Here is a 72,089-nt window from a genome sequence, read left to right as displayed (position 1 = left end):
ACAACACTATGTCACCAGGACATATACAGGATATTACCCTCCACAACATAACCTTCACTATGTCACCAGGACATATACAGGATACTACCCTCCACAACATAACCTTCACTCTGTCACCAGGACATATACAGGATACTACCCTCCACAACATAACCTTCACTATGTCACCGGGACATATACAGGATACTACCCTCCACAACATAACCTTCACTATGTCACCAGGACATATACAGGATACTACCCTCCACAACACTATGTCACCAGGACATATACAGGATACTATCCTCTACAACACTATGTCACCAGGACATATACAGGATGCTACCCTCCACAACACTATGTCACCAGGACATATACAGGATACTACCCTTCACAACACTATGTCACCAGGATATATACAGGATACTACCCTCTACAACATAACCTTCACTATGTCACCAGGACATATACAGGATACTACCCTCCACAACACTATGTCACCAGGACATATACAGGATACTACCCTCCACAACATAACCTTCACTATGTCACCAGGACATATACAGGATACTACCCTCCACAACACTATGTCACCAGGACATATACAGAATACTACCCTCCACAACATAACCTTCACTATGTCACCAGGACATATACAGGATGCTACCCTCCACAACATAACCTTCACTATGTCACCAGGACATATACGGGATACTACCCTCCACAACATAACCTTCAATATGTCACCAGGACATATACAGGATACTACCCTCCACAACACTATGTCACCAGGACATATACAGGATATTACCCTCCACAACATAACCTTCACTATGTCACCAGGACATATACAGGATACTACCCTCCACAACATAACCTTCACTCTGTCACCAGGACATATACAGGATACTACCCTCCACAACATAACCTTCACTATGTCACCGGGACATATACAGGATACTACCCTCCACAACATAACCTTCACTATGTCACCAGGACATATACAGGATACTACCCTCCACAACACTATGTCACCAGGACATATACAGGATACTATCCTCTACAACACTATGTCACCAGGACATATACAGGATGCTACCCTCCACAACACTATGTCACCAGGACATATACAGGATACTACCCTTCACAACACTATGTCACCAGGATATATACAGGATACTACCCTCTACAACATAACCTTCACTATGTCACCAGGACATATACAGGATACTACCCTCCACAACACTATGTCACCAGGACATATACAGGATACTACCCTCTACAACATAACCTTCACTATGTCACCAGGACATATACAGGATACTACCCTCCACAACACTATGTCACCAGGACATATACAGGATGCTATCCTCCACAACACTATGTCACCAGGACATACAGTGGGGAGAACAAGTATTTGATACACTGACAATTTTGCAGGTTTTCCTACTTACAAAGCATGTAGAGGTCTGTAATTTTTATCATAGGTACACTTCAACTGTGAGAGACGGAATCTAAAACAAAAATCCAGAAAATCACATTGTATGATTTTTAAGTAATTAATTTGCATTTTATTGCATGACATAAGTATTTGATACATCAGAAAAGCAGAACTGAATATTTGGTACAGAAACCTTAGTTTGCAATTACAGAGATCATACGTTTCCTGTAGTTCTTGACCAGGTTTGCACACACTGCAGCAGGGATTTTGGCCCACTCCTCCATACAGACCTTCTCCAGATCCTTCAGGTTTCGGGGCTGTCGCTGGGCAATACGGACTTTCGGCTCCCTCCAAAGATTTTCTATTGGGTTCAGGTCTGGAGACTGGCTAGGCCACTCCAGGACCTTGAGATGCTTCTTACGGAGCCACTCCTTAGTTGCCCTGGCTGTGTGTTTCGGGTCGTTGTCATGCTGGAAGACCCAGCCACGACCCATCTTCAATGCTCTTACTGAGGGAAGGAGGTTGTTGGTCAAGATCTCGCGATACATGGCCCCATCCATCCTCCCCTCAATACGGTGCAGTCGTCCTGTCCCCTTTGCAGAAAAGCATCCCCAAAGAATGATGTTTCCACCTCCATGCTTCACGGTTGGGATGGTGTTCTTGGGGTTGTACTCATCCTTCTATTCCTCCAAACACGGCGAGTGGAGTTTAAAGCAAAAAGCTCTATTTTTGTCTCATCAGACCACATGACCTTCTCCCATTCCTCCTCTGGATCATCCAGATGGTCATTGGCAAACTTCAGACGGGCCTGGACATGCGCTGGCTTGAGCAGGGGGACCTTGCGTGCGCTGCAGGATTTTAATCCATGACGGCGTAGTGTGTTACTAATGGTTTTCTTTGAGACTGTGGTCCCAGCTCTCTTCAGGTCATTGACCAGGTCCTGCCGTGTAGTTCTGGGCTGATCCCTCACATTCCTCATGATCATTGATGCCCCACGAGGTGAGATCTTGCATGGAGCCCCAGACCGAGGGTGATTGACCGTCATCTTGAACTTCTTCCATTTTCTAATAATTGTGCCAACAGTTGTTGCCTTCTCACCAAGCTGCTTGGCTATTGTCCTGTAGCCCATCCCAGCCTTGTACAGGTCTACAATTTATCCCTGATGTCCTTACACAGCTCTCTGGTCTTGGCCATTGTGGAGAGGTTGGAGTCTGTTTGATTGAGTGTGTGGACAGGTGTCTTTTATACAGGTAACGAGTTCAAACAGGTGCAGTTAATACAGGTAATGAGTGGAGAACAGGAGGGCTTCTTAAAGAAAAACTAACAGGTCTGTGAGAGCCGGAATTCTTACTGGTTGGTAGGTGATCAAATACTTATGTCATGCAATAAAATGCAAATTAATTACTTAAAAATCATACAATGTGATTTTCTGGATTTTTGTTTTAGATTCCGTCTCTCACAGTTGAAGTGTACCTATGATAAAAATGACAGACCTCTACATGCTTTGTAAGTAGGAAAACCTGCAAAATCGGCAGTGTATCAAATACTTGTTCTCCCCACTGTATACAGGATACTATCCTCCACAACACTATGTCACCAGGACATATACAGGATGCTATCCTCCACAACACTATGTCACCAGGACATATACAGGATACTATCCTCCACAACACTATGTCACCAGGACATATACAGGATACTACCCTCCACAACACTATGTCACCAGGACATATACAGGATACTATCCTCCACAACACTATGTCACCAGGACATATACAGGATGCTACCCTCCACAACACTATGTCACCAGGACATATACAGGATACTACCCTCTACAACATAACCTTCACTATGTCACCAGGACATATACAGGATACTACCCTCCACAACACTATGTCACCAGGACATATACAGGATGCTACCCACCACAACATTAACTCCAAATCAAACCTACAACCTGATTTTGGACAGAATTACCTGGAATGCTTCCTACACCCAAGGATTATTTTTACCAAACTATACAGCAAATGCTCTGGGAAATAAACAGAGACCTGAAAACACCATCCAACCTGGACCTGAGTGAGTAATGTTTAGTCTAAAGCAATTTTTTTACTTTCAAAGGCTAAGAAGAAAAATACATTACAATGATATATTTTACTTCAGAAGGACTGAATGTAAAGGCTACCAAGCTTGCTAGGACAAAGAGATACAACTTCAATTAGCACTGACGTGTGAAACGAGAGGTGCCGAAGCCTTTGAGCCCAACAAATGGCAGGCAACCCCCTCCCAGATCCAGAGGCCTTGAAGCTCCCTCCTGCTGTTCAAAGACCATCCACTGGCATTTTCTACAAGAAATCTGACTCCAGAAATTAAAGCTTCTCCCAAGTGGGTGTGACACCTACTCCCATTGCCTGTTGCACTGCTGCTTGGATTCCACCTGGTGATCTGTTCACCGTCTTCTCTGGTTGTCTTCCTACCTCTCACCGGCTTTGTATTCATGTTACCTGATGAAATTTCTGTACAATATGATCTTGTTGCCATCTGATGCACATTCATGTGTCATAAATCAGCACTGCAGAGCTCTCCCTGTCTTATGCCGTGCCTTGACTGTATTACTGTTGATGATATCTGGAAATGTGCATGTACACCCTGGCCCATCTACTGTTGCAAGTCCCAATTCTGACCTGTGCTCTGATATCTGCTTCACTGATTTCTGCTCTCGTAAAAGCCTGGGTTTTCTGCACGTCAACACTAGAAGCTTATTACCTAAAATGGATCAATTGAAAGTGTGTGTTCACAGCTCCAATCCAGATGTGTTGGTCATTACTGAGACGTGGTTAAGGAAGAGTGTTTTGAATAATGATGTTAACCTTTCTGGTTATAACCTTTTTCGGCAAGACAGATCTTCCAAAGGTGGGGGAGTAGCAATCTTTACCAGGGATCACCTTCAGTGCTCGGTTGTCTCCACCAAGTCTGTCCCCAAACAATTTGATTAGCTGGTTTTAAGCATTAAACTTTCAAATAGCTCTTTGTTGACTGTTGCTGGGTGCTATCGTTCTCCATCAGCACCGGCCTGTACACTACCTGCCCTAAGCTCTCTCCTGGCCCCTTACACCAAGTCTGAATGTGTCCTGGTAGGTGTCCTAAACTGGGACATGCTTAAACCACCTGACCAGGTCATAAAGCAATGGGACTCCCTCAATCTTTCTCAGATTATTACCAATCCCACAAGGTATGACTCCAAACACCCAGAAAAGACTACTCTCCTCGATGTTATCCTCACAAATAATCCTGATAGGTATCAGTCTGGTGTTTTCTGTGATGACCTTAGTGATCACTGTTTTACAGCCTGTGTTCGTAATGGCTGCTCAGTGAAACGACCTGTTCTGATTTGTCATAGAGGCTTGCTAAAAAACCTTTAATGAGCAAGCCTTCCTTCATGACCTGGCCTCTGTAAAATGGTATAGAATCAGCTTGATCCCCTCTGTAAAATGGTATAGAATCAGCTTGACTCCCTCTGTAAAATGGTATAGAATCAGCTTGACCCCCTCTGTAAAATGGTATAGAATCAGCTTGATCCCCTCTGTAAAATGGTATAGAATCAGCTTGACCCCCTCTGTAAAATGGTATAGAATCAGCTTGACCCCCTCTGTAAAATGGTATAGAATCAGCTTGACCCCCTCTGTAAAATGGTATAGAATCAGCTTGACCCCCTCTGTAAAATGGTATAGAATCAGCTTGACCCCCTCTGTAAAATGGTATAGAATCAGCTTGAACCCCTCTGTAAAATGGTATAGAATCAGCTTGACCCCCTCTGTAAAATGGTATAGAATCAGCTTGACCCCCTCTGTAAAATGGTATAGAATCAGCTTGACCCCCTCTGTAAAATGGTATAGAATCAGCTTGACCCCCTCTGTAAAATGGTATAGAATCAGCTTGAACCCCTCTGTAAAATGGTATAGAATCAGCTTGAACCCCTCTGTAAAATGGTATAGAATCAGCTTGACCCCCTCTGTAAAATGGTATAGAATCAGCTTGACCCCCTCTGTAAAATGGTAGAGAATCAGCTTGACCCCCTCTGTAAAATGGTATAGAATCAGCTTGACCCCCTCTGTAAAATGGTATAGAATCAGCTTGACCCCCTCTGTAAAATGGTATAGAATCAGCTTGACCCCCTCTGTAAAATGGTATAGAATCAGCTTGAACCCCTCTGTAAAATGGTATAGAATCAGCTTGATCCCCTCTGTAAAATGGTATAGAATCAGCTTGACCCCCTCTGTAAAATGGTATAGAATCAGCTTGACCCCCTCTGTAAAATGGTATAGAATCAGCTTGACCCCCTCTGTAAAATGGTATAGAATCAGCTTGACCCCCTCTGTAAAATGGTATAGAATCAGCTTGACCCCCTCTGTAAAATGGTATAGAATCAGCTTGACCCCCTCTGTAAAATGGTATAGAATCAGCTTGACCCCCTCTGTAAAATGGTATAGAATCAGCTTGAACCCCTCTGTAAAATGGTATAGAATCAGCTTGAACCCCTCTGTAAAATGGTATAGAATCAGCTTGATCCCCTCTGTAAAATGGTATAGAATCAGCTTGACCCCCTCTGTAAAATGGTATAGAATCAGCTTGACCCCCTCTGTAAAATGGTATAGAATCAGCTTGACCCCCTCTGTAAAATGGTATAGAATCAGCTTGAACCCCTCTGTAAAATGGTAGAGAATCAGCTTGACCCCCTCTGTAAAATGGTATAGAATCAGCTTGACCCCCTCTGTAAAATGGTAGAGAATCAGCTTGACCCCCTCTGTAAAATGGTATAGAATCAGCTTGACCCCCTCTGTAAAATGGTATAGAATCAGCTTGACCCCCTCTGTAAAATGGTATAGAATCAGCTTGACCCCCTCTGTAAAATGGTATAGAATCAGCTTGACCCCCTCTGTAAAATGGTATAGAATCAGCTTGACCCCCTCTGTAAAATGGTATAGAATCAGCTTGACCCCCTCTGTAAAATGGTATAGAATCAGCTTGACCCCCTCTGTAAAATGGTATAGAATCAGCTTGATCCCCTCAGTCGAAGACGCTTGGACCTTTTTTGATATTGTCAGTGATATTTTGACCGTGATCTTGCCGAGTTACTCCACCTCAAGAATTCCATTTGACGAAAGGCTCGGCACACGCATACTCAGGCTGACTGGCTCTCGTTCAGGCTGATGAGAAATAAGTGCACTCAGGCTATCCGGAAGGCCAAAGTTAGTTACTTTAAGGAGCAGTTCTCTCTCTGTGGGTCTAACCCCAAGAAGTTCTGGAAAACGGTTAAAGACCTGGAGAATAAACCCTCCTCCTCACAGCTGCCCATGTCCCTTAATGTTGACGATGTGGTTGTTACTGACTAGAAGCACATGGCTGAGCTCTTTAATCACCACTTCATTAAGTCAGGATTCCTATTTGACTCAGCCATGCCTCCTTGCACGTCCAACATTTCCTCACCTCCCACCCCTTCTAATGCAACGAGCACCGATGCTTCTCCCTCTTTTCCACTGCCCCGCTACAAAGTTTCTCCCAACAGGCAGTCACTGAGCCCGAGGTGCTAAAGGAGCTCCTGAAACTTGACCCCAAAAAACATCTGGGTCAGATGGTTTAGACCCTTTCTTCTTTAAGGTTGCTGCCCCTATCATCACTAAGCCTATCTCTGACGTTTGTAACTTGTCTCTCCTCTCTGGGGAGGTTCCCATTGCTTGGAAGGCAGCCACGGTTCGTTCATTACTTAGAGCCCTGACCTCATGGAAAACCTTTGCGATGAATTGGAATGCCGACTGCGAGCCAGGCCTAATCGCCCAACATCAGTGCCCGACCTCACTAATGCTCTTGTGGCTGAATGGACGCAAGTCCCCGCAGCAATGTTCCAACATCTAGTGGAAAGACTTCCCAGAAGAGTGGAAGCTGTTATAGCAGCAAAGGGGAACCAACTCCATATTAATGACTTCCCAGAATAGTGGAAGCTGTTATAGCAGCAAAGGGGGGACCAACTACATATTAATGCCCATGATTTTGGAATGAGATGTTCAATGAGCAGGTGTCCACATACGCTACATGACCAAAAGTATCTTTCATACTGGATCCCTAGACATACAAATGGTATACAAGCATCCCTTTAAGGTTAGGATTGGGTGGGGGGAAGCTGAACCTAGATCTGTACCTAGTGGTAACACACCTGTAATAAGTAGAAACTTTACCCCAGAGCTAACACACCTGTAATAAGTAGAACCTTTACCCCAGAGCTAACACACCTGTAGTAAGTAGAAACTTTACCCCAGAGCTACCACACCTGGAATAAGTAGAAACTTTACCCCAGAGCTAACACACCTGTAATAAGTAGAACCTTTACCCCAGAGCTAACATACCTGTAATAAGTAGAAACTTTACCCCAGAGCTACCACACCTGTAATAAGTAGAAACTTTACCCCAGAGCTAACACACCTGTAATAAGTAGAAACTTTACCCCAGAGCTAACACACCTGTAATAAGTAGAACCTTTACCCCAGAGCTAACACACCTGTAATAAGTAGAACCTTTACCCCAGAGCTACCACACCTGTAATAAGTAGAACCTTTACCCCAGAGCTAACACACCTGTAATAAGTAGAAACTTTACCCCAGAGCTAACACACCTGTAATAAGTAGAAACTTTACCCCAGAGCTAACACACCTGTAATAAGTAGAACCTTTACCCCAGAGCTAACACACCTGTAATAAGTAGAAACTTTACCCCAGAGCTAACACACCTGTAATAAGTAGAACCTTTACCCCAGAGCTACCACACCTGTAATAAGTAGAAACTTTACCCCAGAGCTAACACACCTGTAATAAGTAGAACCTTTACCCCAGAGCTAACACACCTGTAATAAGTAGAACCTTTACCCCAGAGCTAACACACCTGTAATAAGTAGAAACTTTACCCCAGAGCTACCACACCTGTAATAAGTAGAAACTTTACCCCAGAGCTAACACACCTGTAATAAGTAGAAACTTTACCCCAGAGCTAACACACCTGTAATAAGTAGAAACTTTACCCCAGAGCTAACACACCTGTAATAAGTAGAAACTTTACCCCAGAGCTAACACACCTGTAATAAGTAGAACCTTTACCCCAGAGCTAACACACCTGTAATAAGTAGAAACTTTACCCCAGAGCTACCACACCTGTAATAAGTAGAAACTTTACCCCAGAGCTAACACACCTGTAATAAGTAGAAACTTTACCCCAGAGCTACCACACCTGTAATAAGTAGAAACTTTACCCCAGAGCTACCACACCTGTAATAAGTAGAAACTTTACCCCAGAGCTAACACACCTGTAATAAGTAGAAACTTTACCCCAGAGCTACCACACCTGTAATAAGTAGAAACTTTACCCCAGAGCTAACACACCTGTAATAAGTAGAAACTTTACCCCAGAGCTACCACACCTGTAATAAGTAGAAACTTTACCCCAGAGCTAACACACCTGTAATAAGTAGAAACTTTACCCCAGAGCTACCACACCTGTAATAAGTAGAACCTTTACCCCAGAGCTAACACACCTGTAATAAGTAGAACCTTTACCCCAGAGCTAACACACCTGTAATAAGTAGAACCTTTACCCCAGAGCTAACACACCTGTAATAAGTAGAACCTTTACCCCAGAGCTAACACACCTGTAATAAGTAGAAACTTTACCCCAGAGCTACCACACCTGTAATAAGTAGAAACTTTACCCCAGAGCTACCACACCTGTAATAAGTAGAAACTTTACCCCAGAGCTAACACACCTGTAATAAGTAGAACCTTTACCCCAGAGCTAACACACCTGTAATAAGTAGAAACTTTACCCCAGAGCTAACACACCTGTAATAAGTAGAACCTTTACCCCAGAGCTACCACACCTGTAATAAGTAGAACCTTTACCCCAGAGCTAACACACCTGTAATAAGTAGAACCTTTACCCCAGAGCTAACACACCTGTAATAAGTAGAACCTTTACCCCAGAGCTAACACACCTGTAATAAGTAGAAACTTTACCCCAGAGCTAACACACCTGTAATAAGTAGAAACTTTACCCCAGAGCTAACACACCTGTAATAAGTAGAAACTTTACCCCAGAGCTAACACACCTGTAATAAGTAGAACCTTTACCCCAGAGCTAACACACCTGTAATAAGTAGAAACTTTACCCCAGAGCTACCACACCTGTAATAAGTAGAAACTTTACCCCAGAGCTAACACACCTGTAATAAGTAGAAACTTTACCCCAGAGCTACCACACCTGTAATAAGTAGAAACTTTACCCCAGAGCTACCACACCTGTAATAAGTAGAAACTTTACCCCAGAGCTAACACACCTGTAATAAGTAGAAACTTTACCCCAGAGCTACCACACCTGTAATAAGTAGAAACTTTACCCCAGAGCTAACACACCTGTAATAAGTAGAAACTTTACCCCAGAGCTACCACACCTGTAATAAGTAGAAACTTTACCCCAGAGCTAACACACCTGTAATAAGTAGAAACTTTACCCCAGAGCTACCACACCTGTAATAAGTAGAACCTTTACCCCAGAGCTAACACACCTGTAATAAGTAGAACCTTTACCCCAGAGCTAACACACCTGTAATAAGTAGAACCTTTACCCCAGAGCTAACACACCTGTAATAAGTAGAACCTTTACCCCAGAGCTAACACACCTGTAATAAGTAGAAACTTTACCCCAGAGCTACCACACCTGTAATAAGTAGAAACTTTACCCCAGAGCTACCACACCTGTAATAAGTAGAAACTTTACCCCAGAGCTAACACACCTGTAATAAGTAGAACCTTTACCCCAGAGCTAACACACCTGTAATAAGTAGAAACTTTACCCCAGAGCTAACACACCTGTAATAAGTAGAACCTTTACCCCAGAGCTACCACACCTGTAATAAGTAGAACCTTTACCCCAGAGCTAACACACCTGTAATAAGTAGAACCTTTACCCCAGAGCTAACACACCTGTAATAAGTAGAACCTTTACCCCAGAGCTAACACACCTGTAATAAGTAGAAACTTTACCCCAGAGCTAACACACCTGTAATAAGTAGAAACTTTACCCCAGAGCTAACACACCTGTAATAAGTAGAAACTTTACCCCAGAGCTAACACACCTGTAATAAGTAGAACCTTTACCCCAGAGCTAACACACCTGTAATAAGTAGAAACTTTACCCCAGAGCTACCACACCTGTAATAAGTAGAAACTTTACCCCAGAGCTAACACACCTGTAATAAGTAGAAACTTTACCCCAGAGCTACCACACCTGTAATAAGTAGAAACTTTACCCCAGAGCTACCACACCTGTAATAAGTAGAAACTTTACCCCAGAGCTAACACACCTGTAATAAGTAGAAACTTTACCCCAGAGCTACCACACCTGTAATAAGTAGAAACTTTACCCCAGAGCTAACACACCTGTAATAAGTAGAAACTTTACCCCAGAGCTACCACACCTGTAATAAGTAGAAACTTTACCCCAGAGCTAACACACCTGTAATAAGTAGAAACTTTACCCCAGAGCTACCACACCTGTAATAAGTAGAACCTTTACCCCAGAGCTAACACACCTGTAATAAGTAGAACCTTTACCCCAGAGCTAACACACCTGTAATAAGTAGAACCTTTACCCCAGAGCTAACACACCTGTAATAAGTAGAACCTTTACCCCAGAGCTAACACACCTGTAATAAGTAGAAACTTTACCCCAGAGCTACCACACCTGTAATAAGTAGAAACTTTACCCCAGAGCTACCACACCTGTAATAAGTAGAAACTTTACCCCAGAGCTAACACACCTGTAATAAGTAGAACCTTTACCCCAGAGCTAACACACCTGTAATAAGTAGAAACTTTACCCCAGAGCTAACACACCTGTAATAAGTAGAAACTTTACCCCAGAGCTAACACACCTGTAATAAGTAGAAACTTTACCCCAGAGCTACCACACCTGTAATAAGTAGAAACTTTACCCCAGAGCTAACACACCTGTAATAAGTAGAAACTTTACCCCAGAGCTACCACACCTGTAATAAGTAGAACCTTTACCCCAGAGCTAACACACCTGTAATAAGTAGAACCTTTACCCCAGAGCTAACACACCTGTAATAAGTAGAACCTTTACCCCAGAGCTAACACACCTGTAATAAGTAGAACCTTTACCCCAGAGCTAACACACCTGTAATAAGTAGAAACTTTACCCCAGAGCTACCACACCTGTAATAAGTAGAAACTTTACCCCAGAGCTACCACACCTGTAATAAGTAGAAACTTTACCCCAGAGCTAACACACCTGTAATAAGTAGAACCTTTACCCCAGAGCTAACACACCTGTAATAAGTAGAAACTTTACCCCAGAGCTAACACACCTGTAATAAGTAGAACCTTTACCCCAGAGCTAACACACCTGTAATAAGTAGAACCTTTACCCCAGAGCTAACACACCTGTAATAAGTAGAAACTTTACCCCAGAGCTAACACACCTGTAATAAGTAGAAACTTTACCCCAGAGCTACCACACCTGTAATAAGTAGAAACTTTACCCCAGAGCTAACACACCTGTAATAAGTAGAAACTTTACCCCAGAGCTACCACACCTGTAATAAGTAGAAACTTTACCCCAGAGCTAACACACCTGTAATAAGTAGAAACTTTACCCCAGAGCTACCACACCTGTAATAAGTAGAACCTTTACCCCAGAGCTAACACACCTGTAATAAGTAGAACCTTTACCCCAGAGCTAACACACCTGTAATAAGTAGAACCTTTACCCCAGAGCTAACACACCTGTAATAAGTAGAACCTTTACCCCAGAGCTAACACACCTGTAATAAGTAGAAACTTTACCCCAGAGCTACCACACCTGTAATAAGTAGAAACTTTACCCCAGAGCTACCACACCTGTAATAAGTAGAAACTTTACCCCAGAGCTAACACACCTGTAATAAGTAGAACCTTTACCCCAGAGCTAACACACCTGTAATAAGTAGAAACTTTACCCCAGAGCTAACACACCTGTAATAAGTAGAACCTTTACCCCAGAGCTACCACACCTGTAATAAGTAGAACCTTTACCCCAGAGCTAACACACCTGTAATAAGTAGAAACTTTACCCCAGAGCTAACACACCTGTAATAAGTAGAAACTTTACCCCAGAGCTACCACACCTGTAATAAGTAGAACCTTTACCCCAGAGCTAACACACCTGTAATAAGTAGAACCTTTACCCCAGAGCTAACACACCTGTAATAAGTAGAACCTTTACCCCAGAGCTAACACACCTGTAATAAGTAGAACCTTTACCCCAGAGCTAACACACCTGTAATAAGTAGAAACTTTACCCCAGAGCTACCACACCTGTAATAAGTAGAACCTTTACCCCAGAGCTACCACACCTGTAATAAGTAGAACCTTTACCCCAGAGCTAACACACCTGTAATAAGTAGAAACTTTACCCCAGAGCTAACACACCTGTAATAAGTAGAACCTTTACCCCAGAGCTACCACACCTGTAATAAGTAGAACCTTTACCCCAGAGCTAACACACCTGTAATAAGTAGAACCTTTACCCCAGAGCTAACACACCTGTAATAAGTAGAACCTTTACCCCAGAGCTAACACACCTGTAATAAGTAGAAACTTTACCCCAGAGCTAACACACCTGTAATAAGTAGAAACTTTACCCCAGAGCTAACACACCTGTAATAAGTAGAACCTTTACCCCAGAGCTAGCACACCTGTAATAAGTGGAAACTTTACCCCAGAGCTAACACACCTGTAATAAGTAGAAACTTTACCCCAGAGCTAACACACCTGTAATAAGTAGAACCTTTACCCCAGAGCTACCACACCTGTAATAAGTAGAACCTTTACCCCAGAGCTAACACACCTGTAATAAGTAGAACCTTTACCCCAGAGCTAACACACCTGTAATAAGTAGAACCTTTACCCCAGAGCTAACACACCTGTAATAAGTAGAAACTTTACCCCAGAGCTAACACACCTGTAATAAGTAGAAACTTTACCCCAGAGCTAACACACCTGTAATAAGTAGAACCTTTACCCCAGAGCTAGCACACCTGTAATAAGTAGAAGATAACAGAGAATGAGAGAAATTACATCACATCTTACAGAAAACCAAGTAGCCATAACACGAACAGACTTCAACACCCCAGACAGTAAGCAACACCCAGACAGTAAGCAACACCCCAGACAGTAAGCCACACCCCAGACAGTAAGCAACACCCAGACAGTAAGCAACACCCAGACAGTAAGCAACACCCAGACAGTAAGCAACACCCAGACAGTAAGCAACACCCCAGACAGTAAGCAACACCCCAGACAGTAAGCAACACCCAGACAGTAAGCAACACCCCAGACAGTAAGCAACACCCCAGACAGTAAGCAACACCCCAGACAGTAAGCAACACCCCAGACAGTAAGCAACACCCAGACAGTAAGCAACACCCAGACAGTAAGCAACACCCCAGACAGTAAGCAACACCCCAGACAGTAAGCAACACCCCAGACAGTAAGCAACACCCAGACAGTAAGCAACACCCAGACAGTAAGCAACACCCAGACAGTAAGCAACACCCAGACAGTAAGCAACACCCCAGACAGTAAGCAACACCCCAGACAGTAAGCAACACCCAGACAGTAAGCAACACCCCAGACAGTAAGCAACACCCCAGACAGTAAGCAACACCCAGACAGTAAGCAACACCCAGACAGTAAGCAACACCCCAGACAGTAAGCAACACCCCAGACAGTAAGCAACACCCCAGACAGTAAGCAACACCCCAGACAGTAAGCAACACCCAGACAGTAAGCCACACCCCAGACAGTAAGCCACACCCCAGACAGTAAGCAACACCCCAGACAGTAAGCAACACCCCAGACAGTAAGCAACACCCAGACAGTAAGCCACACCCCAGACAGTAAGCCACACCCCAGACAGTAAGCAACACCCAGACAGTAAGCCACACCCCGACAGTAAGCAACACCCAGACAGTAAGCAACACCCAGACAGTAAGCAACACCCAGACACTAAGCCACACCCCAGACAGTAAGCCACACCCCAGACAGTAAGCCACACCCCAGACAGTAAGCAACACCCCAGACAGTAAGAAACACCCAGACAGTAAGCCACACCCCAGACAGTAAGCCACACCCCAGACAGTAAGCAACACCCAGACAGTAAGCCACACCCCGACAGTAAGCAACACCCAGACAGTAAGCAACACCCAGACAGTAAGCAACACCCAGACAGTAAGCCACACCCCAGACAGTAAGCCACACCCCAGACAGTAAGCCACACCCCAGACAGTAAGCAACACCCCAGACAGTAAGAAACACCCAGACAGTAAGCCACACCCCGACAGTAAGCAACACCCCAGACAGTAAGCCACACCCCAGACAGTAAGCAACACCCAGACAGTAAGCCACACCCCAGACAGTAAGCAACACCCAGACAGTAAGCCACACCCCGACAGTAAGCAACACCCAGACAGTAAGCAACACCCAGACAGTAAGCAACACCCCAGACAGTAAGCAACACCCAGACAGTAAGCAACACCCCAGACAGTAAGCAACACCCAGACAGTAAGCAACACCCAGACAGTAAGCAACACCCCAGACAGTAAGCAACACCCCAGACAGTAAGCAACACCCAGACAGTAAGCAACACCCAGACAGTAAGCAACACCCAGACAGTAAGCAACACCCCAGACAGTAAGCAACACCCCAGACAGTAAGCCACACCCCAGACAGTAAGCAACACCCCAGACAGTAAGCCACACCCCAGACAGTAAGCAACACCCAGACAGTAAGCCACACCCCAGACAGTAAGCAACACCCAGACAGTAAGCAACACCCCAGACAGTAAGCAACACCCCAGACAGTAAGCCACACCCCAGACAGTAAGCCACACCCAGACAGTAAGCCACACCCCGACAGTAAGCAACACCCAGACAGTAAGCAACACCCCAGACAGTAAGCAACACCCCAGACAGTAAGCAACACCCAGACAGTAAGCCACACCCCAGACAGTAAGCAACACCCAGACAGTAAGCAACACCCAGACAGTAAGCAACACCCAGACAGTAAGCAACACCCCAGACAGTAAGCAACACCCAGACAGTAAAGCAACACCCCAAATAGTAAGCAACACCCAGACAGTAAGCAACACCCAGACAGTAAGCAACACCCAGACAGTAAGCAACACCCCAGACAGTAAGCAACACCCAGACAGTAAGCAACACCCCAGACAGTAAGCAACACCCAGACAGTAAGCCACACCCCGACAGTAAGCAACACCCCAGACAGTAAGCCACACCCCAGACAGTAAGCAACACCCAGACAGTAAGCCACACCCCAGACAGTAAGCAACACCCAGACAGTAAGCCACACCCCGACAGTAAGCAACACCCAGACAGTAAGCAACACCCAGACAGTAAGCAACACCCCAGACAGTAAGCAACACCCAGACAGTAAGCAACACCCCAGACAGTAAGCAACACCCAGACAGTAAGCAACACCCAGACAGTAAGCAACACCCCAGACAGTAAGCAACACCCCAGACAGTAAGCAACACCCAGACAGTAAGCAACACCCAGACAGTAAGCAACACCCAGACAGTAAGCAACACCCCAGACAGTAAGCAACACCCCAGACAGTAAGCCACACCCCAGACAGTAAGCAACACCCCAGACCGTAAGCCACACCCCAGACAGTAAGCAACACCCAGACAGTAAGCCACACCCCAGACAGTAAGCAACACCCAGACAGTAAGCAACACCCCAGACAGTAAGCAACACCCCAGACAGTAAGCCACACCCCAGACAGTAAGCAACACCCAGACAGTAAGCCACACCCCGACAGTAAGCCACACCCAGACAGTAAGCAACACCCCAGACAGTAAGCAACACCCCAGACAGTAAGCAACACCCAGACAGTAAGCCACACCCCAGACAGTAAGCAACACCCAGACAGTAAGCAACACCCAGACAGTAAGCAACACCCAGACAGTAAGCAACACCCCAGACAGTAAGCAACACCCAGACAGTAAAGCAACACCCCAGACAGTAAGCAACACCCAGACAGTAAGCAACACCCAGACAGTAAGCAACACCCAGACAGTAAGCAACACCCCAGACAGTAAGCAACACCCAGACAGTAAGCAACACCCAGACAGTAAGCAACACCCTGACAGTAGGGTCAGGGGTCAGGGGTCAGGACGGGGTCTTTGTTTTCACGGTCTGGTTCTAGGTTCTACTATACCCACACCTCCAACATGCTAGATTATACATATGCTACATTATACACATGCTACATTAAACACATGCTACATTATACACATGCTACATTATACACATGCTACATTAAACACATGCTACACATGCTACATTAAACACATGCTACATTATACACATGCTACATTAAACACATGCTACATTAAACACATGCTACATTATACACATGCTACATTAAACACATGCTACATTATACACATGGTACATTAAACACATGCTACATTATACACATGCTACATTATACACATGCTACACATGCTACATTAAACACATGCTACATTAAACACATGCTACATTATACACACGCTACATTAAACACATGCTATATTAAACACCTGCTACACATGCTACATTAAACACATGCTACATTATACACATGCTACATTATACACATGCTACATTAAACACATGCTATATTAAACACATGCTACATTAGATGTGCTGTATGTCAATGTGCTAAACACACACACACACACACACACACACACACACACACACACACACACACACACACACACACACACACACACACACACACACACACACACACACACACACACACACACACACACACACACAGAGAGAGAGAGACGATTAGCTAGCTGTCGCCACATCAAAGCTAGATAACACGCTCCCACCCCAGCCTTGCTACTCTCTCAGGTGGGGCGTGTGTGAGAACGCCCCCAAAAACATTTGCCCCATTCCGTTACGGTGTGTTCAGCAGCAGTGATTAGGAACAGGGTTCGGGCCTGAGTTTCATTGTCTGGTTCAAGGGCTCTCCTCTAACCCCATTCTCACACCTCCAACATGGTTAACACACACACACACACACACACACACACACACACACACACACACACACACACACACACACACACACACACACACACACACACACACACACACACACACACACAGCCCGTTAGACATTGGATAAAACAGAGCACCGTGTGTATTCAGCACATTTGGAAAGTATTCAGACCTCTTGACCTTTTCCACATATTTGTTACGTTATTCTAAAATGGATTAAATATACATATTTTTCTCATCAATCTACACACAATACCCTGTAATGACAAAGTGGAAAAAGTTAAGAAATGTTTGCAAATGTACTCAAAATAAAAAACAGAAATACCTTATTTACTTAAGTATTCAGACCCTTGTCTATGAGACTAAATAGAGCTCAGGTGCATCCTGTTTCCATTGACCATCGTTGAGATGTTTCTACAACTTGATTGGAGTCCACCTGTGGTAAATTCAATTGATTGGACATGATTTGGAAAGGCACACACCTGTCTATATAAGGTCCTACAGTTGACAGTGCATGTCAGTGCGAAAACCAAGTCATGAGGTCGAAGGAATTGCCCGTCGAGCTCCGAGACAGGATTGTGTCGAGGCACAGATCTGGGGAAGGGTATCAAAACATTTCTGCAGCAGTTAAGGTCCCCAAGAACACAGTGGCCTCCATCATTCTTAAATGGAAGAAGTTTGGAACCACCAAGACTCTTCCTAGAACTGGCAGCCCGGCCAAACTGAGCAATCGGGGGAGAAGGGCCTTGGTCAGGGAGGTGACCAAGAACCCGATGGTGACCAGAGTTCCTCTGTGGAGATGGGAGAACCTTCCAGACGGACAACCATCTCTACAGAACTCCACCAATCAGGCCTTTATGGTAGAGTGGCCAGATGGAAGCCACTCCTCAGTAAAAGGCACATGACAGCCCGCTTGGAGTTTGCCAAAAGGCACCTACAGTTCTCACACCATAAGAAACAAAATTCTCTGGTCTGATGAAACCAAGATTGAACTCTTTGGCCTGAATGCCAAGCTTCACATTTGGAGGAAACCTGGCACCATCCCTATGGTGAAGCATGGTGGTGGCAGCATCATGCTGTGGGGATGTTTTTCAGCATCAGGGACTGGGAGACTAGTCAGGATCGAGGGAAAGATGAACAGAGCAAAGTAGAGAGATCCTTGATGAAAACCTGCTCCAGAGTGCTCAGGACCTCAGACTAGGGTGAAGGTTCACCTTCCAACAGCACAACGACCCTAAGCACACAGCCAAGACAACGCAGGAGTGGCTTCGGGACAAGTCTCAATGTCCTTGAGGGGCCCAGCCAGAGTCCGGACTTGAACCCGATCAAACATCTCTGTAGAGCAAAGGGTCTGAATATTTATGTAAATGTGTTATTTCAGTATTTTATTTTGAATAAACTAGCAAAAATTCTAAAAAAAACTGTTTTTGCTTTGTCATTATGGGTTATTGTGATGTCATTATGGGGTATTGTGATGTCATTATGGGGTATTATGATGTCATTATGGGGTATTGTGATGTCATTATGGGGTATTGTGTGTAGTTGATGAAGGGCAAAAAACTATTATCAATTTTAGAATAAAGCTGTAACGTAACAAAATGTGGAAAAAGTCAAAGGGTCTGAATACTTTCCAAAGGCACTGTATATATGAAATATAAATGTGATGAAATGTTATGTACCTTTAGTATTTATAGTTACCTGATTTGATATATTCTGTTGTTATTAGTGTACCTTAGTTCATGGCTCTCCCTCTTGCACATGCATTGTACTGTGACGTGTGTTCGTGTTAGGATTAAGGCAGGAAGTTGGGCCCTGGGTGGGAGTCCTAGCTAGACGCAGAATAGTGTTTTGACCACACACACAGACCATATTATGTCTTTTCATCTATGATTTAAGTTGATCAGATCATTATTTTGTTAGTTAAAAAAGGAAAATAAATCCTGTTTTGTTGCATCATATCAGATCTTTTTGAAATATGTTTTGCCATTTGGGAACTTTGAATGTGGACTGTATGCATCCAAAACAACCATGCCTCAGGCTTGGGCATTTTTTAAAATGGTAAGTTAGGAAGTCTCTCTCTCACACACACACTCCCCGTCCTGAGGGGCTGTACACATGAATAACATATATGTCCCACATGGCACTCTATTCCCTATATAGTACACTACTACCCATAAGGCCCTGGTCAAAAGTAGTGCACTACATAGGGATTAGGGTGCCATTTGGGACAGGTGTATGAACATAATCAGCTCTACCATGAGACAAACATAAACACAGTAAACAAAAAAGGTGTTGGTTTTACAAAGTAACTACAACCCCTAACAACCAACCAACCAGAGGAGTTTCCTGTCCCCCAGTGTGACCAACCAACCAGAGGAGTTTCCTGTCCCCCAGTGTGACCAACCAACCAGAGGAGTTTCCTGTCCCCCAGTGTGACCAACCAACCAGAGGAGTTTCCTGTCCCCCAGTGTGACCAACCAAACAGAGGGGTTTCCTGTCCCCCAGTGTGACCAACCAAACAGAGGAGTTTCCTGTCCCCCAGTGTGACCAACCAGAGGAGTTTCCTGTCCCCCAGTGTGACCAACCAGAGGAGTTTCCTGTCCCCCAGTGTGACCAACCAGAGAAGTTTCCTGTCCCCCAGTGTGACCAACCAGAGGAGTTTCCTGTCCCCCAGTGTGACCAACCAAACAGAGGGGTTTCCTGTCCCCCAGTGTGACCACCCAGAGGAGTTTCCTGTCCCCCAGTGTGACCAACCAGAGGAGTTTCCTGTCCCCCAGTGTGACCAACCAGAGGAGTTTCCTGTCCCCCAGTGTGACCAACCAGAGGAGTTTCCTGTCCCCCAGTGTGAGCAACCAGAGGAGTTTCCTGTCCCCCAGTGTGACCAACCAGAGGAGTTTCCTGTCCCCCAGTGTGACCAACCAGAGGAGTTTCCTGTCCCCCAGTGTGACCAACCAGAGGAGTTTCCTGTCCCCCAGTGTGACCAACCAGAGGAGTTTCCTGTCCCCCAGTGTGACCAACCAGAGGAGTTTCCTGTCCCCCAGTGTGACCAACCAGAGGAGTTTCCTGTCCCCCAGTGTGACCAACCGAGGACCACCAGAGGGGTTTCCTGTCCCCCAGTGTGACCACCCAGAGGAGTTTCCTGTCCCCCAGTGTGACCAACCAGAGGAGTTTCCTGTCCCCCAGTGTGACCAACCAGAGGAGTTTCCTGTCCCCCAGTGTGAGCAACCAGAGGAGTTTCCTGTCCCCCAGTGTGACCAACCAGAGGAGTTTCCTGTCCCCCAGTGTGAGCAACCAGAGGAGTGTCCTGTCCCCCAGTGTGACCAACCAGAGGAGTTTCCTGTCCCCCAGTGTGACCAACCAGAGGAGTTTCCTGTCCCCCAGTGTGACCAACCAGAGGAGTTTCCTATCCCCCAGTGTGACCAACCAGAGGAGTTTCCTGTCCCCCAGTGTGAGCAACCAGAGGAGTTTCCTGTCCCCCAGTGTGAGCAACCAGAGGAGTGTCCTGTCCCCCAGTGTGACCAACCAGAGGAGTTTCCTGTCCCCCAGTGTGACCAACCAGAGGAGTTTCCTGTCCCCCAGTGTGACCAACCAGAGGAGTTTCCTATCCCCCAGTGTGACCAACCAGAGGAGTTTCCTGTCCCCCAGTGTGAGCAACCAGAGGAGTTTCCTGTCCCCCAGTGTGAGCAACCAGAGGAGTGTCCTGTCCCCCAGTGTGACCAACCAGAGGAGTTTCCTGTCCCCCAGTGTGAACAACCAGAGGAGTTTCCTGTCCCCCAGTGTGACCAACCAGAGGAGTTTCCTGTCCCCCAGTGTGACCAACCAGAGGAGTTTCCTGTCCCCCAGTGTGAGCAACCAGAGGAGTTTCCTGTCCCCCAGTGTGACCAACCAGAGGAGTTTCCTGTCCCCCAGTGTGACCAACCAGAGGAGTTTCCTGTCCCCCAGTGTGAGCAACCAGAGGAGTTTCCTGTCCCCCAGTGTGACCAACCAGAGGAGTTTCCTGTCCCCCAGTGTGAGCATGGAGCAGCATAGAGTTAGAACGAGTAGAACATGCATCCTCATTCCGGTAGCAACGCACATGCCCCGCCCACCTGAAGAGCGGTCTCTTTCAGCCATCCATTTCCTGTTGTCACCTGGATTGTCTGTTTTCCTTTCACTCTTTCATACTCTCGTTTGTGCCTGTCGTTTTTCCCCCCCGTTAACGTTACGACAGCGGAAATGTTTGAAATGACCTGTGGAACACCTCGGTAATGTCTGAAATGAGCTCAACGGAGTACATTGTCTTTTCGCTGCATCTATAAAGAACACTAGAGCTTTGTCGGGGATTTAACGCCTCGACGTTTACATCACAAGAAAGATACCTTCATTTTGATGGGTGTTCTTTTTTGGGTGGAATTGAAAGAAAAAAAGTTATAATTTAATACAATTGAAATGTTTACAAATTAGATGCTCTGAAATGAAAGCAACTTCCCGAAAATGAACACTGATTATAGTGATATTATGGTCTGATCTCGCAAACGATGTAAAGTATGTTCAGATAGGTGTAATCTAGAACCTGTTGATTTTTAAACCGAGGGTGTCCTGCTATTGAGAGTGTCCTTCTATTGAGGGTGTCCTGCTATTGAATTATACAATAGAACGTGACAACAGTAATTAATGAGGTCTAGACACCGCAGGTGAGTGCAGGTAGGCCTAGACAAAGCACGTATTTTTTTGTGGTTGCAGCCTTGTCCTTTATGTTAATGTATTCATATATGCAAATACACCCAGTGTATTTATGCAAATGAGGCACTTATAAATTGTATTTATTTTCACACAAAATATAGAAAAATACCTGATACCATTAGAACATGTAAACACGAGAGCATTAAAATACATTTAATACCTGAAAACCCACCAAATGACCAGAACCTTTATTTGTACCCACAGCAACATGTTTTATGTGCTATAATTCAGTTAATACCTGATGGATAAAAAAAAAAAAAAACTCAAAACATTTAGAGTATCTTCATCTATTGTTCAAATTGTTGCATTTATTATATATGAAAAAATACTTTTTGTCGTTGTTCTTAACAATTTTGGTGATTGTTGCTACATTCAGGTCAATGATGCCATAACGCAGGGGTGTCAAACTCATTCCACGGAGGGCCTAGTGTCTGCAGGTTTTTGGTTTTTCCTTTCAATAAAGCCCTAGACAACCAGGTGTGGGGAGTTCCTAACTAATTAGTGATGTTAATTCATCAATCAAGTACAAGGGAGGAGCGAAAACCCGCAGACACTCGGCCCCCCGTGGAATGAGTTTGACACTTGTGCCATAACGGATGGACCGTCAGGCGTGTCACTCTACACTACATGACCAAAAGTATGTGGACACCTGCTCGTCAAATACATTCCAAAATCATTTTATAACTCAATGTGCCCGTTCTGTGAACTTGTGTGGCCTACCACTTCGCGAATGTGCCGTTGTTGCTCCTAGACGTTTCCACTTGACAATAACAGCACTTACAGTTGACCGGGGCAGCTCTAACAGGACAGAAATTTTACGAACGGACTTGTTGGCAAGGTGGCATCCTATGACGATGCCACGTTGAAAGTCACTAAGCTCTTGGGGGTAGAGTCCCGTAGACCAGGGGTCCCGTAGACCAGGGGTCCCGTAGACCAGGGGTCCCGTAGACCAGGGGTCCCGTTAGGGAGGCTTGCTGTTTCAGTGCCCCAAATTTCCAATAAAAAGTGCCCAAATTATTTTTACCCTTTTTACTCCTCAATTTCGTGGAATCCAATTGGTAGTTACAGTCTTGTCTCATCACTGCTACTCCTGTATGGACTTGGGAGAGGCGAAGGTCGAGAGCAGTGCGTCCTCCGAAACACGACCCTGCCAAGCCGCACTGCTTCTTGACACACTGCTCGCTTAACCCCGGAAGCCAGCTGCACCAATGTGTCGGAGGAAACACCGTACACCTAGCTTGCAGGCGCCCCGGCCCGCCAGAGTGCGATGGGACAAGGACATCCAGGCCGGGCCAAACCCTCCCCTAACCCGGACGACTCTGGGCCAAACCCTCCCCTAACCCGGACGACTCTGGGCCAAACCCTCCCCTAACCCTGACGACGCTGGGCCAAACCCTCCCCTAACACGGACGACGCTGGGCCAAACCCTCCCCTAACACGGACGACGCTGGGCCAAACCCTCCCCTAACCCGGACGACGCTGGGCCAAACCCTCCCCTAACCCGGACGACGCTGGGCCAAACCCCCCCCCTAACCCGAACGACGCTGGGCCAAACCCTCCCCTAACCCGGACGACGCTGGGCCAAACCCTCCCTAACCCGGACGACGCTGGGCCAAACCCTCCCCTAACCCAGACGACGCTGGGCCAAACCCTCCCCTAGCCCGGACGACGCTGGGCCAAACCCTCCCCTAACCCGGACGACGCTGGGCCAAACCCTCCCCTAACCCGGACGACGCTGGGCCAAACCCTCCCCTAACCCGGACGACGCTGGGCCAAACCCTCCCCTAACCCGGACGACGCTGGGCCAAACCCTCCCCTAACCCGGACGACGCTGGGCCAAACCCTCCCCTAACCCGGACGACGCTGGGCCAAACCCTCCCCTAACCCGGACGACGCTGGGCCAAACCCTCCCCTAACCCGGGACGACGCTGGGCCAAACCCTCCCCTAACCCAGACGACGCTGGGCCAAACCCTCCCCTAACCCAGACGACGCTGGGCCAAACCCTCCCCTAACCCGGACGACGCTGGGCCAAACCCTCCCCTAACCCGGACGACGCTGGGCCAAACCCTCCCCTAACCCGGACGACGCTGGGCCAATTGTGCGAATCTCCATAAGGTCTCCCGGTCACGGCCGGCTGTGACACAGCCTGGGATCGAACCCGGGTCTGTAGTGACGCAGCTAGCAGCACTACTTGTGACCCACAGTGATAGGATGCAGGAACACACACACAGAGACACAGAGACAAAAAGTGACGATTCTGCGACACTATATTTATACACAAAATCAAAGCCGTATCAAAATGATCTAGAAGGTAGTTCTGGGGTGAAGCCCTCTGCATAGCATTCACACAGTACAAAGTCTGAGCAGAAAGGGATTCTTAACATTGTAGCAGCCAGAATAAGAACTACAACTGAAAAGACTAGAAAGACTACAAACCCCCCAGAGAACAGCACCAGGCTGAGATGGCCTCCAGGCTGCATTCCATTATGAAACATGGCTGCCTTGTCTCTGCCCTTAAACAGTTGTACCCTGGGCGAATCAGCTCTCCACAAGTGCATAGGGGGTAGAGGGAAGTGGTTTTAAGGATTGTGGATGAAAGCCAGCAAGCTGGGTGGAGGCCAAGTGAACTGTACTCAACTATTCACCCTGTACTGTGGGACAGTGGTTCATGAATGGGACGTGGCATGACTTCATAGGTCTCTGAATGGGACGTGGCCGGGGGGTGACTTCATAGGTCTCTGAATGGGACGTGGCCGGGAGGTGACTTCATAGGTCTCTGAATGGGACGTGGCCGGGGGGTGACTTCATAGACCTCTGAATGGGACTTGGCCGGGGCGGTGACGTCATAGACCTCTGAATGGGACGTGGCCGGGAGGTGACGTCATAGGTCTCTGAATGGGACGTGGCCGGGAGGTGACGTCATAGATCTCTGAATGGGACGTGGCCGGGAGGTGACGTCATAGATCTCTGAATGGGACGTGGCCGGGAGGTGACGTCATAGGTCTCTGAATGGGACGTGGCCGAGGGGTGACTTCATAGGACTCTATGTGTAGGTGTGTGTTTACATTCCCACAAGTCATTTCAATAACACACATGGTTTGTTTATCACTAACTGATATAAGGAAGTCTGTTTGGACTCACTTATCATAATCTCTTGGCTGGTTTATTGACTGGTCGATTAGGTAAAAACATTGATTAATCAAAATAAATGCTTTTAAAAACATTAAAACTGGTCATGAAATATAAACTTCTATGCTTTAAGAAAATCCATTCACCAGTGAGTCGATAAACCTTATTGCTTCCGTTTTACAACGCGTGTATGATGTGTGTATCCCTGTCTGTGTGTGTGTGTGTGTGTGTGTGTGTGTGTGTGTGTGTGTGTGTGTGTGTGTGTGTGTGTGTGTGTGTGTGTGTGTGTGTGTGTGTGTGTGTGTGTGTGTGTGTGTGTGTGTGTGTGTACGTCTCATAGGGCAGGTGTCTGTGTGTCTGGGACTGTGTGATTGGCTGAGGACAGTATTTTCTTCCTCCTCTTCATCAGAAGGGGATTGGAGGACTCCTCGATGGTCTTGATTTTGACTTGCTCATAGTCCACTCTCATGGTCGCTAAGGCGCTATTCATCTCCTCCTGAGAGACACACAGACAGGAAGTTCATGAGACAACTTTCTGTAACAACATCAAACTGACGTCTAGGTAGGAAGGCATTTTTTATTTCAACATTTTTTTACCAAGACACCAGCGGCCCCAAAAAGAGCACCCCTCAGTGGGTTTGAACCAAACCCAACCTCAGTGGGTTTGAACCAAACCCAACCTCACCAAACCCAACCTCAGTGGGTTTGAACCAAACCCAACCTCAGTGGGTTTGAACCAAACCCAACCTCAGTGGGTTTGAACCAAACCCAACCTCAGTGGGTTTGAACCAAACCCAACCTCAGTGGGTTTGAACCAAACCCAACCTCAGTGGGTTTGGACCCCACCCCCGTGGGTTTGGACCCCACCCCCGTGGGTTTGGACCCCACCCCACTGGGTTTGGACCCCACCTCACTGGGTTTGGACCCCACCTCACTGGGTTTGGACCCCACCTCACTGGGTTTGGACCCCACCTCACTGGGTTTGGACCCCACCTCACTGGGTTTGGACCCCACCCCAGTGGGTTTGGACCCCACCCCAGTGGGTTTGGACCCCACCTCACTGGGTTTGGACCCCACCCCAGTGGGTTTGAACCCCACCCCAGTGGGTTTGAACCCCACCCCAGTGGGTTTGAACCCCACCCCAGTGGGTTTGGACCTCTGTGTTATGTAAGTTCTCTCCCAAATGGAACCCTATTGGTCCTGGTCAAAAGAAGTGCACTACATAGGGAATAGCGTGCACTACATAGGGAATAGCGTACACTACATAGGGAATAGCGTACACCACATAGTGAATAGCGTGCACCACATAGGGACTAGCGTGCACCACATAGGGACTAGCGTGCACCACATAGGGACTAGCGTGCACCACATAGGGACTAGCGTGCACCACATAGGGACTAGCGTGCACCACATAGGGACTAGCGTGCACCACATAGGGACTAGCGTGCACTACATAGGGACTAGCGTGCACTACATAGGGACTAGCGTGCACTACATAGGGACTAGCGTGCACTACATAGGGACTAGCGTGCACTACATAGGGACTAGCGTGCACTACATAGGGACTAGCGTGCACTACATAGGGACTAGCGTGCACTACATAGGGACTAGCGTGCACTACATAGGGACTAGCGTGCACTACATAGGGACTAGCGTGCATTACATAGGGACTAGCGTGCACTACATAGGGACTAGCGTGCACTACATAGGGACTAGCGTGCACTACATAGGGACTAATGTACACTACATTGGGAATAGTGTGCACTACACAGGGACTAGCGTGCACTACATAGGGACTAGCGTGCACTCCATAGGGACTAGCGTGCACTCCATAGGGAATAGTGTGCACTCCATAGGGAATAGTGTGCACTCCATAGGGAATAGTGTGCACTCCATAGGGAATAGTGTGCACTCCATAGGGAATAGTGTGCACTCCATAGGGAATAGTGTGCACTCCATAGGGAATAGTGTGCACTCCATAGGGAATAGTGTGCACTACATAGGGAATAGTGTGCACTACATAGGGAATAGTGTGCACTACATAGGGAATAGTGTGCACTACATAGGGAATAGTGTGCACTACATAGGGAATAGTGTGCACTACATAGGGAATAGTGTGCACTACATAGGGAATAGTGTGCACTACATAGGGAATAGTGTGCACTACATAGGGAATAGTGTGCACTACATAGGGAATAGTGTGCACTACATAGGAAATAGTGTGCACTACATAGGGAATAGTGTTCCATTTCCAATTCCACAGAAAATGCAGTCAGTCTCACCCTGAGGTCCTCCCAGGCATCTTTCTCCTCGATCAGAACTCGCCTGGTGTGGAGAGGAATCTGGGGAACCTCCATCGACTGCTACAGAGAAAGAGACACACACACACTAGGGATGTGACACACACATACACACACACACGCTAGGGATGTGACAAATGGAAAATGTTAATCATTTTTAAATCAAATTGTATTGGTCACATACACATGGTTAGCAGATGTTAATGCGAGTGTAGTGAAATGCTTGTGCTTCTAGTTCCGACAATGCAGTAATATCCAACAATTTCCCGCTAAATCAATAAGATATATTATATAGTACCAGTCAAAAGTTTGGACACACCTACTCATTCCAGGGTTTTTAAAATGTATTTTTCCTATTTTCTACATTGTAGAATAATAGTGAAGACATCAAAGACATCAATTCATTTCACAGAACAAGAATAGACTGACGAGTTTCAGAAGAAAGTACTTTGTTTCTGGACATTTTGAGCCTGTAATCGAACCCACAAATGCTGATGCTCCAGATACTCAACTAGTCTAAAGGAGGCCAGTTTTATTGCTTCTTTAATCAGAACAACAGTTTTCAGCTGTGCTAACATAATTGCAAAAGGGTTTTCTAATGATCAATTAGCATTTTAAAATGATAAACTTGAATTAGCTAACACAACGTGCCATTGGAACACAGGAATGATGGTTGCTGATAATATATCTACATAGGCCTCTGTACGCCTATGTAGATATTCCATTAAAAATCTGCCGTTTCCAGCTACAATAGTCATTTACAACATTAACAATGTCTACACTGTATTTCTGATCAATGTGATGTTTTTAAATGGACAAAAATGAGCTTTTCTTTCAAAAACAGGACATTTCTAAGTGACCCCAAACTTTTGAACGGTAGTGTATATATTTTGTATTTTACCCCCTTTTTCTCCCCAATTTTGTGATATCCAATCACAATCTTATCTCATCGCTGCAACTCCCCAACGGCCTCGGGAGAGGCTGAGGTCGAGTCATGTGTCCTCTGAAACATGACCCGCCAAACCGTCCTCCTTAACACCCGCCCACTTAACCTGGAAGCCGGCTGCACCAATGTGTTGGAGGAAACACTGTTCAACTGATGACCGAAGCCAGGCCCGCCACAAGGAGTCGCAAGAGCACGTTGAGCCAAGTAAAGCCCACCTGGTCAAACCCTCCCCTAACCTGGACGGCCAATTGTGCGCCGCCCTATGGGACTCCCGGTCACGGCCGGTTGTGGCACAGCTTGTCGAAGTGCCTTCGGCCCCGATAAGATAATTTTATAAAACATCACATAAAATATTTTTGACCACTAGGGGGGCAGTGAAGTTCTACCGTTGTCGCACAGTAGGCGGAATCTGGAATCTGCGTCAGGCAGGTGACATTTTGTTTCCGAAACGTTGACTCTAGTGTTCCTGACCAATGGCGACTCACGACTCAAAATATACCAAGTGATCACAGTTCTTCTCCCTACAATCTCTCCGTTTCTCACAACAGTTTCATCCGATCGTACCTCCCTCTGCAGAATTGTCTTTTCCAATAAAAACGTATCCAACTGATGGGATACACTAACCAAACTGTAGACAAGCTACATTCCTGCCAAATCACGACAGCTTCATCAATACTTGAAAATGGACTGGTTCATTAAAGTAGTGAAATATGTTTTCTGTTTAACAAAAGCGCACCAAGTTTAAACATCCAAACGCTCCATTACACAGTCCGGCCACAGATGATACAGTCTTATACTCAGCCGGCCCCTCCCCGGATTTTGTGTTAAATGCTCGACAACAAAGCTTTCTTAGTGTCCAACAAGCTTTCTCTGCACTTAACCTTGTTCTGAACACCTCCAAAACAAAGGTCATGTGGTTTGGTAAGAAGAATGCCCCTCTCCCCCCTGGTGTGATTACTACCTCTGAGGGTTTAGAGACTGAAGTAGTCACCTCATACAAGTACTTGGGAGTATGGCTAGACGGTACACTGTCCTTCTCTCAGCACATATCAAAGCTGCAGGCTAAAGTTAAATCTAGACTTGGTTTCCTCTATTGTAATCGCTCCTCTTTCACCCCAGCTGCCAAACTAACCCTGGTTCAGATGTCCATCCTACCCATGCTAGATTACGGATACATCATTTATAGATCGGCAGATAAGGGGTGCTCTCGAGCGGCTAGATGTTCTTTACCATTCGGCCATCAGATTTACCACCAATGCTCCTCATAGGACACATCACTGCGATCTATACTCCTCTGTAAACTGGTCATCTCTGTATACCCGTCGCAAGACCCACTGGTTGATGCTTATTTATAAAACCCTCTTAGGCCTCACTCCCCCCTATCTGAGATATCTACTGCAGCCTTCATCCTCCACATACAACATCCGTTCTGCCAGTCACATTCTGTTAAAGGTCCCCAAAGCACACACAGAGAGAGAGAGTGGAGAGAGAGAGAGAGAGAGAGAGAGTGGAGAGAGAGAGAGAGTGGAGAGAGAGAGTGGAGAGAGAGAGTGGAGAGAGAGAGTGGAGAGAGAGAGTGGAGAGAGAGAGAGACAGAGAGAGAGACAGAGACAGAGAGAGAGACAGAGACAGAGACAGAGACAGACAGAGAAAGACAGACAGAGACAGAGAGAGACAGAGAGAGACAGAGAGAGACAGAGAGAGACAGAGAGAGACAGAGAGAGAGAGAGAGAGAGAGACAGAGAGAGAGAGAGAGAGAGAGAGAGACAGAGAGAGAGACAGGGGAGAGAGAGAGAGAGAGAGACAGGGGAGAGGAGAGAGAAACTCACGTTGATCCATGGATGGTTCATGAACTCTGTGATGGTCATTCTCTGTGTGGGCTCGGTCTTCAGCAGGTCCCTGATCAGCTGCTTGGCTACACAGACACACACAAACACACACAAACACACACAGACACACAGACACACACAGACACACACAAAATAGAATTGAGTAAATATTAAAGTACATCTATATTGTGGAAATGCAGGATGGTGAAGTACACTCTATATGTGAATTACCACGTTCCGGAGAGCCAAGTGTGGACCAAAATGCTCTTTCTACCCCCAAGCCAGACTGCTGAACAGCTTCTACCCCCAAGCCATCAGACTGCTGAACAGCTTCTACCCCCAAGCCATTAGACTGCTGAACAGCTTCTACCCCCAAGCCATTAGACTGCTGAACAGCTTCTACCCCCAAGCCATTAGACTGCTGAACAGCTTCTACCCCCAAGCCATCAGACTGCTGAACAGCTTCTACCCCCCCAAGCCATCAGTCTGCTGAACAGCTTCTACCCCCATCAGACTGCTGAACAGCTTCTACCCCCCCAAGCCATCAGACTGCTGAACAGCTTCTACCCCCATCAGACTGCTGAACAGCTTCTACCCCCCCAAGCCATCAGACTGCTGAACAGCTTCTACCCCCATCAGACTGCTGAACAGCTTCTACCCCCATCAGACTGCTGAACAGCTTCTACCCCCCCAAGCCATCAGACTGCTGAACAGCTTCTACCCCCCCAAGCCATCAGACTGCTGAACAGCTTCTACCCCCCCAAGCCATCAGACTGCTGAACAGCTTCTACCCCCCCAAGCCATCAGACTGCTGAACAGCTTCTACCCCCATCAGACTGCTGAACAGCTTCTACCCCCCAAGCCATCAGACTGCTGAACAGCTTCTACCCCCCCAAGCCATCAGACTGCTGAACAGCTTCTACCCCCATCAGACGGCTGAACAGCTTCTACCCCCCCAAGCCATCAGTCTGCTGAACAGCTTCTACCCCCATCAGACTGCTGAACAGCTTCTACCCCCATCAGTCTGCTGAACAGCTTCTACCCCCAAGCCATCAGACGGCTGAACAGCTTCTACCCCCCCAAGCCATTAGACTGCTGAACAGCTTAATTTAGCAAATTGTTCTTAGATTATTTAGTTTACTCTGCATTGTTGGTTGAGGGTTGATAAATAAGGTGGTGCTGGACCTGTTTGACAGATAACATATCATTTGAATTACCATGCAGCGGATAACTTTCTATAAAATTCTCGTGGAGAATCTTGTTGCCCGACAGGCTATCATTAATCGTACCGGTGTAAATTGCATGTCGGCTGTGAGGGAAAAACTGAGGTGTTGGAGCAGATTTAAATGAAGCTTTTGACACTAAACAAGCCCACTATACAAGCCCACTATACAAGCCCACTATACAAGTCCACTATACAAGCCCACTATACAAGCCCACTATACAAGTCCACTATACAAGCCCACTATACAAGCCCACTATACAAGCCCACTATACAAGCCCACTATACAAGCCCACTATACAAGCCCACTATACAAGCCCACTATACAAGCCCACTATACAAGCCCACTATACAAGCCCACTATACAAGCCCACTATACAAGCCCACTATACAAGCCCACTATACAAGCCCACTATACAAGTCCACTATACAAGCCCACTATACAAGCCCACTATACAAGTCCACTATACAAGTCCACTATACAAGGACATTTAAGTATAAAAGGCACATTTACCCTCCTCTGATACGTCGGACCACTCTGGGTTAGGAAACTCATATTGTCCCATCCTGATTCTCTTCTTCATCCCAGGAGAGATGGCCAGACCATGGTTAGAGTAGAACGGAGGATAACCACATAACCTGGGGGAGGAGGGGGTGAGGAGAAGAGAGACAGAAGAGAGGAGAGAGAGATGGACAGACCGTTAAAAGTAGAACCAAAGTTAGAAGGAAGGAGAGATAAGACTAGAATCAGTCAATATTCAGTTTAGAAACACACAACCCGTTTAGGAAACACACAACCCGCTGAGAAACACACAAGATTAGAAACACACAACCCGTTTAGGAAACACACAACCCGTTTAGGAAACACAACCCGCTGAGAAACACACAACCCGTTTAGGAAACACACAACCCGTTTAGGAAACACACAACCCGTTTAGGAAACACACAACCCGTTTAGGAAACACACAACCCGCTGAGAAACACACAACCCGTTTAGGAAAACACAACCCGCTGAGGAAACACAACCCGCTGAGAAACACAACCCGCTGAGAAACACACAACCCGTTTAGGAAACACACAACCCGTTTAGGAAACACACAACCCGTTTAGGAAACACACAACCCGCTTAGGAAACACAACCCGCTGAGAAACACACAACCCGCTGAGAAACACACAACCCGTTTAGGAAACACAACCCGCTGAGAAACACACAACCCGCTGATAAACACAACCCGCTGAGAAACACACAACCCGTTTAGGAAACACACAACCCGTTTAGGAAACACACAACCCGTTTAGGAAACACACAACCCGCTTAGGAAACACACAACCCGTTTAGGAAACACACAACCCGTTTAGGAAACACACAACCCATTTAGGAAACACACAACCCGCTTAGGAAACACACAACCCGCTTAGGAAACACAACCTGTTTAGGAACACACAACCCGTTTAGGAAACACAACCCGCTGAGAAACACACAACCCGTTTAGGAAACACAACCCGCTGAGAAACACACAACCCGTTTAGGAAACACAACCCGCTGAGAAACACACAACCCGTTTAGGAAACACACAAGTTTAGAAACACACAACCCGCTGAGAAACACACAACCCGCTGAGAAACACACAACCCGTTTAGGAAACACAACCCGCTGAGAAACACACAACCCGTTTAGGAAACACAACCCGCTGAGAAACACACAACCCGTTTAGGAAACACACAACCCGTTTAGGAAACACAACCCGCTGAGAAACACACAACCCGTTTAGGAAACACAACCCGCTGAAAAACACACAACCCGTTTAGGAAACACACAACCCGTTTAGGAAACACACAACCCGTTTAGGAAACACACAACCCGTTTAGGAAACACACAAGTTTAGAAACACACAACCCGCTTAGGAAACACACAACCCGTTTAGGAAACACACAACCCGTTTAGGAAACACACAACCCGTTTAGGAAACACACAACCCGCTTAGGAGAACACACAACCCGTTTAGGAAACACACAACCCGTTTAGGAAACACACAAGGTAAGAAACACATAGGACAGGTAGGAGTGTAAGGTAGAAGGGTAAAGGGTTAAAACTCCATAATAATGATATAGAAAAAAATAACTTGTTTCAAAAAATGTAAAACTGAAAAGTGGTGCGTGCATAGGTTCACCCCCTTTGCTATGAAGCCCCTAAATAAGATCCGGTGCAACCAATTACCTTCAGAAGTCACATATTTAGTTAAATAAAGTTCACCTGTGTGCAATCTAAGTGTCACATGATCTGTCACCTGATCTCAGTATATATACACCTGTTCTGAAAGGCCCCAGAGTCTGCAACACCACTAAGCAAGGGGCACCATGAAGACCAAGGAGCTCTCCAAACAGATCAGGGACAAAGTTATGGAGAGGTACAGATCAGGGTTGGGTTATAAGAAAATATTGGAAACTTTGAACAGCCCACGGAGCACCATTACATCCATTATTCAAAAATGGAAAGAATATGGCACCACAACAAACCTGCCTAGAGAGGGCCGCCCACCAAAACTCACGGACCAGGCAAGGAGGACATTAATCAGAGAGGCAACAAAGAGACCAAAGATAACCCTGAAGGAGCTGCAAAGCTCCACAGCGCAGATTGGAGTATCTGTCCATAGGACCACTTTAAGCTGTACACTCCACAGAGCTGGGCTTTACAGAAGAGTGGCCAGAAAAAAGCCATTGCTTAAAGAAAAAAAATAAGCAAACACGTTTGGTGCTTGCCAAAAGGCACGTGGGAAACTCCCCAAACATATGGAAGAAGGTACTCTGGTCAGATGAGACTAAAATTGAGCTTTTTGGCCATCAAGGAAAACGCTATGTCTGGCGCAAACCCAACACCTCTCATCACCCCGAGAACACCATCCCCACAATGAAGCACGGTGGTGGCAGCATCATGCTGTGGGGATGTTTTTCATCGGCAGGGACCGGGGAACTAGTCAGGATCAAGGGAAAGATGGATGGAGCTAATTACAGGGAAATTCTTGAGGGAAACCTGTTTCAGTCTTCCAGAGATTTGAGACTGGGCTGGAGGTTCACCTTCCAGCAGGACAGTGACACTAAGCATACTGCTAAAGAAACACTCAAGTGGTTTAAGGGGAAACATTTAAATGTCTTGGAATGGCCTAGTCAAAGCCCAGACCTCAATCCAATTGAGAATCTGTGGTATGACTTAAAGATTTCTGTACACCAGTGGAACCCATCCAACTTGAAGGAGCTGGAGCAGTTTTGCCTTGAAGAATGGGCAAACATCCCAGTGGATAGATGTGCCAAGCTTATAGAGACATACCAAGAGACTTGCAGCTGTAATTGCTGTAAAAGGTGGATCTACAAGGTATTGACTTTGGGGGGTGAATAGTTATGCACGTTCAAGTTCTGTTTTTTCATCTTATTTCTCGTTTGAGAGTGTAAAATTATCAGGTTACTTACAGGATGTACATGATGACGCCTAGCGACCACATGTCACATGACTTATCATACTTCTCTGGTCCCAACACCTCTGGAGCTGAGAGAGAGAGATATATATATATATCACCAATATTTATCTTTCTATTAGTAATACAACTATTGGCAACATTGTTAAAACACTGGACATAACTGATAATACAACACATGTAATGTTAACTTCTAATTGGTTTTTGTTCTGTTTATTTAATTTGCTTTGTAAACATATGTTTCACATAAAGCCCTTTGAAGAGACAGAGAACATGAATGGGTCTGTGTGTGTGGGTCTGTGTGTGTGGGTGGGTCTGTGTGTGTGGGTCTGTGTGTGTGGGTCTGTGTGTGTGGGTCTGTGTGTGTGGGTCTGTGTGTGTGGGTCTGTGTGTGTGGGTCTGTGTGTGTGGGTCTGTGTGTGTGGGTCTGTGTGTGTGGGTCTGTGTGTGTGGGTCTGTGTGTGTGGGTCTGTGTGTGTGGGTCTGTGTGTGTGGGTCTGTGTGTGTGGGTCTGTGTGTGTGGGTCTGTGTGTATGGGTCTGTGTGTGTGGGTCTGTGTGTGTGGGTCTGTGTGTGTGGGTCTGTGTGTATGGGTCTGTGTGTGTGGGTGGGTCTGTGTGTGTGGGTCTGTGTGTGTGGGTCTGTGTGTGTGGGTCTGTGTGTGTGGGTCTGTGTGTGTGGGTCTGTGTGTGTGGGTCTGTGTGTGTGGGTCTGTGTGTGTGGGTCTGTGTGTGTGGGTCTGTGTGTGTGGGTCTGTGTGTGTGGGTCTGTGTGTGTGGGTCTGTGTGTGTGGGTCTGTGTGTGTGGGTCTGTGTGTGTGGGTCTGTGTGTGTGGGTCTGTGTGTGTGGGTCTGTGTGTGTGGGTCTGTGTGTGTGGGTCTGTGTGTATGGGTCTGTGTGTGTGGGTCTGTGTGTGTGGGTCTGTGTGTGTGGGTCTGTGTGTGTGGGTCTGTGTGTATGGGTCTGTGTGTGTGGGTCTGTGTGTGTGGGTCTGTGTGTGTGGGTCTGTGTGTGTGGGTCTGTGTGTGTGGGTCTGTGTGTGTGGGTCTGTGTGTGTGGGTCTGTGTGTGTGGGTCTGTGTGTGTGGGTCTGTGTGTGTGGGTCTGTGTGTGTGGGTCTGTGTGTATGGGTCTGTGTGTGTGGGTCTGTGTGTATGGGTCTGTGTGTGTGGGTCTGTGTGTATGGGTCTGTGTGTGTGGGTCTGTGTGTGTGGGTCTGTGTGTGTCCTTACCAACGTAGTATGGTGTGTAGCAGGGGGTGTCCAGTGAGTTGTGTGTGGGTCTGTGTGTGTGGGTCTGTGTGTGTGGGTCTGTGTGTGTGGGTCTGTGTGTGTGGGTCTGTGTGTGTGGGTCTGTGTGTGTGGGTCTGTGTGTGTGGGTCTGTGTGTGTGGGTCTGTGTGTGTGGGTCTGTGTGTGTGGGTCTGTGTGTGTGGGTCTGTGTGTGTCCTTACCAACGTAGTATGGTGTGTAGCAGGGGGTGTCCAGTGAGTTGTGTGTGGGTCTGTGTGTGTGGGTCTGTGTGTATGGGTCTGTGTGTGTGGGTCTGTGTGTGTGGGTCTGTGTGTGTCCTTACCAACGTAGTATGGTGTGTAGCAGGGGGTGTCCAGTGAGTTGTGTGTGGGTCTGTGTGTGTGGGTCTGTGTGTGTGGGTCTGTGTGTGTGGGTCTGTGTGTGTGGGTCTGTGTGTGTCCTTACCAACGTAGTATGGTGTGTAGCAGGGGGTGTCCAGTGAGTTGTGTGTGGTGGTCTCTTTGGCAAAACCAAAGTCTGTCAGTTTCAGCAGCGCATTGGGCCTCTTAGATAAATACAGTAGGTTCTCTGGCTACAGACGAGAGGGGGGAGAGAGAGAGGAGGGGGGAGAGAGGAGGAGGGGGGAGAGAGGAGGAGGGGGGGAGAGAGGAGGGGGGGAGAGAGGAGGGGGGGGAGAGAGGAGGGGGGGGGGGGGAGAGAGGAGGGGTAGAGAGAGAGAGAGGAGGGGGGAGAGGAGGGGAGGAGGGGGGGAGAGGAGGGGAGGAGGGGGGGAGAGGAGGGGGGAGGGGGGGGAGAGAGAGAGAGGGGGGGGGGAGAGAGAGAGGGGGGAGGGGGGGGAGAGAGAGAGGGGGGGGGGGAGAGGGCCAGTCACTATGGTTATACAATCATATTTTAGAGTAAGCGATATCAGAAGGGGAAGCGATATCAGAAGGGGAAGCTTACAAGACAGCGGTAAGGGGTTAGAGGTCAGGTACCTTGACATCTCTGTGAGCGATGTTGATGGCATGAAGGAACTGAATGGCCTCTCCTATACTCTTCATGATATCAGAGGCCTCTGAAATACACACACACACAGTTAGCAAACAGATAACGTTTTTGCCTCTGTGTCTGTGTGTGTCCTACCTCTCTCTGTGAAGGCCTGGTCTCCTCTGTCCTGGATACGACTGAACAGCTCTCCCCCATCCATGCTGTAACAAACACACACACTTGTGGTTAGGGCTGAATTATAGTAAATCTAATCTCGCCCTCCCATGATTCCCACGATGAGGTAGACCACACACACACACAGCTCTGCACGCTACAGATGGAAGGGTCTGAAACAAAACCAAGTGTGTGTCAGAACGTCTCGTCTCTGGCAGCTTTCCAGTAAACTAACCCCCCCCTCCCATCTCTCTGGGGTTAGTTTAGTGGAAAGCTGCCAGAGAGGGCAAGGGGTCTCAGTCATTCAGAAAGAGAAACCGAAGAAAAAACAGACGGTAGAAGAGATGAGAGAGAAACAGACAGAGCGACAGAGAGAGAGAGACAGAGAGAGAGAGAAACAGAGAGAGAGAAACAGAGACAGACAGACAGAGAGAGACAGACAGAGAGAAACAGACAGAGAGAAACAGACAGAGAGAGACAGAGAGAGAGACAGAGACAGAGACAGAGACAGAGAGAAAAACAGAGAGAGACACAGAGAGAGACAGAGAGAGAGACAGAGAGAGAGAGAGAGAGAGAAACAGAGAGAGAGACAGAGAGAGAGAGAGACAGAGAGAGAGAGAGACAGAGAGAGAGACAGAGAGAAACAGACAGAGAGAGAGAGAGACAGAGAGAGACAGAGAGAGAGAGAGACAGAGAGAAAAACAGAGAGAGACACAGAGAGAGACAGAGAGAGAGACAGAGAGAAACAGAGAGAGAGAGAGAGAGAGAAACAGAGAGAGAGACAGAGAGAGACAGACAGAGACAGACAGGCCATCTTAATTAACTGCACCAGTCATGTGAACAGGCAACCTCAAAACACAATTAAGAAAAATGCATTGGAAATGTAGTGCATTTTCTTCTAACATTGAACGCTGTGACAGTCATGGAACGCTATTGAAAACTGCTGCTACTGCTGTAAATGCTGTGACCACAAAAAAACACCATCCCCAAGTGACAGAGATTAGCCACACCATGCGAATGTGCACACGTGTGTGTGTGTGTGTGTGTGTGTGTGTATGTGTGTGTGTGAGAGACAGAAAGAAGAAGTTCGGTGGTTTGTTATCTCACGCCTCGTTAGTGGAAATAGAACTAGAAGTCAACGGAACTAACCTCGTTTAGGAGAAACGGATCAGCTTCATTTAACAACGCGCTACAGTATGACTTTACGATCAGCTTCAACATGCTACAGTATGACTTTACGATCAGCTTCATTTAACTCAACATGCTACAGTATGACTTTACGATCAGCGTCATGTAACTCAACATGCTACAGTATGACTTTACGATCAGCGTCATGTAACTCAACATGCTACAGTATGACTTTACGATCAGCGTCATGTAACTCAACATGCTACAGTATGACTTTACGATCAGCTTCATGTAACTCAACATGCTACAGTATGACTTTACGATCAGCGTCATGTAACTCAACATGCTACAGTATGACTTTACGATCAGCTTCATGTAACTCAACATGCTACAGTATGACTTTACGATCAGCGTCATGTAACTCAACATGCTACAGTATGACTTTACGATCAGCTTCATGTAACTCAACATGCTACAGTATGACTTTACGATCAGCTTCATTTAACTCAACATGCTACAGTATGACTTTACGATCAGCGTCATGTAGCTCAACACGATACAGTAGACTACACACAGCTGTCCGGGTGATACAGTAGACTACACACAGCTGTCCGGGTGATACAGTAGACTACACACAGCTGTCAGTGATACAGTAGACTACACACAGCTGTCAGTGATACAGCAGACTACACACAGCTGTCTGGGTGATACAGTAGACTACACACAGCTGTCCGGGTGATACAGTAGACTACACACAGCTGTCAGTGATACAGTAGACTACACACAGCTGTCTGGGTGATACAGTAGACTACACACAGCTGTCTGGGTGATACAGTAGACTACACACAGCTGTCCGGGTGATACAGTAGACTACACACAGCTGTCAGTGATACAGTAGACTACACACAGCTGTCTGAGTGATACAGTAGACTACACACAGCTGTCAGTGATACAGTAGACTACACACAGCTGTCTGGGTGATACAGTAGACTACACACAGCTGTCTGGGTGATACAGTAGACTACACACAGCTGTCTGGGTGATACAGTAGACTACACACAGCTGTCAGTGTGATACAGTAGACTACACACAGCTGTCAGTGATACAGTAGACTACACACAGCTGTCAGTGATACAGTAGACTACACACAGCTGTCAGTGATACAGTAGACTACACACAGCTGTCTGGGTGATACAGTAGACTACACACAGCCGTCTGAGTGATACAGTAGACTACACACAGCCGTCTGGGTGATACAGCAGACTACACACAGCTGTCAGTGATACAGTAGACTACACACAGCTGTCCGGGTGATACAGTAGACTACACACAGCTGTCTGGGTGATACAGTAGACTACACACAGCTGTCTGGGTGATACAGTAGACTACACACAGCTGTCTGGGTGATACAGTAGACTACACACAGCTGTCTGAGTTGAGGCTGCTTTGGTGTGCCTTATAGACCGTTTCATTCCCTTAATATGAATATCTTAGTATGATAATAATGATATAATAATATATCTTAGTGTCAGCAACAATTATGCACGTCAGTTGTGTGCACACAGCAAAATAGAGAAAAATAAACATATTTGAGAAAAAACATTTAATTGGGAATATATTTCGTAGAACAGACATGATTCTGTCTGTATTAGGCTACGTCATCTCCAAACCATATAACCACTGTCTCCCGAATTTCCCCACACAATCCTCTTTTTTTGTCCCACACGTGTGTATTTTTAAAATGTGGGCAGCGTAGTGTAGCACCCACCACTCCATGACTATGAGCAGAACCTTCTTGGCCTGGTGAAGGTTTTCATAGAGGTCCACGATGCGTACGATGGTGGAACAGGGCGACGCCCTACAGTGAAGATCCAACTCCCGCCGAGCCTTCGCACAGTCCTGCAGCATCTACACACACACACACACACACACACACACACGTTATCATTAAGAAGCTTGTGCAAAAGGATTCCACCTCCTGTTTCTGTAGTGAGACAGCTTGATGTACCAGGACACCCCCTGGACAGGACACTAGTATATCTCCTGTTTCTGTAGTGAGGCAGCTTGATGTACCAAGTACACCTCCTGGACAGGACACTAGTATATCTCCTGTTTCTGTCGTGAGACAGCTTGATGTACCAGTACGCCCCCTGGACAGGACACTAGTCTATCTCCTGTTTCTGTAGTGAGACAGCTTGATGTACAGGACACCCCCTGGACAGGACACTAGTATATCTCCTGTTTCTGTAGTGAGACAGCTTGATGTACCAGTACACCTCCTGGACAGGACACTAGTCTATCTCCTGTTTCTGTAGTGAGACAGCTTGATGTACCAGTACACCCCCTGGACAGGACACTAGTTTATTGCAGGGTCACATTATCAACAGTACTCTCATTTTATCACAGTTAACCCAAACCTCTAGGATACATCCACATTACCCTTATAACCAAGGTCTCTGGTAATATAGTGGCAGAGAGAAAGGAATATCTGTGTTTGTGGTGTAGTGGCGCCCTCTCTGGGTGGCAGGTGGCAGCTAGGTTACCAGAGTCATTCCACCTCAAAAAGCACCAGAAACCATCTCAGATTGTTCTTGTGTCTGTAGTTAGAAACAGATAAGATTAAACATTCCTGAAACATTATTTTGAAATATTTTTTGGAGGATCTCAGAGAATTTATGCTAATTGACTAAAAGCCAAATTATACATGGTGTCCAGGTCAGGATAACCAAAACATTTCTTTATTGAAAGACTAAATCAGAAAGAACGTTGCTACTTATATATTTTGATCCAAAGCCTTAGAATGAGTGAGTCACTCAGCTTTATGAAGGTGCCGAGGCTCTATGACTGTGCCATCAACTTGATTATTTAGCAGACATCACTTGATTATATTCAGTCAACATATATATATATATATACAGTGGGGAGAACAAGTATTTGATACACTGCCGATTTTGCAGGTTTTCCTACTTACAAAGCATGTAGAGGTCTGTAATTTTTATCATAGGTACACTTTAACTGTGAAAGACGGAATCTAAAACAAAAATCCAGAAAATCACATTGTATGATTTTTAAGTAATTAATTTGCATTTTATTGCATGACATAAGTATTTGATCACCTACCAACCAGTAAGAATTCCGGCTCTCACAGACCTGTTAGTTTTTCTTTAAGAAGCCCTCCTGTTCTCCACTCATTACCTGTATTAACTGCAACTGTTTGAACTCGTTACCTGTATAAAAGACACCTGTCCACACACTCAATCAAACAGACTCCAACCTCTCCACAATGGCCAAGACCAGAGAGCTGTGTAAGGACATCAGGGATAAAATTGTAGACCTACACAAGGCTGGGATGGGCTACAGGACAATAGGCAAGCAGCTTGGTGAGAAGGCAACAACTGTTGGTGCAATTATTAGAAAATGGAAGAAGTTCAAGATGACGGTCAATCACCCTCGGTCTGGGGCTCCATGCAAGATCTCACCTCGTGGGGCATCAATGATCATGAGGAAGGTGAGTTATCAGCCCAGAATTACACGGCAGGACCTGGTCAATGACCTGAAGAGAGCTGGGACCACAGTCTCAAAGAAAACCATTAGTAACACACTACACCGTCATGGATTAAAATCCTGCAGCGCACGCAAGGTCCACCTGCTCAAGCCAGCGCATGTCCAGGCCCGTCTGAAGTTTGCCAATGACCATCTGGATGATCCAGAGGAGGAATGGGAGAAGGTCATGTGGTCTGATGAGACAAAAATAGAGCTTTTTGGTCTAAACTCCACTCGCCGTGTTTGGAGGAAGAAGAAGGATGAGTACAACCCCAAGAACACCATCCCAACCGTGAAGCATGGAGGTGGAAACATCATTCTTTGGGGATGCTTTTCTGCAAAGGGGACAGGACGACTCTACCGTATTGAGGGGAGGATGGATGGGGCCATGTATCGCGAGATCTTGGCCAACAACCTCCTTCCCTCAGTAAGAGCATTGAAGATGGGTCGTGGCTGGGTCTTCCAGCATGACAACGACTCGAAACAGACAGCCAGGGCAACTAAGGAGTGGCTCCGTAAGAAGCATCTCAAGGTCCTGGAGTGGCCTAGCCAGTCTCCAGACCTGAACCCAATAGAAAATCTTTGGAGGGAGCTGAAAGTCCGTATTGCCCAGCGACAGCCCCGAAACCTGAAAGATCTGGAGAAGGTCTGTATGGAGGAGTGGGCCAAAATCCCTGCTGCAGTGTGTGCAAACCTGGTCAAGAACTACAGGAAACGTATGATCTCTGTAATTGCAAACAAAGGTTTCTGTACCAAATATTAAGTTCTGCTTTTCTGATGTATCAAATACTTATGTCATGCAATAAAATGCAAATTAATTACTTAAAAATCATACAATGTGATTTTCTGGATTTTTGTTTTAGATTCCGACTCTCACAGTAGAAGTGTACCTATGATAAAAATGACAGACCTCTACGTGCTTTGTAAGTAGGAAAACCTGCAAAATCGGCAGTGTATCAAATACTTGTTCTCCCCACTGTATATATATATATATATATCTTTAGAATATAATTGAACATTTTAGTTTCTCCATGCTTGTCTCAGAGCAGCACGAAACGGTGCTGAAATAGTTGACCACAGCAGGTAGGCTATATATAACGATATTTGATTGTAATCTGAATAAAGGACAAAATATGTATTGCTGTTTTTAAGTGGGAGAGAAACCATAAGTCCACTTTGCCTATTTTTTTTAGACAAGGAGATCCAAACCCTTCCTATGGGACTGCCAATCACGTTCGGATGTGATACAGCCTGGAATCGAACCAGGGACTGTAGCGATGCCTCTTGTTAATAACAAAAACAATTCTTTACCCTTCCTTTGTTCAAGGTTCCAATTGATTAAGTTTTTAAATTGTAAAAAAGTTTGTTCTGTCTTTTCTGGTGGATTAAACTGAAATTGCAACCAATCACGGCAGTTTGTGACACAGCCAACCTAACTAAGAAATACATTTGACGATAGAATTCTCCCCCTTCCCTCCTCCTAGGCAAGTCTATTGCCCTGCTAATAGCCCTGCTAATAACGGTGTTAATGGCGCTGTACAACGTGACCGTGTGTGTGTTTGAAAGAGTATTTTCCAGTAAGCAACAATTTGTTTACCTTCATTAGACAACTTTGTTCCAATATTTCTTTAATTCAGTAATATTTATTCCAACAGTAATTCGTTATGGATTCATAACTAAACATCTGCATTTTGAAAGAGTATTTTTTTAATCATTATTTTATTAACGAAAGCATAAAGATGCTGATGAAGAAATACGGTACTATATAACAATTTCACAACAATACACACAATTCTAAAGTAAAGGAAAGGAAAGAAAATTGTCAGACATTTTTAATTAGTTATTTGGCCACTTCAGATGTGATACTAACCTTATTAAAACATATAGGACTATGGGCCAGACTACATGATGTGTGATACTAACCTTATTAAAACATATAGGACTATGGGCTAGGCTACATGAGGTGTGATACTAACCTTATTAAAACATATAGGACTATGGGCTAGGCTACATGAGGTGTGATACTAACCTTATTAAAACATATAGACCTATGGGCTAGGCTAGATGAGGTGTGATACTAACCTTATTAAAACATATAGGACTATGGGCTAGGCTACATGAGGTGTGATACTAACCTTATTAAAACATATAGGACTATGGGCTAGACTACATGATGTGTGATACTAACCTTATTAAAACATATAGGACTATGGGCTAGACTACATGAGGTGTGATACTAACCTTATTAAAACATATAGGACTATGGGCTAGGCTACATGAGGTGTGATACTAACCTTATTAAAACATATAGGACTGTGGGCTAGGCTACATGAGGTGTGATACTAACCTTATTAAAACATATAGGACTATGGGCTAGGCTACATGAGGTGTGATACTAACCTTATTAAAACATATAGGACTATGGGCTAGGCTACATGAGGTGTGATACTAACCTTATTAAAACATATAGGACTATGGGCCAGGCTACATGAGGTGTGATACTAACCTTATTAAAACATATAGGACTATGGGCTAGGCTACATGAGGTGTGATACTAACCTTATTAAAACATATAGGACTATGGGCTAGACTACATGAGGTGTGATACTAACCTTATTAAAACATATAGGACTATGGGCCAGACTACATGAGGTGTGATACTAACCTTATTAAAACATATAGGACTATGGGCCAGGCTACATGATGTGTGATACTAACCTTATTAAAACATATAGGACTATGGGCTAGACTACATGAGGTGTGATACTAACCTTATTAAAACATATAGGACTATGGGCTAGGCTACATGAGGTGTGATACTAACCTTATTAAAACATATAGGACTATGGGCTAGGCTACATGAGGTGTGATACTACCCTTATTAAAACATATAGGACTATGGGCTAGGCTACATGAGGTGTGATACTAACCTTATTAAAACATATAGGACTATGGGCTAGGCTACATGAGGTGTGATACTAACCTTATTAAAACATATAGGACTATGGGCTAGGCTACATGAGGTGTGATCCTAACCTTATTAAAACACATAGGACTATGGGCTAGACTACATGATGTGTGATACTAACCTTATTAAAACATATAGGACTATGGGCTAGGCTACATGAGGTGTGATACTAACCTTATTAAAACATATAGGACTATGGGCTAGGCTACATGAGGTGTGATACTAACCTTATTAAAACATATAGGACTATGGGCTAGGCTACATGAGGTGTGATACTAACCTTATTAAAACATATAGGACTATGGGCTAGGCTACATGAGGTGTGATACTAACCTTATTAAAACATATAGGACTATGGGCGAGACTACATGATGTGTGATACTAACCTTATTAAAACATATAGGACTATGGGCTAGGCTACATGAGGTGTGATACTAACCTTATTAAAACATATAGGACTATGGGCTAGGCTACATGAGGTGTGATACTAACCTTATTAAAACATATAGGTCTATGGGCTAGGCTACATGAGGTGGGATACTAACCTTATTAAAACATATAGGACTATGGGCTAGGCTACATGAGGTGTGATACTAACCTTATTAAAACATATAGGACTATGGGCTAGGCTACATGAGGTGTGATACTAACCTTATTAAAACATATAGGACTATGGGCTAGGCTACATGAGGTGTGATACTAACCTTATTAAAACATATAGGACTATGGGCGAGACTACATGAGGTGTGATACTAACCTTATTAAAACATATAGGACTATGGGCTAGGCTACATGAGGTGTGATACTAACATTATTAAAACATATAGGACTATGGGCTAGGCTTCATGAGGTGTGCGACTATGATTCGAAAAAGTCGCAAAAAAAAGGCATTGGTTTCTTATGCTGGGCATCATTCACAAGTGATATATAATTCACAAGTGATAGGCTAATATTGTCACCCATCTGACTATTCATGATTTGATCTTGTCTTTACATACACTAAATAATATGTGTGAGAAATTTGTTTTGATTTAGAATGGATCATTATCATGCACCTGTATAGAAACAGGGGTAGGGGTTAAAAAATACACGTCATCTATGCACTTAAATAGTTAAATAGTGAAGGATGCTTTTCCCCGTGATTAATTTGTATGCCAGCCAGATAAGCTATACTCCTATTGTAAAGATTATTAATGTGCTTAATATTAGTTGAAAAATAAAGTTGAAAAATAAATATTAGTAGGCCTAGTCTATAGAAAGCAGACCCTCCTATTTTTAGTAGAGGCCATCACCCGGTTTTCTCCCGCAATTGCATAGCCTATTGAAATGTTGAGCAACATGAGCTCATGGGCTCTCATGAAGTGTTTGGGGCAGCAGGTAGCCAAGAGCTGCTGGATCGAATCCCCGAGCTAACAAGGTAAAAAATCTGTCGTTCTGCCCCTGAACAAGGCAGTTAACCCACTGTTCCCCGGTAGGCCGTCAATGTAAAAAATCATTTGTTCTTAACTGACTTGCCTAGTTAAATAAAGATAATACAAAAAAATATATATAAAAAAAATGATTGATTTTCAAATACATTTGCATTGATGTCAGAGTGATTAGAGGGACAATAGAGTGCCGAGTACCAGGCAGTTAGCAAGTTTGGTAATGACCACCAGCAGCATCAGAGCTTGGAGAAGACTAATTAACGCGACACGTGCAATTTGATTCGAACAATTTCCCCCCCTCAATCTACACGCAATACCTCATACTGACAAAACGAAAACAGGTTGACATTTTTGCAAATTAGTTACATATAAAAAACAGAAATACCTTATTTACATAAGTATTCAGACTCTTTGCTATGAGACTTGAAATTGAGCTCAGGTGCATCCTGTTTCCATTGATCATCCTTGAGATGTCTCTACAACTTGATTGGAGTCCACCTGTTGTAAATTCAATTGATTGGACATGATTTGGAAAGGCACACACCTGTCTATATAAGGTCCCACAGTTGACAGTGCATGTCAGAACAAAAACCAAGCCATGAGGTCGAAGGAATTGTCTGTAGAGCTCCTAGACATAATTGTGTCGAGGCACAGATCTGGGGAAGGGTACAAAAACATTTCTGCAGCATTGAAGGTCCCCAAGAACACAGTGGCCTCCATCATTCTTAAATGGAAGAAGTTTGGAACCACCAAGACTCTTCCTAGAGCTGGCCGCATTGCCAAACTGAGCAATCGGGGAGAAGGACCTTGGTCAGACAGGTGACCAAGAACCCGATGGTCACTCTGGTACTATTTAATGAAGCTGCCAGTTGAGGACTTGTGAGGCGTCTGTTTCTCAAACTAGACACTAATGTACTTGTCCTCTTGCTCAGTTGTGCACCGGGGCCTCCCACTTTTTCTATTCTGGTTAGAGCCAGTTTGCGCTGTTCCGTGAAGGGAGTAGTACACAGTGTTGTACGAGATCTTCAGTTTCTTGGCAATTTCTCACATGGAATAGCCTTCATTTCTCAGAACAAGAATAGACTGACGAGTTTCAGAAGAAAGTCCTTTGTTTCTGGCCATTTTGAGCCTGTAATCGAACCCACAAATGCTGATACTCCAGATACTCAACTAGTCTAAACAAGGCCAGTTTTATTGCTTCTTTAAATCAGAACAACAGTTTTCAGCTGTGCTAACATAATTGTAAAAGTGTTTTTGAATGATCAATTAGCCTTTTAAAATGATCAACTTGGATTAGCTAACACAACGTGCCATCGGAACACAGGACTGATGGTTGCTGATAATGGGCCTCTGCATGCCGATGTAGATATTTCTTTTTTGTAAATAAAATTTATCAGCAGTTTCCAGCTTCAACGTCTACACTTTATTTCTGATCAATTTGATGTTATTTTAAAAATGGACAAAAAAATTGCTTTTCTTTCAAAAACAAGGACATTTCTAAGTGACCCCAAACTTTTGAACGGTAGTGTATTGTTTGTGTTTGTTTTATATACCGTTGAAGTCGGAAGTTTACATACACCTTACCCAAATATATTTAAATTCAGTTTTTCACAATTCCCGACATTTAATCCTAGTAAAATTTCCCTGTCTTAGGTCAGTTACGATTACCACTAAGAATGTGAAATGTCAGAATAATAGTAGAGAGAATGATTTATTTCAGATTTTATTTATTTCGTCACATTCCCAGTGGGTCAGAAGTTTACATACACTCAATTAGTATTTGGTAGCATTGCCTTTAAATTGTTTAACTTGGGTCAAACGTTTTGGGTAGCCTTCCACAAGTTTCCCACAATAAGTTGGGTGAATTTTGGCCCATTCCGCCTAAAAGAGCTGGTGTAACTGAGATAGGTTTGTAGGCCTCCTTGCTCGCACACGCTTTTTCCAGTTCTGCCCACACATTTTCTATAGGCTTGAGGTCAGGGCTTTGTGATGGCCACTCCAATACCTTGACTTTGTTGTCCTGAAGCCATTTTACCACAACTTTGGAAGTATGCTTGAGGTCATTGGCCATTTGGATGACCCATTTGTGACCAAGCTTTAACTTCCTGACTGATGTCTTGAGATGTTGCTTCAATATATCCACATACATTTTCCTCCCTCATGATGCCATCTATTTTGTGAAGTGCACCAGTCCCTCCTGCAGCAAAGCACCCCCACAACATGATGCTGCCACCCCTGTGCTTCACGGTTGGGATGGTGTTCTTCGGCTTGCAAGCCTCCCCCTTTTGCCTCCAAACATAACGATGGTCATTATGGCCAAACAGTTCTATTTTTGTTTCATCAGACCAAAGTACATTTCTCCAAAAAGTACAATCTTTGTCCTCATGTGCAGTTGCAAACCGTAGTCTGGCTTTTTATGGCGGTTTTGGAGCAGTGGCTTCTTCCTTGCTGAGCGGCCTTTCAGGTTATGTCGATATAGGACTTGTTTTACTGTGGATATGGATACTTTTGTACATGTTTCCTCCAACATCTTCACAAGGTCCTTTGCTGCTGTTCTAGGACCGATTTGCACTTTTCGCACCCAAGTACATTAATCTCTAGGAGACAGAATGCGTCTCCTTCCTGAGCGGTATGACGGCTGTGTGGTCCCATGGTTTTAATACTTGCATACTATTGTTTGTACAGATGAACGTGGTACCTTCAGGCGTTTGGAAATTGCTCCCAAGGATGAACCAGACTTGTGGAGGTCAGCAATTTTTTTTCTGAGGTCTTAGCTGATTTCTTTAGATTTTCCCATGATGTCAAGCAAAGAGGCACTGAGTTTGAAGGTAGGCCTTGAAATACATCCACAATTACACCTCCAATTGACTCAAATGATGACAATTAGCCTATCAGAAGCTTGTAAATCCATGACATAATTTTCTGGAATTTTCCAAGCTGTTTAAAAGCACAGTCAACTTAGTGTATGTCAACTTCTGACCCACTGGAATTGTGATACAGTGAATTATAAGTGAAATAATCTGTCTGTAAACAATTGTTGGAAAAATTACTTGTGTCATGCACAAAGTAGATGTCCTAACCGACTTGCCAAAACTATAGTTTGTTAACAAGACATTTGTGGAGTGGTTGAAAAACGAGTTTTAATGACTCCAACCTAAGTGTATGTAAACTTCCGACTTCAATTGTATATATAAATAAATAAAACTTCATAACCAAAAGTATGTGGACACCTGCTCGTCGAACACCTCATTCCAAAATCATGGGCTGCTGGGAAGGCTTTCCACTAGATGTTGGAACATTGGAAGCAAGTCCCCGCGTCATTCAGCCACAAGAGCATTAGTGAGGTCGGGCACTGATGTTGGGCAATTAGGCCTGGCTCGCAGTCGGCATTCCAAATCATCCCAAAGGTGTTCGATGGGGTCAAGGTCAGGGCTCTGTACATGCCAGTCAAGTTCTTTCACACCGATCTCGACAAACAATTTCTGTAGCGACCTCACTTTGTGCACGGGGGCGTTGTCATGCTGAAACAGGAAAAGGCCTTCCTCAAACTGTTACCACAAAGTTGGAAGCACAGAATCATCTAGAATATCATTGTATGCTGTAGCGTTAAGATTTCCCTTCACTGGAACTATGAGGCTTAGCCCGAACCATGAAAAATAGCCCCAGACCATTTTTCCTCCTCCACCAAACTTTACAGTTGGCACTATGCATTCGTGCAGGTAGGAGTCTCCTGGCATCACCAGATTCGTCCATCGGACTGCAGGTTGGTGAAGCGTGATTCATCACTCCAGAGAACGCGTTTCCACTGCTTCAGAGTCCAATGGTGGCGAGCTTTACACCACTCCAGCAGACGCTTGGCATTGTGCATAGTGATTTTAGGGTTGTGTGTGGCTGCTCGACCATGGAAACCCATTTCATGATTCTCCCGACGAACAGTTCTTGTGCTGACGTTGCTTCCAGAGGCAGTTTGAACTCGGTAGTGAGTTTTGCAACAGAGAACAGGCGATATTGACGTTCTACGCGCATCATCAGCACTTAGCGGTCCCATTCTGTGAGCTTGTGCGGTCTACCAATTCGCGGTTGAGCCGTTGTTGCTCCTTTTGAAGGGGTGTCCACACACTTTTGTGTATATATAATTTTCAAAAAAAATCCAAAAGATCTGCACCTCTGTGTCCTACGGCCCTGCACACACACACACAATCAGTCATCATCATGGCTAAATCAGTTAAACTGGAGAGTGTGTGTGTGGTGTGTGTGCGTGTGTGGTGTGTACATGTGTGTGCGTGTGTGTACATGTGTCTGTGTGTGTGTACATGTGTCTGTGTGTGTTAGGACCACATTCTTTCCTAATCAACCCATCCAATGTCGGTACCACAAGTACAGTACAAAAAACCTTGGTCCTTCACCATTTGGTTCATGTTGCTACAGACATGACCCAGTCGTTAATTCTTTTTGCATAGTTGCTAAAGAAGTTTAGCAACCAAACCAAACGCTTGTGTAATTACGGGGGAAAAACCAGATGTGGTTGGCTTAGGATTGTTGACAACAAGTATGTTCTGGAGTACCACCATGAGGATGATCCAATCAGGACCCGGAGGTCTGGAGTACCACCATGAGGATGATCCAATCAGGACCCTGAGGTCTGGAGTACCACCATGAGGATGCTCCAATCAGGACCCGGAGGTCTGGAGTACCACCATGTACCACCATGAGGATGCTCCAATCAGGACCCGGAGGTCTGGAGTACCACGATGAGGATGCTCCAATCAGGACCCGGAGGTCTGGAGTACCACCACGAGGATGCTCCAATCAGGACCCGGAGGTCTGGAGTACCACCATGAGGATGATCCAATCAGGACCCGGAGGTCTGGAGTACCACCATGAGGATGATCCAATCAGGACCCTGAGGTCTGGAGTACCACCATGAGGATGATCCAATCAGGACCCGGAGGTCTGGAGTACCACGATGAGGATGCTCCAATCAGGACCCGGAGGTCTGGAGTACCACCATGAGGATGCTCCAATCAGGACCCGGAGGTCTGGTGTACCACGATGAGGATGCTCCAATCAGGACCCGGAGGTCTGGTGTACCACGATGAGGATGCTCCAATCAGGACCCGGAGGTCTGGAGTACCACGATGAGGATGCTCCAATCAGGACCCGGAGGTCTGGAGTACCACGATGAGGATGATCCAATCAGGACCCAGATAGAATCAACAGGCTCAGTATGTTCTGATACAGGGCTCTCCTGGAGAGTTACCATCTTGTAGCTTCTCTCAAACCCTGATCTAGTGCACCTGATTCTAATAACTAGCTGGTTGATAAGCTACAGGAGGGTAAACTCTCCAGGTGCTCTGTCTAGAATGGTGTTCTCCCTGGTGCTCTGTCTAGAATGGTGTTCTCCCTGGTGCTCTGTCTAGAATGGTGTTCTCCCTGGTGCTCTGTCTAGAATGGTGTTCTCCCAGGTGCTCTGTCTAGAATGGTGTTCTAACAGGTGCTCTGTCTAGAATGGTGTTCTCCCAGGTGCTCTGTCTAGAATGGTGTTCTAACAGGTGCTCTGTCTAGAATGGTGTTCTCCCAGGTGCTCTGTCTAGAATGGTGTTCTCCCTGGTGCTCTGTCTAGAATGGTGTTCTCCCTGGTGCTCTGTCTAGAATGGTGTTCTCCCTGGTGCTCTGTCTAGAATGGTGTTCTCCCAGGTGCTCTGTCTAGAATGGTGTTCTAACAGGTGCTCTGTCTAGAATGGTGTTCTCCCAGGTGCTCTGTCTAGAATGGTGTTCTAACAGGTGCTCTGTCTAGAATGGTGTTCTCCCAGGTGCTCTGTCTAGAATGGTGTTCTAACAGGTGCTCTGTCTAGAATGGTGTTCTAACAGGTGCTCTGTCTAGAATGGTGTTCTAACAGGTGCTCTGTCTAGAATGGTGTTCTCCCAGGTGCTCTGTCTAGAATGGTGTTCTAACAGGTGCTCTGTCTAGAATGGTGTTCTAACAGGTGCTCTGTCTAGAATGGTGTTCTCCCAGGTGCTCTGTCTAGAATGGTGTTCTCCCAGGTGCTCTGTCTAGAATGGTGTTCTCCCAGGTGCTCTGTCTAGAATGGTGTTCTCCCTGGTGCTCTGTCTAGAATGGTGTTCTAACAGGTGCTCTGTCTAGAATGGTGTTCTCCCAGGTGCTCTGTCTAGAATGGTGTTCTCCCAGGTGCTCTGTCTAGAATGGTGTTCTCCCAGGTGCTCTGTCTAGAATGGTGTTCTCCCAGGTGCTCTGTCTAGAATGGAGAATGGTGTTCTCCCAGGTGCTCTGTCTAGAATGGTGTTCTCCCAGGTGCTCTGTCTAGAATGGTGTTCTCCCTGGTGCTCTGTCTATGGTGTTCTCCCTGGTGCTCTATCTAGAATGGTGTTTTCCCGCAAATTGCATTTTGGCAAATGTTTGAAAATGCCGTTTTATTATCTGCTTCATTAATAAATGCATTACCATAATCTACATGTGACTTCTGTCCTGAGTACTGTGTGTGGACACCCTAATGGGTTATGGACCCACAATGCACAGGAGTTGGGTAAATTTCTAAAATGGTTGGTAAATAAAAAAATCTTACAGGTCACGTTGTTCCCCACCACATTTCCCTAACAGAAACCCTGCCCCCCGTGCACACACACACACACACACACACACACACACACACACACACACACACACACACACACACACACACACACACACACACACACACACACACACACACACACACACACACACACACAGGAAGTGAAAGCAGTGTTTAGTAAAGAGGGGTGGAGCTGTCAGAGAAACACTTGTCTCCCTCACTTCCTGCCCCCTCAAAAGAAAATAGACCAACACTCATTAGAAGATGGTGGCTGACCACCGAACATCGGCCACCATTTCCTGTTCATTTCCCCGGGTTATTCAACACGTTGTAGCCGTCTGCTGTAGTAGGCTACCTGAAGCATCTCTGAATGTAGAGTTTGGTTCTCAGTCGAGGCCTTTGATTTCTCCTTTATCCATACCGTATCACATAAACACCTATCCCTCCATTCCTTTCTCAGTCTCTCTCTCTCTCTCTGATTGATACTAATCTGCAGTGTAATATCCTGGTGTGTAGCTGATATCTGTGTCACTGCTTTGACAGATATCCAATCAGGTGTCAGGAGAGCTTACCGGGCAGAGCAATGATACCAGCAGCCCTCCAGGCAGTCTGTGACGCACTCTCTGGCATAAGAGCTGTAGTCCCCATCCATCAACACACCCATTCGGTCTACCGAAAGTTCTGGACTTTTTAGATACTAGAATAATGTTTGTTTCGGTACTTCTGAAAAATGTGTCAAACCTGTTTATATCAGCGCAGCAGACCCCTTATTATAGTGCACCATGCCTGCTCCACTAACTCACTGCTAGCCTGGGAGTCTGGGCTGTATCATGTTAGCTCCACTAACTCACTGCTAGCCTGGGAGTCTGGGCTGTATCATGTTAGCTCCACTAACTCACTGCTAGCCTGGGAGTCTGGGCTGCATCATGTTAGCTCCACTAACTCACTGCTAGCCTGGGAGTCTGGACTGCATCATGTTAGCTCCACTAACTCACTGCTAGCCTGGGAGTCTGGGCTGCATCATGTTAGCTCCACTAACTCACTGCTAGCCTGTACTGGGAGTCTGGGCTGCATCATGTCAGCTCCACTAACTCACTGCTAGCCTGTACTGGGAGTCTGGGCTGCATCATGTCAGCTCCACTAACTCACTGCTAGCCTGTACTGGGAGTCTGGGCTGCATCATGTCAGCTCCACTAACTCACTGCTAGCCTGGGAGTCTCGGCTGCATCATGTTAGCTCCACTAACTCACTGCTAGCCTGGGAGTCTGGGCTGCATCATGTTAGCCCCACTAACTCACTGCTAGCCTGGGAGTCTGTACTGCGTCATGTTAGCTCCACTAACTCACTGCTAGCCTGGGAGTCTGGACTGCATCATGTTAGCTCCACTAACTCACTGCTAGCCTGGGAGTCTGGGCTGCATCGTGTTAGCTCCACTAACTCACTGCTAGCCTGGGAGTCTGGGCTGCATCGTGTTAGCTCCACTAACTCACTGCTAGCCTGGGAGTCTGGGCTGCATCATGTTAGCTCCACTAACTCACTGCTAGCCTGGGAGTCTGGGCTGCATCATGTTAGCTCCACTAACTCACTGCTAGCCTGGGAGTCTGGGCTGCATCATGTTAGCTCCACTAACTCACTGCTAGCCTGGGAGTCTGGGCTGCATCATGTTAGCTCCACTAACTCACTGCTAGCCTGGGAGTCTAGGCTGCATCATGTTAGCTCCACTAACTCACTGCTAGCCTGGGAGTCTGGGCTGCATCATGTTAGCTCCACTAACTCACTGCTAGCCTGGGAGTCTGGGCTACATCATGTTAGCTCCACTAACTCACTGCTAGCCTGTACTGGGAGTCTGGGCTGCATCATGTCAGCTCCACTAACTCACTGCTAGCCTGGGAGTCTCGGCTGCATCATGTTAGCTCCACTAACTCACTGCTAGCCTGGGAGTCTGGGCTGCATCATGTTAGCCCCACTAACTCACTGCTAGCCTGGGAGTCTGTGCTGCGTCATGTTAGCTCCACTAACTCACTGCTAGCCTGGGAGTCTGGACTGCATCATGTTAGCTCCACTAACTCACTGCTAGCCTGGGAGTCTGGGCTGCATCGTGTTAGCTCCACTAACTCACTGCTAGCCTGGGAGTCTGGGCTGCATCGTGTTAGCTCCACTAACTCACTGCTAGCCTGGGAGTCTGGGCTGCATCATGTTAGCTCCACTAACTCACTGCTAGTCTGGGAGTCTGGGCTGCATCATGTTAGCTCCACTAACTCACTGCTAGTCTGGGAGTCTGGGCTGCATCATGTTAGCTCCACTAACTCACTGCTAGTCTGGGAGTCTGGGCTGCATCATGTTAGCTCCACTAACTCACTGCTAGCCTGGGAGTCTGGGCTGCATCATGTTAGCTCCACTAACTCACTGCTAGCCTGGGCTGCATCATGTTAGCTCCACTAACTCACTGCTAGTCTGGGAGTCTGGGCTGCATCATGTTAGCTCCACTAACTCACTGCTAGCCTGGGAGTCTGGGCTGCATCATGTTAGCTCCACTAACTCACTGCTAGTCTGGGAGTCTGGGCTGCACTCTGCCTGCTCCACCAACTCACTGCTAGTCTGGGAGTCTGGGCTGCATCCTGCCTGCTCCACCAACTCACTATTAGCCTGGGATTCTGGGCTGCACTCTGCCTGCTCCACCAACTCACTATTAGCCTGGGATTCTGGGCTGCACTCTGCCTGCTCCACCAACTCACTACTAGCCTGGGAGTCTGGGATGCACCCTGCCTGTAGATCTATTGTTGGTCTGGAACAGAAGTCTGCTCCCCCTGTAGATCTATTACTGGTCTGGAACAGAAGTCTGCTCCCCCTGTAGATCTATTACTGGTCTGGAACAGAAGTCTGCTCCCCCTGTAGATCTATTACTGGTCTGGAACAGAAGTCTGCTCCCCCTGTAGATCTATTACTGGTCTGGAACAGAAGTCTGCTCCCCCTGTAGATCTATTACTGGTCTGGAATAGAAGTCTGCTCCCCATTAGTTCTATTACTGGTCTGGAACAGAAGTCTGCTCCCCCATTAGATCTATTACTGGTCTGGAACAGAAGTCTGCTCCCCCTGTAGATCTATTACTGGTCTGGAATAGAAGTCTGCTCCCCCTGTAGATCTATTACTGGTCTGGAATAGAAGTCTGCTCCCCCTGTAGATCTATTACTGGTCTGGAATAGAAGTCTGCTCCCCCTGTAGATCTATTACTGGTCTGGAATAGAAGTCTGCTCCCCCTGTAGATCTATTACTGGTCTGGAATAGAAGTCTGCTCCCCATTAGTTCTATTACTGGTCTGGAACAGACGTCTGCTCCCCCATTAGATCTATTACTGGTCTGGAACAGAAGTCTGCTCCCCCTGTAGATCTATTACTGGTCTGGAATAGAAGTCTGCTCCCCCTGTAGATCTATTACTGGTCTGGAATAGAAGTCTGCTCCCCCTGTAGATCAGGGATAAGTGGTTGGCCACCGCTGGTATGGAGTTTTATTTGTTCATCTGAAATGATGTAGTAATTAAAGCCTACTCCATTATCTGTTGTTGTTTAGACAAACATATTTAAATCTTTACATACCAGTTAGCTTATTTGTACATCTTTGAAGTGTTTAAAACTTGTAATTTTTTTAACTACTCAAAATGAACGAGTGTCAATGTTGAATAATCACATATCACAGTCCTGCAATAAAGAGAGGAAGAGGTTTCATTTCCTCGTTGTCTAGTTGTAACAGCTCCAACACTTCGTCCAGAGTGTCGTCTGAGAGAGAGATACAGTACATGGCTGCTCTAGATCGGCCTATCACTGACCTGGAAAAACTATACCAGGATGGGCAACGTCAGTCTCCCCCCCCCCTCCTCACTGTAGCTCCTACAGCACTAACCCGGTGAGCCGTACGTAGCAAGGTATTTGATTGGTTGGACAGTACTTTGAGGAGTCATTGATTTACACCGAGTTCCAACCCCTCTTCAGCTGACTTCTGCAAGGGAACTTCCCTAGGTTTCCTCGTTTTAGGGAAGCCTGTTTCACGACGAGGCTATGACCAGACAGTGTCTCACTCACACACACACACACACACCTCTACCCCAGTCAGTCTGCTCTACATGCCTAGGGACGTTGCCAGACAGTGATTCAGTGTAATGTAGCTAGCTCCCTGTTGACGTCAGCTACTGTCGGGAGACAAGCTGGCATGGCAGGACTTGTTCTAACCGTGTAATGAAATAATTCCTAGCTAGAACCTACTACTTCAGTCTTTCCACTGTCAGGGCTATATCAACTGATTGTGGTCTTTAGTCTGGACAACCATTAGCTGGATCAGATAACCATGAATGACTTTAACTATGACTTCATAACAGCGTTTATGGTCTGGTTAGAAACAACACTAGTTTAACCTACATCAGCCTTCTCCAACTGGTCCTGGACAACTACTAGATGTGCAGGTATTTCCTCCAGCAGGTCACTAAAACACCGGATTGAACTAGGCCTAATTGTTGTCTAACCTCGCCCCCCCCAGGCTAAATGCACATAAACCTGCAACGACTCAAATCTGGTCTACGGGGGTGTGAGGTAACGCCTAGTCAATAGTCAAAGGGATGGCCCGTGACGTTTGACCAATCTTTCTGTTGGGTTAACGAAGGCCACTTTTGACTTGTTGATTAACCAGACCTTCCGAGGATTTGTTAGAAGTGTCAAGGTGAGATTAGAGGATTTGTTAGAAGTGTCAAGGTGAGATTAGAGGATTTGTCAGAAGTGTCTGGTGAGATTAAGAGGATTTGTCAGAAGTGTCTGGTGAGATTAAGAGGATTTGTCAGAAGTGTCTGCTGAGATTAGAGGATTTGTCAGAAGTGTCTGGTGAGATTAAGAGGATTTGTCAGAAGTGTCTGGTGAGATTAGAGAGAGCTTGACCAGGGTGACACTCAGTGAGTCATCTGATGACATCACACCACTGGTGCGTTCAGTTCGATTAAACGTTTGCGTGACGTTTGAACTGAACGACGTGCCTTAAAATGTTCTGCAACATTCTCGAACAGTCTTACATTTGCACTGTTTGTTGGATATGGCGTTGTGTGGCTTGAAACAATGAGTGACGTATTTAAAAGGGCAGTGCCCGTGGTGACAGCGGTCCCCAACCCCTCCACGATTTTCAACTTGTCGTTCAGAACACCACTGTTCTCATTTAAATTTAAATTTTGCACACCGTTTTTTTCGTACTGAAACCAGCCCAGTATATTGATGACATCACAGCAGTATAGAGAGAGCAGAGTGATCAATAAGGACTATCAGATCTGCTGCCCATCATTCTGTCTGCTGATCAATCATTAGAATTTGTTCTTAACTGACTTGCCTAGTTAGATTAAAGGTTAACAGACAGGAGAGAATAATGAGAGGGAAAGCTGCCTTTGTTCTCAACACACCTATATTTAAAATGTTGATTGTTTACCAACACTGTTTATTCCTAGTTACAACTGGGTACAACAAACATGTCAGTTAGTTACTATGTCGCACTGTTTCAACAAAAATATAGCGGGACATTGAATGTGTAGCTAAAATAACTTCTTATCCAACAGACTAATAGATATGTATAACAAATTTCCCCGTTAATCTATGATATTACCTTGAGGGCGTATTTGTCTCCGCTCTTCTTGTGGAAGATCTCCAGTACCCTTCCATTAATGCCGTGCCCCAGTACCTGACTGGTCACTTTGTACTCGTCCGTTATTGCGTTCTTCTTGATCTGTAGGGTCGGTTTCACATGGAACTGTGGGAGGTGACCCGAAGGGAGCGGGTTAGCTGGGCCCTGGGTCGGGGGGAACAGAGGCTGGGTCCCGGTGTTGGACAACATACTGGGTCAGTTCAACCAGACAATGACAGCACTTTCCTTCTCTCTGTTGGTCTCTCCTTCCTGGGTTACAGGTAGGTAGTTGGCCTCCGAAAGTGAAGTTGGATCCTCAACAAAAAGGACAGCGAGTTTGAAAATAAGTCCACTAAAAACAAATAGTTTGATATGTTCACGATAACGTTATAGTCCAGGTTGAAGTGGCTAAATAAATTAGCCCGGTTAGTTAGTTGCTTTAGGCTAGGCTAACGTTAGCTAAAATCCATCTCGGTGGTCCGTCCGCCTATTCCAGGTAGATTCAAACAGATTTCAAGCCGTTTCAAATTGTGTAGGTTAATAAACAACTATGGCACTAACTGCGAAATTATATTTCAACACGTTGCGGCGTAAAGTTAAAACACAAACTGACTTATAAAAAGAAAACACAAAAACTCAAGACACCAGAGTGCACACTCACAATCCCCGACTTTCCGATAATAGTCATGGTGCGTTCAAGACTACTGAGTTCTCGGGAAAAACGAGGTAACATCGTGAGTTCAGTGATCTTTACGTAGGAAAGTTGGAGCTCAATGAATGCCAGAGTTTCCGAGTTGGATGACCGTTAAAAACTACTTTTCCCAGTCGTAACTCGTTTTTTTCCGAGTTCCCAGTTGTCATGAAAGCCGGATGTTGGGGATATCCGAGTTCAAAGTTCCCAAGTTGTCATGAAAGCGGCACCACACACAGGGAGGGGCTCCTCTGATGACGTCATGGCATGAGATATGACGACGGCTGAAATTTTCTGCTTTCAAATCAACTGGGAACTCGGGAAAAATTATGTCAAATCAAGACGCCAGTGATCTTTAGGACGGAGCTCTAGGAAGATGCCCGAGTTTCCGACTTGAAATCCCAATTTGGATGACCTTTCAAACTATTTTTCCCAGTTGGAGCTCGTTTTTCCCCCGAGTATCCAGTTTTTTTAAACGCTCTGAAATCGGAAGTGAGATTTCCGAGTTCCCAGGGGTTTTGAACGCGGCAATTCTCCTTCAAGTATGGTTAGCTGCAGCCCAATATGGCGACCGGAGTATGGCCGAGTGGGTGTGTCGAAAGGGTGGGTGTATGGAAAGCGAATCAGCTGATTGGGCAGATTTGTTGCCACTCAAGACCGTTTTGCGTGCCTGATTGGGGCGTTCCCGCCTTTTGTAGCGCTTCCTACTGTGTATCATCAAATCAAATTGTATTGGTCACATGCACATGGTTAGCAGATGTTATTGGTCACATGCACATGGTTAGCAGATGTTATTGGTCACATTCACATGGTTAGCAGATGTTATTGGTCACATACACATGGTTAGCAGATGTTATTGGTCACATACACATGGTTAGTAGATGTTATTGGTCACATACACATGGTTAGCAGATGTTATTGGTCACATACACACGGTTAGCAGATGTTATTGCAGGTGTAGCGAAATGCTTGTGTTTCTAGTTCCGACAATGCAGTAATATCTAACATGTCATCTAAAAATGACCAAACAACTACCTAATACACACAAATCTAAGTAAAGGAACGGAATAAGAATATATACATATAAATATATGGATGAGCGATGGCCGAGCGGCATAGGCAAGATGCAATAGATGGTATAAAATACAGTATATACATATGATATGAGTAATGCAAGATATGTAAACATTATTAAAGTGGCAAATGATTTCAAGTCTGTACGTAGGCAGCAGCCTCTCTGTGTTGGTGATGGCTGTTTAGCAGTCTGATGGACTTGAGATAGAAGCTGTTTTTCAGTCTCTCGGTCCCAGCTTTGATGCACCTGTACTGACCTCGCCTTCTGGATGATAGCGGGGTGAACAGGCAGTGGCTCGGGTGGTTGCTGTCCTTGATGATCTTTTTGGCCTTCTTGTGACATCGGGTGCTGTAGGTGTCCTGGAGGGCAGGTAGTTTGCCCCCAGTGATGCGTTGTGCAGACCTCACTACCCTCTGGATAGCCATGCGGTTGTGGGCGGAGCAGTTGGTGATGCAGCCCGACAGGATACTTTCAATTGTGCATCTGTAAAGGTTTGTGAGGGTTTTAGGTGACAAGCCACATTTCTTCAGCCTCCTGAGGTTGTAGAGGCGCTGCTGCGCCTTCTTCACCACACTGTCTGTGTGGGTGGACCATTTCAGTTTGTCTGTGATGTGTATGCCGAGGAACTTAAAACTTTCCACCCTCCCCACTACTGTCCCGTCGATGTGGATATGGGACTGCTCCCTCTGCTGTTTCCTGAAGTCCACGATCATCTCCTTTGTTTTGTTGACATTGAGAGGTTGTTTTGCTCAGACCACACTCCGAGTGCCCTCACCTCCTCCCTGTAGGCCGTCTCGTCGTTGTTGGTAATCAAGCCTACCACTGTAGTGTCGTCTGCAAACTTGATGATTGAGTTGGAGGCGTGCATGGCCACGCAGTCGTGGGTGAACAGGGAGTACAGGAGAGGGCCCAGAACGCACACCTGTGGGGCCCCAGTGTTGAGGATCAGCGAAGTGGAGATGTTGTTTCCTGCCTTCACCACCTGGGGGCGGCTCGTCAGGAAGTCCAGGACCCAATTGCACAGGGCGGGGTTGAGACCCAGGGCGTCAAGCTTAATGATGAGCTTGGAAGCTACTATGGTGTTGAATGCTGAGCTGAAGTCAATGAACAGCATTCTTACATAGGTATTCCTCTTGTCCAGATGGGATAGGGCAGTGTGCAGTGTTATGGCAATTGCATCGTCTGTGGACCTATTGGGGCGGTAAGCAAATTGGAGTGGGTCTAGGGTGACAGCTAAGGTGGAGGTGATATCATCCTTGACTAGCCTCTCAAAGCACTTCATGATGACAGAATTGAGTGCTACTCAGAATTGAGTGCTAACACGTTTAAATGTCTTACTCACGTTGGCCACGGAGAAGGAGAGCCCACAGTCCTTGGTAGCAGTTGGTGGCACTGTTCCACGGTTGCATCTGTTGTACATGACTAATCAAATTACCTGTGCAGTCAAATCGAAATGTCAGCAGGGATGGAAATGAATCTAGCCCGAGGCTAGTACTTTTCAGACTGGATAGTAGACAATGTGCCAAACTAGCCTGACACAGCTGTGAAATTTTGTCTTTACAAACATCGCATGCCACAGATATATGACCTGAATGTAGAAATCGTTGTCTGCTGGCCAGTGCCCAAAATCCTTATGTTTCAACCCTGCACGTCAGTCCCTTTCAGATGATCTGTTGGTCCTCACTGTTGGTCCTCCTCAGTGACCTCACGGCTGAGGGTTTTAACTTTCCTCTTGAGAGTTAAAAGCACAGTCGCAAAGCTCAATAGCAATACTTCACCTTTTTGGGTAAATAGTAACAGACTGTCCTGATCATCTAGTTGAGCATTCCAGATCATTTCTCCATCTCAGCAGAAATGTTCCAATCCACATAGTAAAATTTTAGATGTGCAGATAGACCAAAACCCCATCTATTTTACTGTCACTAAAGTCAAGTCTGTGGGTTATGATATTTTAATATAGAATAACTACACTGTTTGTATTATGTGCTCCGTTTTATGTGCTCAGTTTTAGGACGATTTTAAGCAGAAAACAAAAACAATTAGAAACATCTAAAGTCATCAATTTAGTTTATTTTCCTGAACAAACAACTTATAATTCACTCACACATTCACTCTCCATCAGGCTTGGGGCTTGCTATCAACTCGAGATGCAGCTCCCATTCCTTCTCTCTCCCTCTCTTAAAAAACCCCAAATAGATTCAAAGCTGTTACCATTTTAGTAATCAACTTAGCTAGAAAAAGTAAATAACAAATGTGTCTTTCAGATGGGTGGATCGGAAACCCAGTTATAACACTCGGGTCTACAGCTGCCAGTTTCCGGTGGGAAAGAGAAATGTCCCTGTATTTACCAGAAAAGGCAGTTCATCCACCATGGCAGAAGAGGACGATCCGGACTGTTGATTGGGAAACAAGAACTAAACAATGAGGCATGACGATTGGATGTTGAGTGACCAGTTGTCACATTGTCCAATGCTTTTTCTGTCCAGCCAAAGAGGATGTGATACAGTACTGACCAAATGTTTCTTTGTTTTCCAGTCCAACAGCAGTGCATCCCTCAGAACATCCGGTGCCAGTGTGATCCAGTTGTGGAGGTTATAGCTCATCAAGCCTGTGGACGGACAGGTCAGTAACTCATCAAATAGGATACAATAGCGTAAAACATTGAATTTGTAGATGCATCGAAATTGACTTTGTCTCCTTTTCCTTATGTTTTAGAGACATGAGGCGTGACATGCGGAACATCAGGCTCACCCTAATTTGAACAAAATATAAACCCAACATGTAAAGTGTTGGTCCCATGTTTCATGAGGTGAAATAAATGATCCCAGAAATGTTCCATACGCACAAAAAGCTTATTTCTCTCAAATTATGTGCACAAATTTGTTTACAGCCCTGTTAGTGAGCATTTCTCCTTTGCCAAGATAATCGAACCACCTGACAGGTGTGGCATATCAAGAAGCTGATTAAACAGCACGATCATTACACAGGTGCACCTTGTGCTGGGGACTATAAAAGGCCACTCTAAAATGTGCCGTTTTGTCACACAACACAATGCCACAGATGTCTCAAGTTGTGGGAGCACATCATTGGCATGCTGACTGCAGGAATGTCCACCAGAGCTGTTTCCAGAGAATGTAATGTTAATTTCTCTACCATAAGCATCCTCCAACGTCCAACCTGCCTCACAACCGGAGACCACGTGTATGGCAGCGTGTGGGATGTTTATTTGGGAAACCCTTTTGAAGTCACGAGGACGGTGAAGAAGGCGTTGGGAAAAGCGGATGCAGTCAAAGTAACCAGGAGTGGTACGGTGTTGATATCGTGTAGTTATAGTAACCAGGAGTGGTACGGTGTTGATATCGTGTAGTCATAGTAACCAGGAGTGGTATGGTGTTGATATTGTGTAGTTATAGTAACCAGGAGTGGTACGGTGTTGATATCGTGTAGTCATAGTAACCAGGAGTGGTATGGTGTTGATATCGTGTAGTTATAGTAACCAGGAGTGGTATGGTGTTGATATCGTGTAGTTATAGTAACCATGAGTGGTACGGTGTTGATATCGTGTAGTCATAGTAACCAGGAGTGGTACGGTGTTGATATTGTGTAGGCATAGTAACCAGGAGTGGTATGGTGTTGATATCGTGTAGTCATAGTAACCAGGAGTGGTATGGTGTTGATATCGTGTAGTCATAGTAACCGGGAGTGGTATGGTGTTGATATCGTGTAGGCATAGTAACCGGGAGTGGTATGGTGTTGATATCGTGTAGGCATAGTAACCGGGAGTGGTATGGTGTTGATATCGTGTAGGCATAGTAACCGGGAGTGGTATGGTGTTGATATCGTGTAGGCATAGTAACCGGGAGTGGTATGGTGTTGATATCGTGTAGGCATACTAACCGGGAGTGGTATGGTGTTGATATCGTGTAGGCATAGTAACCGGGAGTGGTATGGTGTTGATATCGTGTAGGCATAGTAACCGGGAGTGGTATGGTGTTGATATCGTGTAGGCATAGTAACCGGGAGTGGTATGGTGTTGATATCGTGTAGGCATAGTAACCGGGAGTGGTATGGTGTTGATATCGTGTAGGCATAGTAACCGGGAGTGGTATGGTGTTGATATCGTGTAGGCATAGTAACCGGGAGTGGTATGGTGTTGATATCGTGTAGGCATAGTAACCAGGAGTGGTATGGTGTTGATATCGTGTAGGCATAGTAACCGGGAGTGGTATGGTGTTGATATCGTGTAGGCATAGTAACCGGGAGTGGTATGGTGTTGATATCGTGTAGGCATAGTAACCGGGAGTGGTATGGTGTTGATATCGTGTAGGCATAGTAACCGGGAGTGGTATGGTGTTGATATCGTGTAGGCATAGTAACCGGGAGTGGTATGGTGTTGATATCGTGTAGGCATAGTAACCGGGAGTGGTATGGTGTTGATATCGTGTAGGCATAGTAACCAGGAGTGGTATGGTGTTGATATCGTGTAGGCATAGTAACCAGGAGTGGTATGGTGTTGATATCGTGTAGGCATAGTAACCAGGAGTGGTATGGTGTTGATATCGTGTAGGCATAGTAACCAGGAGTGGTATGGTGTTGATATCGTGTAGGCATAGTAACCAGGAGTGGTATGGTGTTGATATCGTGTAGGCATAGTAACCAGGAGTGGTATGGTGTTGATATCGTGTAGGCATAGTAACCAGGAGTGGTATGGTGTTGATATCGTGTAGGCATAGTCACCAGGAGTGGTATGGTGCTGATAACGTTTGTATCTAAAGAACAAAAGGCAGTCCCTCCAGGATTTCGCAAACATTTTTTGTAATTTCTGCGGCCAAAAATGCTTGATTTTGCAGCAGCTTTTCTGAAATTCTGCGATACATTTAGCGATATTTTTTTTTTAGCAATAATTTCATTTAAAGTAATAAAAGTCATATGTGCTCAGTTTTAGGACGATTTTAAGCAGAAAACAAAAACAATTAGAAACATCTAAAGTGCTCAATTTAGTTTATTTTCCTGAACAAACAACTTATAATTCACTCACACATTCACTCTCCATCAGGCTTGGGGCTTGCTATCAACTCGAGATGCAGCTCCCATTCCGTCTCTCTCCCTCTCTTAAAAAAACCCAAATAGATTCAAAGCTGATCAATCACTTTCAATTTGAGGATCGATATTTCTTTCTAATAAGTTGTCTTCAAAATTCTTGAGATTGTGATTTTTTTCTGAAAGGGTCGTACACCCTTGGTGACAGGCAGTGGCTGAGACAGCAGATGTTCTGACTTTATACACTGCACTCTTTGAGAGAGGTAGTTAGCAAACCAGGCCAAAGACCCCTCAGAGACACCAATACTCCTTAGCCGGCCCACAAGAATGGAATGGTCTACCGTATCAAAAGCTTTGGCCAAGTCAATAAAAATAGCAGCACAACATTTATTTTTACATTTTTTTATTTCACCTTTATTTAACCAGGTAGGCCAGTTGAGAACAAGTTCTCATTTGCAACTGCGACCTGGCCAAGATAAAGCAAAGCAATTCGACACAAACAACAACACAGAGTTACACATGGAACAAACAAAACATAGTCAATAATACAGTAGAACAAAAGAAAACAAAAGGTCTGTGTACAGTGAGTGCAAATGAGGTAAGATAAGGAAGTTAAGGCAATAAATAGGCCATGGTGGCGAAGTAATTACAATATAGCAATTAAACACTGGAATGGTAGATGTGCAGAAGATGAATGTGCAAGTAGAGATACTGGGGTGCAAAGGAGCAAGACAAATAAATAAATACAGTATGGGGATGAGGTAGGTAGATAGATGGACTGTTTACAGATGGGCTATGTACAGGTGCAGTGATCTGTGAGCTGCTCTGACAGCTGGTGCTTAAAGTTAGTGAGGGAGATATGAGTCTCCAGCTTCAGGGATTTTTGCAGTCCGTTCCAGTCATTGGCAGCAGAGAACTGGAAGGAAAGACGACCAAAGGAGGAATTGGCTTTGGGGGTGACCAGTGAGATATACCTGCTGGAGCGGCGCTGCTACCAGCCGGTTTACTGAGGGGCTGGGAGGTTACCTTCGTGGTAGGCAACCCACGGAATTGCTCCCGCAATGTGTCCAAAGCTAGGTCGTGACGTTCGGCCACGGCCTGGAACCCTTCCATCAGACCGCAAAGCAACTCCTCGTGCCTACCAATGGTGGCTCCTTGGGAGGAGATGGGGCAGGCAAACGACAGGTCAACGCAGGCAGAGGTCGACCAGGAGGGCGAGAAAAAGAGAGACTGGGGAAAAGCAGGAGCTGAGACAAAACGCTGGTTGACTTGACAGACAAGACGAACTGGTAACAGACAAACAGAGAACACAGGTTTAAATACACAGGGGATAATGGGGAAGATGGGCAACACCTGGAGGTGGTGGAGACAATCACAAGGACAGGTGAAACAGATCAGTACTGTCGCCAGGAAATGTCCAGCCATCACAGGATCCCTCTGAGCCTGTGTAGGGACCTGATTAAAATGGAAAAGCTGATTTAGTTTAATTAACATTTAGTTACTGGCAGTTTGTATGGATTTTTAAAATAACTTTTTACCCTCATTTTTTCCTTTTTAAATCCTTATTATCCACCTGTACAGTAGATGACGGAATGCACATATATTGTTGCGAAAGCCATTATACTAAAGAAGAAAAAGAAGAGTATGGAACTATTGAACATTCAGGGGCGTGAGGGTAAGAGTCGAATCCTGTTGAAGGCACACTTTGAAAATGGTTTTTATGTGAAAGCACCAGTGGCGATTTTAGCATGTGAATCTTGGTGGGGTAAAAAAAGAAAGAAAGTGAGATTCATGCCAACAAATCCACAACAACACAACACTGAACAATACATTAATTGCACTATAAAGGTGACAAACCGTGCCCACAAACTGCCTACATAAAGCTGTCCCAACATCTTACCGCCGATACACATGGCTATCAGCGGAGCCTTGTCTGGCAGCAAAACAGTTCATTCAGCCTCATTTACTGCCTTTAAAAAAAACCTAGCTGATATGGCTGACTTGCTTAAACAAATGTGGTTTCTAATGACAATTAATATGTACAAACTATTGCATTAGGGGACGACAAGCAGATAAGAGGCAATCCATAATTTCGATGAAGACATTAATGAGCGAGCTAGGACAGACGTAGTCAATATAACTATTTGTTTAGCACTTTTGAAATGTACAGTGACAGAATTAAGAACATGGGTCGTTCTTACAGTGTTCTCCCTGTACACCAGGTCAGAACCGTAGGATAAATAAAGGGGGCATATAAACAGACAATGAAAGCTCTTACAATATTCGATGATTACATTTCTCTAAAACAGGTTATAGGCAACATGTGCACCACCAAGTCAGAACATTAGGCGAAATGAAGCGGGGTAAATAGACCAAATTATTAGGGTGAAGCACATGGGCTACTAACAGCTTACTACACAACATACACTTAGTATTACTTTCTTAGCTACGGTATACATATCTCCCTGGCATATTACACCATTTATGCAGCGGCATACAATACATTTTTGGACTCACTTGAACAGGAAGGTGGCGCGGCGGTCCTTCGTGGGCAAATTTTGTCATCAAAGTCTGGCATTCTCTGGATTTATGGTGCTTTCAAAACAACTGGGAACTCTGAAAAAGTCTAATCATGATGACATCATTGATCTTCAGGTCGTAGCTCTAGAAAGAGGCCGGATTTACAATTCCGAGTTCGATGACCGTTCAAAACGTATTTTCCCAGTCGGAGCTCGTTTATTCCCGACTTCCCAGTTGTCTTGAACTCACTGTTGTCAAGTTTTTGCAGTTCCGAGTTAACAGTTGTTTTGGGCGCAGAACAAATCATGCTTCATTGACAGCATGGCCAATGTTGAATGTTTGTCATTTTAAACTTGAAAAAGAGACCCTTAATCCCAGATTTGGGACCACACAGCCACTCCACTGAATAGCAGGCTAGTGATTGCTTTGCAATGCTTGCATTTAGCCACTGTCACTGACTCCTTCCAAACCACTCATTGTTGAATTTGCGATTTCTAACTTGTTGTGGAATGTTTATGTCTAATGGCCGATGAGCACCGATATGTTTTATCTATCATTTCTCTGCATTATTTCTCTTCATATGACAAGGATTGAAAAGGATTAGCCAGTAGGTTGTCGACTTGATTCATGATGATGACTGTTAGCTAAGATTTTTAAAGTATGATGTTGACATGGTCAGTCCAATCAAAGCTACGGTAGATATAACGTGATTTGAAGTAATTTTATCTGTGGCCAATGACCTTGAGCCTTCTTGGATGGGCACTTCTAATGTAACTCTAGGGCAGCACCCAAGGGGCTAGAATTTTCTAGGTCTAACCTTGGACTTAGCTGTGATGTAGTGTCACCATGAGTGACAGAACACTGAGCCAATCACGGCGCAACGCTCTGTATTTTCTGCTGGCTTGCCCCACCACCACAGAAGCACTGAGCTAGGCTGAAACACCTGCATTTTGGAGCTGCCATACTCAAGAAAACAAAAAAGAGACCGTGTTTGTATGCAGCTTTATTAACTCAAAATATAACTTATATATGTGACACGTATTAATATTTTATTTATTTTTGCAAAATGTGGGGCTCAAATCACCTGCCCTGAATAACGGGTCGCCACTGGAAAGCACACATTCTGCCTTGTTGTTCAAATCACTTTGAAGATTAGTCAATTTGAAGGCAAAAAGGGCAGCACGATATAAGATTCGAGCCTGGTATTCCAACTGATTATGGACTATTAAAACAGTTTACCGCTGCACCACAGTTTTGATGAAAATTACGGGGGGAAACATGAATCTTACAAGCGCTTATTGCTGACCAGCAGATGTCACTAATGTGCATTGTGAACCGCTAATGAAGCTGCGAGTAAATGAACCGTTTTCCGACACAATTTGGTGAAAGCTCGGAAGCCTTCAGAAAGCCTCGGTTTCCCATCACTACGTACACGGATCGTTATCCGTCTTCTTGTTTCATGTAGCTAGGAACTCGGATGGCCACGATATCCATGTAGACTGGATAGTAACAACAATGGGACGTTGGGGGAAACACCCTGTTACTTTGAGCCAAGATGGCGCCGCTTTAACCCCGCCTCACTCTAGCCTACCACCTGTTTAATGACGCTACTCGAAACACACCGCGAAGACGCCCTTAGCAACAAACCAGACAATCACATCAAAAATAGGAGCTCCTGCTGCTGACAAGACTGGTTAAAACATAAGTCGTTTTAACGGCGCTAACGCACTGAGGACATTACATTATTACCCGAAAGAGACGCCAGCATCTCTGAATTCAACGAGAACGGGGCTTTTGCCCAGAGTTGAGGTAACGTTAGCTAGCTAACCGACGATAACCCCTCTCAAGCGAAAACGGCTTCCCAAGCATTCCGGAAGGAGGACGAACCCTGGGCCGATCGAAGCAGAAGCTCACTAGTTATATTGCTAACTAGTCAGTCACCGCAAAGTACACTCGAGATTTTTCCTTATGGGAATGGTTCTCTGGGTGGATATAGTAATCAACCGACAGAGAAAGGCGAGGGCCACACGGGTCAGACAGCTAAGCTGTCATTTTGGGACTCAAACTATTTTGGACAGCCGGAGTAATTTAGCGTTTGCTCACTCGGACGTGTGTTTTTGTGGCTGTGCTAACGTTAGCTGACGGAAACGACCCCCATCGCTGGAACTTTTTCAGACTGCAGGGCTAGCGAGTTGGCAAAGCCATGGTTTTAGGACGAGAGCAAGGTCAGATTGTGTAGGTAGAGAGTAGCTAGAATATTAAGTTGAGCAAGTGAGGAAAGCTATATTAAACCAACTTATGTAACGTTAGCTATATTTCATCCAACAAAGTTGGCTAGCAGGGTATATTTTGGATCCCTTGAGCTAGCAACACGAGCACGAATTGCAAGTGATACAAGCTGCACTCTTAAGTATTTTATTATAACTAGCCAAGTGTTGGCTATTTTTTTTTATACGGTTGTTTTTACTAAAGATTTTTAACTTCCACCTCGGATGCTGGCTTCAACGTTAAACTGCAATCATGATGGTATTACAGAGAAAAGCAGAAGGCCCCATAACAGCAGGTAATTAACTGATTATAACTGGCTTCGTACTGTGTTCTAATGTACTTACTGCAACGTTACATTAATGTACTCAAAGCAAATTCTATTTGTCACATGCGCCGAATACAACTGGTGTAGACTTTACCGTGAAATGCTTGCTTACGAGCCCTTTCTAACGATGCAGAGTTTAGAAATAATTATACAATAAGTTAGTAACACAAGGAATACAATGAAATACACAAGAATGGAGTTATATACAGGGAGTACCAGATCAATGTGTAGAGGTGGGAGGTATTTCAGATATGTACATGAAAGCAGGGTAAAGGGACTAGGCATCAGGATAGATGTGATTCTAGTATCAGTTATTGCACACAGTGGCATTTCACCGGCCATCATTTGTTAGCTAGCCATTTTGTTGAACGCAAATGTAACATTTGTCCCTGAATTATTTTGTTTCCATGGTTCAAGACAGTTGATCATCTCAAATAGCTCGGGAGTCAAAGACTGTTGCTTACTTTTGCTCACGTAGTGTATTTTCAAGAATGTGGTCACCTGCTCATCGAACAGCCCCAGACCATTATTCCTCCTCCACCAAACTTTACAGTTGGCACTATTCATTGGGGCAGGTAGTGTTCTCCTGGCATCCGCCAAACCCAGATTTGTCCGTCTGACTGCCAGATGGTGAAGCTTGATTCATTACTCCAGAGAATGCGTTTCCACTGCTCCAGAGTCCAATGGCGGCGAGCTTTACAACGCTCCAGCCTAAGCTTGGCATTGCGCATGGTGATCTTAGGCTTGTGTGCGGCTGCTTGGCCATGGAAACCCATTTCATGAAGTTCCCGATAAAGTTATTGTGCTGATGTTGCTTCCAGAGGCAGTTTGGAACTCGGTAGTGAGTGTTGCAACCGGAGGGTAAAATATTTTTCCGCACTTCAGCACTCGGCAAAAAAAAAAAAGAAACAAGGTTTTGAAGTGTCCTAAATCTAGGAGACATCAATACAACTGAGGAAAGTATTCAGACCCCTTGACTTTTTCCACATTTTGTTAGGTTACAGCCTTATTCTAAAATGTATTAAATTGTGTGTCCCCCAATCTACACGCAATACCCCATAATAACAAAGCAAAAACAGGTTTTTGGAAATGTTTGCCAGTGTATTAAATCAACTGAAATATCACATTTACATAAGTATTCAGACCCTTTACTCAGTTACTTTTTTGAAGCACCTTTGGCAGCGATTACAGCCTCGAGTCTTCTTGGGTATGACGCTACAAGCTTGGCGACCTGTATTTGGGGAGTTTCTCC

The 72,089-nt window shown here is 45.4% G+C and overlaps 2 protein-coding genes and 1 long non-coding RNA gene across 5 annotated transcripts in view; 2 read left to right on the top strand and 1 right to left on the bottom strand.

The window, feature by feature from the left end:
• Nucleotides 1-24,575: 24,575 nt before the first annotated feature.
• On the bottom strand, nt 24,576-59,866 carry LOC139536444 (MAP kinase-activated protein kinase 2-like). Of its 2 annotated transcripts, none has more exons than XM_071336983.1 (10): nt 58,901-59,866; nt 40,510-40,649; nt 37,596-37,660; nt 37,448-37,527; nt 36,918-37,044; nt 35,218-35,293; nt 32,267-32,391; nt 30,531-30,616; nt 27,738-27,818; nt 24,576-25,951 (listed from the first exon to the last, which is right to left on the bottom strand). In XM_071336983.1, exons 1-10 carry the CDS (start codon nt 59,126-59,128, stop codon nt 25,790-25,792), a joined length of 1,170 nt encoding a protein of 389 aa, XP_071193084.1. In that variant the 5' UTR covers nt 59,129-59,866; the 3' UTR covers nt 24,576-25,789. The 2 variants fall into 2 exon arrangements, with proteins under 2 accessions (XP_071193084.1, XP_071193085.1); XM_071336984.1 differs by having other exon boundaries at nt 27,738-27,815.
• Nucleotides 59,039-63,534, top strand: LOC139536446 (uncharacterized). 2 transcript variants are annotated; one of them, XR_011667306.1, is made up of 4 exons: nt 59,039-59,133; nt 62,949-63,110; nt 63,220-63,306; nt 63,400-63,534. It is a non-coding gene; the product is annotated as an uncharacterized lncRNA (long non-coding RNA). The 2 variants fall into 2 exon arrangements; XR_011667307.1 differs by lacking the exon at nt 59,039-59,133 and adding an exon at nt 59,870-60,212.
• A 6,101-nt stretch (nt 63,535-69,635) lies between these two features.
• dyrk3 (dual specificity tyrosine phosphorylation regulated kinase 3) overlaps nt 69,636-72,089 on the top strand; it is a 33,232-nt gene continuing 30,778 nt past the window's right edge. Inside the window, exon 1 of the mRNA XM_071337020.1 lies at nt 69,636-70,807. Within this exon, the coding sequence (XP_071193121.1) occupies nt 70,765-70,807 (43 nt within the window). The 5' untranslated portion in view covers nt 69,636-70,764. The remainder of the gene's footprint in view (nt 70,808-72,089) is intronic.

The sequence above is a fragment of the Salvelinus alpinus genome, chromosome 12 (assembly GCF_045679555.1).
Source record: "Salvelinus alpinus chromosome 12, SLU_Salpinus.1, whole genome shotgun sequence".
Taxonomy (NCBI): Eukaryota; Metazoa; Chordata; class Actinopteri; order Salmoniformes; family Salmonidae; genus Salvelinus; species Salvelinus alpinus.
The sequence above is the reverse complement of the archived record's forward strand: the minus strand, read 5'-3'. Positions and strand labels throughout refer to the sequence as shown.

Excerpts from the sequence above, each read along its gene's own strand:
- LOC139536444 (XM_071336983.1), bottom strand. The coding sequence starts at position 59,128 with ATGTTGTCCAACACCGGGACCCAGCCTCTGTTCCCCCCGACCCAGGGC. Across the intron at positions 37,661-40,509 it reads CTGCTCATAGTCATGGAGTG|CATGGATGGGGGAGAGCTGT; the intron begins GTGGGTGCTACA and ends TGTTTGTTACAG. Across the intron at positions 37,528-37,595 it reads CCAGGCCTTCACAGAGAGAG|AGGCCTCTGATATCATGAAG; the intron begins GTAGGACACACA and ends TGTGTATTTCAG.